We start from the raw sequence: 72,089 nt of genomic DNA, 5'->3' as shown, positions 1-72,089 counted from the left end.
GCTCTAGGTGAGTGATCACACCATTGTGATTATCTGGCTTGTGAAGATCTTTTTTGTACAGTTCTTCTGTGTATTCTTGCCACCTCTTCTTAATATCTTCTGCTTCTGTTAGGTCCATACCATTTCTGTCCTTTATCGAACCCATCTTTGTGTGAAATGTTCCCTTGATATCTTTAATTTTCTTGAAGAGATTTCTAGCCTTTCCCATTCTGTTGTTTTCCTCTATTTCTTTGCATTGATCACTGAGGAAGGCTTTCTTATCTCTCCTGGCTATTCTTTGGAACTCTGCATTCAAGTGGGAATATCTTTCCTTTTCTCCTTTGCTTTTTGCTTCTCTTCTTTTCACAGCTATTTCATCCAGGTTACCCAGATTCAATTCCTGGGTAGGAACTGAAGCAGTGGCTTCAAGCCCCTGCTCACTGCTGTCTCTCCAAGATCAAGACCAGTAGCCTTCACTTCTCTGAGAGCATGTTAGGAACACAAACTCTTGGGCCCTACCACACATCCACTGCAGTTTAACAAGAGCTCAAAGTGATTTGTATATACACTAAAAGATCTCTACGAGATACCAGAAACTCTGTAATTAGTTTTTCCATCTACAATGGGCTCTTTACTTATATATAGACACAGTCTATAGATCTAGACATGATCTCTATTCATGCGTGCTGAGTCTCTTCAGTCATGTCTGACTCTTTGCAATGCTATGGGCTGTAGCCTGCCAGGCTTCTCTGTCCATTGTTTCTCCAGGCAAGAACACTGGAGTAGGTTGCCATGCCCTCCTCTGGGGGATCTTCCTGACCCAGGGATCAAACCTATGTCTCCTGTGACTCCTTCATTGCAGGTGGATTCTTTACCACTGAGCCATGGGGGAAGCCCATCCATCTCTACATCTTCTCAAAAATACCAGCCTGTGTCTTGGGAAGCTAAAGGCAAAGGAGAAAAGGAAAGATATACCATCTGAATACAGAGTTCCAAACAAAAGCAAGGAGAGATGAGAAAGCCTTCCTCAGTGATCAATGTAAAGAAATAGAGGAAAACAACAGGATGGGAAAGACTAGAGATCTCTTCAAGAAAATTAGAGATATCAAGGGAACATTTCATGCAAAGATGAGCACAATTAAGGACAGAAATGGTATGGACCTAACAGAAGCAGAAGATATTAACAAGAGGTGGCAAGAATACACAGAAGAGCTATACAAAAAAAGACCTTCATGACCCAGATAACCACGGTGGTGTGATCACTCACCTCGAGCCAGACATCCTGGAATGTGAAGCCATGACTATGAACAAAGCCAGTGGAGGCAATAGAATTCCAGCTGAGCTATTTCAAACCCTAGAAGATGATGCTGTGAAAGTGCTGCACTCAATATGCCAGCAAACTTGGAAAACTCAGCAGGGGCCACAGGACTGGGAAAGGTCAGTTTTCATTTCAATTCCAAAGAAGGCAATGCCAAAGAATGCTCAAACTACTACACAACTGCACTCATCTCACACACTAGCAAAGTAATGGCCAAAATTCTCAAAGCCAGGCTTCAACAGTAAGTGACCCGTGAACTTCCAGATGTTCAAGCTGGATTTAGAAAAGGCAGAGGAACCAGAGATCAAATTGCCAACATCCGTTGGATCATTGAAAAAGCAAGAGAGTTGCAGAAAAACATCTACTTCTGCTTTATTGACTAGACCAAAGCCTTTGAGTATGTGGATCACAACAAACTATGGAAAATCCTTGAGATGGGAATACCGTACCACCTGCCCTGTCTCCTGAGAAACCTGTATGCAGGTCAAGAAGCAACAGTTAGAACTGGACATGAAACAATGGAATGGTTCCAAATTGGGAAAGGAGTATGTCAAGGTTGTATATTGTCAGCCTGCTTATTCAACTTATATGCAAAGTACATCATGCGAAATGCTGGCCTGGATGAATCACAAGCTGGAAGTAAGATGGCTAGGAGAAATATCAGTAACCTCAGATATGCAGATGACACCACCCCTATGGCAGAAAGCAAAGAGGAACAGAAGAGCCTCTTGATGAAAGTAAAAGAGAAGAGTGAAAAAGTTGGCTTAAAGCTCAACATTCAGAAAACTAAGATCATGGCATCTGGTCCCATCACCTCATGGGAAATAAATGGGGAGACAGTGGAAACAGTGACAGAGTTTATTTTCTTGGGTTCCAAAATCATTGCAGATGATCACTTCAGCCATGAAATTAAAAGACTCTTGCTCCTTGGAAGAAAAGCTATGACCAACCTAGACAGCATATTAAAAAACAGAGATTACTTTGGCGACAAAGGTCCATCTAGTCAAAGCTATGGTTTTTCCAGTAGTCATGTATGGATGTGAGAGTTGGACTATAAAGAAAGCTGAGTGCTGAAGAATTAATGCCTTTGAACTGTGGTGTTGGAGAAGACTCTTGAGAGTCCCTTGGACTGCAAGGAGATCCAACCAGTCCATCCTTAAGGAAATCAGTCCTGAATATTCATTGGAAGGACTGATGTTGAAGCTGAAACTCCAATACTTTGGCCACCTGATGCAAAGAACTGACTCATTGGAAAAAGCCCTGATGCTGGGAAAAATTGAAGACAGGAGGAGAAGGGGACGACATAGGATGAGATGGTTGGATGGTATCACCAACTTGATGGACATGAGTTTGAGCAAGTCCCAGGAGTTGGTGATGGACAGGGAAGCCTGACGTGCTACAGTCCATGGGGTCGCAAAGTGTTGGACATGACTGAGCCACTGAACTGACTAACTGGTCTTGCAAACAAAATCCCAATCCCGGTGGAGGATACTTCCAATTAGCTAATTAGACTTATGCTATGATTTTCTCTTTCTCTCTTGCGCTTTCTATCCATTTATTCATGGTTTGATTCATAGGTTGATCTGCCTCTTGTCTCTTCCGTTGGTTCCTCCCTCGTAAGTGATGCTTCCTAAATTCAAACACAGGCATGCTCCATGGCTGCTTAAAAATCATCAGGTGTCCCTTGTTGTTCACCAAGTTAAGTCCCCACTTCCTTCATTCCACATTCCATGACCTCCACGGTCAGGTCTGTTTTCCCTTTCAAATTTGTTTGTCTCCCACTTCCTACCTCAGACTGGACACGGGTTTCCGTGGTCCCTCGTGGATCCCGGAATCACGCACATTCTTTACGAGACAGCGAAGCAGTCTATTCTCTGCCACACCCTGCCCAGAAGATTATTTTCGCCCCTGTGCTATCACCCTGTTCTAACATCTGAAAAGCTTTCCTCATCTTCTAGAAGAGTCAGTTGCTCCCAGTTACCCAATCCCATATACCATAATAGCAGTTCTCAAATTTTAGTGAGTGTCAGGGTCACCTGGAGGGCTGGTTAAAACACAAACTGCTGGGCCCACCCTAGGATTCAGATTTGGCAAGTCTGTCTGGGGAGCTAGGTAAATGCATCTCTAACAAGCTCCAAGTTGACCCTGCTGCTGCTGGTGTGGGGTCATCACATCGAGAAACCACAGTAACTCCGAGACAGCTACCATACCCCGTGGTCATGAGCTGTCTTCCCGTTCTGCCCATAGCACAGGACTCTGCGTTCTGAGGCCCTGCTGTGCCATCCAGTGACCGGATGAGAGGACAGGCCAGCCGCCTGTTTTGAAAGAGTCGTGGCTGCAAACCTGTCTTCCTCACTTATTATCATAATACAGGATTTCTTCACCTAAGAAAATGTATCTGAAGGGGCTATTGTGAGGCTTAAAAAAGAAGAGGCACACATTTTCTATCACATCGCTATCATATAATATGTGATTAATCAATGTTAATAGAAGGAAGGAAAGAAGAGAAATCAGTTAATGCTTTGGCATCCTGGTCTGCAAGCTCAGTGCACAGGATATATTTTGTGGGGACATTTACTACCAAACAAGCCCGAGTGGAATTTTACAAGCAGAGTCCAGAGCAACTGTGTGATTTGGGAACATTCAAGCACTCTAAAGCTTGCAGTCTCAGAGTCTGCAGGGAGCATCCTCTATTTTGATGAACAGCCAAGAACACACTCAGACCTCCTTAAGTAAAAACACTTGCCTGGGAAGCACTTTCCAGCGGGTATTGGCCATCCCAGGTACAAGGTGGGTTTCAACTAAAAGGCTGGAGGCAGACACCAGTGTCCAGAGACGCCAGTCTGGGCTGGGGAGTCTGTGCTGGCTCTGGCTGGCACGGAGAGCTGAAGCTTGGAACACTCAGGGACTCAGCCAGGGGGAAAGCGGTTAGTTGAGTGGATAGAGAGCCCTGGACCCTGCATCAGGGTGCAAACATGAGATGCTCCACCCATTCCTCTTCTATCTACGCCTGGGATGGACCTGGTCCTCTTCCCCACCTGGTCCAGACTTCAACTCAAAACCCTTTTCAGCAGAGCCCACCAGCAGCAACTGCCAAAAAATAAAATCCAAGGCAGTACTCTATAAAACCACAAAACTGTAAAACCTGGGGTGGGTATTCTATCGGACAGGGCCATCCAGTAAAACCACCTGGGGTGATGGACCTGCTCTGTGAGGTGCATTGTCCAGCATGGTCTGACTGCTGGGCCCTGGAATGCAGCTGGTGTAACTGAGGAACTGAGTTTTGGTTCTGTTTCATTTCAATTGATTAAAAGTGAAATTTAAATGCCACTTTTGTTTTTTGACATATGAACAACAACAACAACCAAAAAGCACCCACGTGGCCCCCAGGATGACTCAAGGCACCTACCACTAGTGCAGCCCACCCTTGAATCATTTACACCACTGACAGGCCATTTCCAAGTCCTAATCATTGCCTGTAGCAAGATACCAAAACATTTTTATGATGATTCACAAGTTCAAAGATTTAAAACAAAACAAAACAAAAAGTGCCCTTTGAAGAAATGACCATGTGATATTTCAAGGCAGAGAGAACACTATAGAATTGTTACTTACAGAAGTGGGTTTGTAACTTCTTGGGTAGTTAATAATGATGGTGATGATAATCATATCAGTTTTCTATTGCTGTTGTAATAAATTACCACAAACGGTGGCTTAAGGGGACTTCCGTGGTGGTCCAGTGGTTAAGAATCTGTGTTTCCACTGCAGGGGGTGCAAGTTTCATCCCTGGTCAGGGAACTAAGACCCTGCATGCTGTGCAGCCAAAAAATAAAAATTAAGAAAACAATTGTTTTTTAGTTAAAAACAAGGCAAAATTATTTTCTTAAAGCTATGAAGGTCACAGGTCCTAAACTCAAGTGGTCAGTAGAGCTGCACTCTTTCTGAAGTCTCTGGGGAAGAATCTGTTCCAATGCTTTTTTCATTCTCTAGAAGCTGCCTGTATTCCCTGGCCCATGATCCCATCCTCCATCTTTAAAACTAGCAGTGTTGCACCTTCCAAGCTCTCTCTGCTTTCATCATCATTTTACCTTAAAAAAAATTTATATTTTATTTTTTATAATTTCAACTTTTTCTTTTGGGGTATAGTTGATTAACAATGTTGTCATAGTTTCAGGAGAACTGTGAAGGGGCTGAGCCATACATACACATGTATCTGTTCTCCCCTAAACTTCTCTTACATCCAGGCTGCCGTGCAACATTGAGCAGAGTTCTTTGTACTATACAGTAAGACCTTGCTGGTTATCCATTTTAAATATAGCAGCGTGTACATATCCATCCCAAACTCCCTAACTATACCTTCCCCGCATCCTTCCTGCACTGGCACCCAGTCTAAGTCTGCATATCATCTTTTCTGATCCTGACATTCCTGCTTCTCTCCCTCATAGGGGCTCCTGTGATTGTTACACAATTACACTCAGATATTCCAGGACAATCTCCTCAGCAAGATCCTTAACATAATCATACCTGTAAAGTCCCTTTTGCAATTTAAGTGAAAATATTCATAGGTTCCAAGTATTAGCATGTGGACATTTGAGGGGGCATCATTCAGCCTACAACAAATAATAATCACAAGCAGTCCTTCCCTTAATCAAGCCCATTCACTGCTGAAAATGCTGGCCTGAGACTCCTTCTCACCCAGCAACCCTACAGAGTAGACCCCAGAGAATCACTGTCACACACCAAGTCACATCACACACCTCGGTCCCTCTCTCCCAGGTTCACTCAGTTTTTTCTTTTGCCAGGTTGCCATCATGGAGAATTTCTCAAGTGTCAAGCTCTAGACTGGTGCTTGTGTATCATTTGTATCACCTCCTCTCATCACCCTGACACATGGTCACTTCTCTCTCAGTTTAGAGGTGAGGAAACCAAGGTTTGCAAGGGGGACCTGATTTACCAAGATCAGAGAATGCCTAAGTGACAGAATGGGATGATTCTTAAGCCACCTGCCTGTTCCCTGGATGCTGAGGGTCCCATGACCACAGCCAATGGTGGCCCCGCCAGTCTCAAGACCAGGACAAATGGCCCGCCAAGGGTTCAGGTACCTCAGGTGTTCCCCTTTTTCTCAGCCAGTCTGCAGTCGCCAAAGCAGAGGGGCTGTTCCCACCTTGCCACCAGCATGTATTTATCACCTGGAATGGCTTTATATTCTACTTGCTAAATTGGATTGCTTTCAGAAAAGGCTGGGGCAGCAGATAAAAGCAGATTTTATAGCCATCTAATCAGAGGAAGCTGAATTTCATTTGAGCAGGTGAGACTGGATGTCTTTCAACTCTCTTTTAAAACCTAGGGGAAGCACTTAGATGTTGCAGCCAATTCATCAGGCTTTAGGAGGCTTTTTTATTAGTCACTTACAGCAAACATTTTCCCCTTTGCAGACGGTTACCTATTGCAACAAAAATCTCCCTCCAGGCTTAATGCCAGGCTTAGACTTGGAAATGGCAGCATCTCATTCCAAGTCAAGAAGGAGAGAATTCACAAAGGTACCAGGAAAAGTCAAAGGAGAAAGAGGAGACTTTCCAACAAATGGTGCTGGAACAATTGGCTGTGGATGTCCACATGCAAAAGATGAACTTAACCCTCAGCTTGCACTGGATACAAAAATCAACACAAAATTGGTCGTAGATTTCAATGTAAAGCCTGAAACTATAAAATATCTAGAAGAAAACTGGAGAAAATGTCTGTAATTTTGATTTAGGCAAAGATTTTTATAGAGAAGACACAAAAATCCAAAGCCATGACAGAAAAAGAAAAGTTGATAAAATGGACTTCATTTAAATGGAAAAAGAAAACTTCTTCTCTACAGGAAACATGGTTAAGAAAAGGAAAAGGCAAGCCACAGACAGGGAGAAAGTATCTGCCAAACACTAACATGATAAGGGACCTATATCCAGAATGGATAAAGACCTGTGGGTCAGACGGTTAAGAAAAACCACTACAATATTGTAAAGTAATTAGCCTCCAACTAATAAAAATAAATGGAAAAAAAAAAGAATCTGCCTGCAATGCAGGAGATCTGGGTTCAGTCCCTGGGTTGGGAAGATCCCCTGGAGAAGGAAATGGCAACCCACTCCAGTATTCTTGCCTATAGAATTCCATGGACAGAGGAGCCTGGCAGGCTACAGTCCATGGGGTCACAGAGTCAGACACAACTAAGCGACTAATACTAACACAGGTCAATGAGCAGAGAAATACCATTCAAAAATAGGCCTAAGATGTGAACAAATATTTATTCAAAGTAAAGATACAGATGGCAAATAACATAAAAAAATGCTTCACCATCATTAGCAATTAGGTAAATGCAAATTTAAATCACAATGAGATACTTCTGCACATCCATTAGAGTGAGAAAAGCAGACAAACAGAAGCCATCTGCATGGCTATGTTCTAATGTTTGTGTCTCCTCCAGATTTCCTACCGAAATCTTAACTTTTAAAAGTGATAAAAGTGCTCGTATTTGGAGGTGGGTCTTTGGGAGGTAATTAGGTCATGAGGGTGGAGCCCTCATGTATGGGATTGTTGTTTAGTCGTTTAGTCGCTAAGTCCTGTCCATATCTAACTCTCTTGCCACCTCATGGACTGTAGCCTGCCAGGCTTCTCTGTCCTTGGCATTTCTCATGGCAAGAATACTAGAATGGGTTGCCCTTCCCTTCTCCAGGGGATCTTCCTGACCTAGGGTTCGAACCCAGATCTCCTGCATTGCAGTCAGATTCTTTACCATCTGAGTCACCAGGGAAGCCTGATGAATGGTATTAATGCCCTTGGAATGAGACAACAGAGAGCTCTCTCATCTCTACCGTTATGTGAGACCCAGTGAGAAATCTACAAACGCAGAAGAGGGCCCTCAGTTGACCATTCTGGCACCCTGCTCACAGACTTCCAACCTCCATAACTGTGAGCAACAAATTTTTGTTGTCTATGAGCTACCTAGTTTGTTGAACAGGTTGAATAGACTAAGACAAATATCAAGTGTTGTAAGGATGCAGAGTTTCTGGAACTCTCTATATAGCATTGGCAGGAATGCAAAATGGTGCATTCAGCCACTTTGGAAGAACAGTTTGGGGACTTTTTCTATAGTTACACATGCACTGTGAGATCCAGCAGTCTTATTTTAGGTATTTACCCAAAAGAAATAAAAATATATGTCCACCAAAGACCAGTATGCAAATGTTTACAACAGCTTTATTTATAATTGTCAGAAACAACTCAAGTATTCTTCAGCTGATATATAAATGATCTATACAATGGAATGCTACTAAGCATAAAAAGGGATCAACTGCTGATATATGCAACAACATGAATGATTCTCAAAAATCAGTATGCTAATTGAAAAGACTCAAAAAAAAGACTCAAAAGGTTGTACATAATATGAATTTATTCATATGATAATCTGGAGAAGAAAACAAAACTATGGGGACAGGAATCAGCTGAGTGGGCTGGAGGCAGGGGAGGGAAGGGCTTTGATAAGAAAACTTTCTATAGTAATAGAAGTATTCTATATCTGGAATGTGACTGTGACTACACAATTCTAAACTTTGTCAAAGTGTGTTGAATTTTACACCAAAGAAGGATATATTTTACTCTTTGTAAGTGATATGTCAATAAACCTAAGTTCGAACAAAAGGAGTGAAAGAATGCAAATCCTACTCTTCTTTCCATCTATAATAATACACAAAAGTGGTCATGGAGATGAAAATAACACCAACACAATTATTCCAACTGTAGAAATGCATACTGTAGCCCACCCAATTAATATCAAGCATCATAGCTCTGTATTTGCCAGAGTACAAAGCCTGTGAAATTGGATAATCTTTTTCTTATCTTCTATCATCCCCCCAAAAAGGACTTTCATTTTCCAAGAAGTCCTTTTTCTGGAAAAAAGATAATATTTGATATCTTTATACTTTGTGTCAATTCACAGTAGAATAGATGCAGCTTACAAGAATGCTTTCAATAGAGACTATAAATAAAAAATCAGGCTGAAGAAAATATACATCACATGAGAAAGTAAAGAATAGGGAGGAAGTGAGGACGAGGATGTACCATTCATGAGCCTCCACATACTTACTCATTTAGCTGTGAATATCCTGACGGCCAAAGGAGATGGGAAAATTAGCAAATAATTTACACATCACATAATCAGAAACCCTCTAACTCCTCAGTGGGGGAAAATGATATAACAGTCAGGACACACCTCTAAAGTTGTCTCAGCAACTGCCCTTATTTCTAAGTGGTTTTGATCTGGGAGTTAGCTCAGCTGGGAAACCCAGGAGCAAACATGGTCTCAGCTTCTCCAGCTCTGGTGCCTGCCTTTGGCACATCATGCTGCTGATCAGATGGTCTCCTTTCCCCCAGCCAGATTGTTCCTAGGAGAAAAGTAACATGGACCTCAAAAAAGCTCTTGAAAAGATAGACTGGGTTCCAGGTTTTAGTTTTGATCTGGACACTGATTGGGCTGCTGCATGACCTTGTACAGCTTACTTAGTTTTCTATGCCTCGGTGTCCTCATCTGTAAAATGGGCATACCCAACTTAGAAAGATTGTTGGAAATTTTGGTTAACAGATGTGAATACTGTGCAAGAAAGGAGAGTAAGCCAAATAATTAAGACTTTCTCCCAGGAGGGGTTCACTTAATGCATTTAATGAAGAAGGCAGAGTCGGGGGAGAAAAATATGAGTCTTTAACTAAATAACTGAGCTGCAGAATTAGCCAACCCAGAGAGAGAGGTCTCACTTCCTGAGTTCTTAGGATGTGCAATAATAAATTTCGTTATTGCTTGAATTGGAGCCAAACGTATCCTAAGTCACCTCCTGTCTGAGACCTGATAATCCTTAGCCAAATCCACTTTTCCTTCCAGCAACAGTAAAGAAAAAAAAAAAAAAGAACACCCATATTATACAAAGACGTTTATGTTAGATTTTGGAACAGGGTCCATTTTTACATAATAATTTGGAGAAAATTGAATTCGACACAATTCCTCTTAGAAAGTGATAGTTGTCTTAGTGGGGGAAATACTTTGAGAAGCGTTTGAGGTCAGAGAGGACGTGAGGCATTTGAATCTGAGCAGAACAGAGGAGAGGGCAATATTTGTTGCTTGGATTGGCAAAAGGTGGTGGAATAAGCGGAGGAAGGAGAAGGAAGGGAACCAGGGTACGGCCGAAAGCTAGGGACAATGTGGTGTCATGCCTTCATCTGGACACTTCCCTCAACTCCCCACATCTCCCCAGTCCAGGGCAGAGTACAAAAATCACAAGATGCTAATGAAAGTGGGCCACTTGTATTAAGATCAACCAGTGACAGAGATGATTTTGGCCTCTAGGAGTTTAGAGGGTGAAATAACAACCCACAAGAAAGCAAATGCAGAAACTTGCCTTGTGGTCCAGTGGTTCAGACTCCACACTTCCACTGCAGGGGACACAGTTTTGATCCCTGGTAGGGGAATGAAGATCCCCACATGCTGCATGGAAGGGCCAAAATATTAAATTTAAAAAAAAAAGCAAGCCAGTGTATAAAGACAAAACAAAATCACAGCACGTAATTCCCTATGAATTTCCCTCTGCAAATCAAGGAGACGTTTGGTTCTCATTAGACTTTAGTATTGGCGTCTGAGCACTAGAAAGCCCCAGGTTATATCTGGGTTACATGCCTATTATGTTACTACTTCTGATACCTGTTTCTGAACCACAAATTACACTGGGCTCTCTGACCCAAACTCTTCCAAACTTTGGGCCCCTAATCCATCAGCGGTCTTCTCTTTGAGCGTTGTCACTTTATGTCAGTCTGCCTCACGCTATAGCCAATGCAACCCATGTTTACCAGCCCCTTTGGGAAAAGCATAGCTTCCAATATTCTTAACCTTCCAGTGGAGCTTTTCTCTTCCCACCTTGCTTGCAGCTGTTTCTCTTATGCCTCCATGACATGGCTGCTCTTAGACTGTTCAGCATTTTGAAGGTTTCAATATAGTCTTTCCTAAGGAAATGCCTTCCTAGCAGAAGTTCCCAACGTGGGTATCAGACCTGCTATTTGCATAAGTAAGCAGTCCCTCGTACAGATGAAATGAGCAGTTACATATGTGCAGATCGGCCCTAATAGGTACCGTATGCTCCAATTACCCATTTTCCCAGCCCCCTGGACTGATTGGTTATTAATGCAACAGATGGAGCAATTTAGCACTAGCAAACTCCCCAAATGCCACCCTTCTCCTCCCCTTCCCAGACGCACCAGCTTCTCCTGGCATCCTCCTCATCTTTGTCATGGCAGAATAAATGCCACTCAGCAGTATCCAACACATGCCCTTAGTTCCACTGACAGTTAAATTGCATCTCCTCAATGAGAGTGCCACTTGGGAAACCCAAATGGGCCTTCACTGTCAAGGAGACTCTCAACTGACAAAAACTGGGTTTCTAAATTGCATCCTCTGTGAAAGCTCTCCTGTTTGGAGTTCTGTCAGCTGGAAATCTTTGATGTGTCTGAAGTTCAGGGATAATTGAGGTTTGCTAAGGTGACCCAGAGTTCTGGTGAGACCCTGGGTCTCTTGTGGACCATCATGGACACAATTGATAATGTTTAGCCTTCCATTGAGAGCATCAGAGACTTGGAAACCTTTAGAGATGAAAGCAGACAGGGAACCAGATAGGGAAGCAGGTTGTAAACTGATTTACTTGGGACCCTGCGGATCCACAGAGGTACCTTTAGGTGGGAGAAATCAGTGCAGTGAAGTGTAGAAGTAGCCTGTACTTCACATCTGGCTTTAACCAGACCTGTTCCATTTTTACTTCATGGGCTTTGTCATTTATTGGGCATATGAATATGAACAAAGTTTAACAGCCAAAGTAAGTTGGAAATCCAAACAGTTTACTGGTCTCAGACTTGGCCTTCCAAGATCTTTTAAGTTCTTGAAGTGATGCAGGTAAAGGAGGAGGTAGAATAGAAGCTATTTTTAAACGTTTCACAAAGCTTAACAGAGCTTCTCCATTTACTGAATGTTCCCTGAAATGTCACAAAGTGATCCCGTCCATCCCCGTGCTTCACCCACCACCTTCACAGCGGTGACTCACAGGCTCCAACACAGACCCCTTTCTCAGAATCCAGACCCGAATCTACTCTTGTCCAAACCACATTCCCTCTTGCAGTCCTCAAGGCATCTCAACCTTAGTGTGCCGGACCCAAAGGTACAATCTACCTGCCGTCTTCCACTGCCCCTCAAACCAGTTCCTCTTCTGCTCTTTCCCATCTCAACACAGCAGTTTCTTCTACTGAGCTGCCTACAACAGAACCCCACAAATCCCCTCAACAATGCTCTCTTCCTTTCCTGGTGGGTCTAGACCCTCTCCAGTTCAGTTCAGTTCAGTTCAGTTGCTCAGTCGTGTCTGACTCTTCGCGACCCCATGAATCACAGCACACCAGGTCTCCCTGTCCATCAACAACTCCCGGAGTTTACTCAAACTCATGTCCATCGAGTCGGTGATGCCATCCAACCATCTCATCCTCTGTTGTCCCCTTCTCCTCCTGCCCCCAATCCCTCCCAGCATCAGGGTCTTTTCCAATGAGTCAACTCTTCTCACGAGGTGGCCAAAGTATTGGAGTTTCAGCTTCAGCATCAGTCCTTCCAATGAACACCCAGGACTGATCTTTAGGATGCACTGGTTGGATCTCCTTGCAGTCCAAGGGACTCTCAAGAGTCTTCTCCAACACCACCGTTCAAGAGCATCAATTTTTCAGCACTCAGCTTTCTTTGCAGTCCAACTCTCACATCCATACATGACCACTGGAAAAACCATAGCCTTGACCAGATGGACCTTTGTTGGCAAAGTAATGTCTCTGCTTTTTTATATGCTACTAAGATCACGGCATCTGGTCCTATCACTTCATGGGAAATAGATGGGGAGACAGTGGAAACAGTGTCAGACTTTATTTTTGGGGGCTCCAAAATCACTGCAGATGGTGATTGCAGCCATGAAATTAAAAGACGCTTACTCCTTGAAAGGAAAGTTATGACCAACCTAGATAGCATATTAAAAAGGCCCTCACCAAGTCCTGTCAATTCTCCCTTATGAATGCCTTTTAATCCACAGGCTCCGTCTCCTCTGATAACCACTTTACTTCTAGAATCATTTGAAGAGGCAATTGTAGAGTTTCCTACCTGCTCTCTGCTTCCCTTCTCCCTTGTCTTCTCCAAACTCCTCCCCACCTTGCAACTAAAGTAATATTTTCGCAGGAAAATTCTGACTACATTACTCCTCCCCTAAAATCACATCAATGTTTTTATATCTTGTGATGAAGAAGCCCATGCTCAGCCGGGCCCAAGGCCTTAAAAAGCCTGACTCCAGCGTCATCACTCACCACCTGGCCCCTTGCTCCTTATGCTCCAGCAATTCTGACTTTCTATTAATTCCCTGTATACAGGGTCCCTTCCACATTTGTCCATTTTGTTCCCTCTGTCTGGAAGACTCTTCCTTCTCTTCTTTGTCTAGTCAACTCCTCCTCATCTTTCAGAGGCCAGCTCAAGCTCCATTACCTCTGGAATTCTGGCTCAGGTCTTGGACTTCCAAGTCTTGATTCCTGCATTCTTTTTCCATAGCATTTGTGACAATCTGGTCTGTAGATTATTTGATGAAAGTCTAACTTTGCTGTACATGGTAAACTCCGTGAGAACAGAGAGCACATCTGCTTTTGTTCATCCCTAGACTCTGAGCATCCAGCACACATGAGGAGCTCAGTAGCATCTGTGAGATGAGGGAGGGAAAGATTTCTGCTATGGCTCAAAACCACCTGTGTTCCCTGTGATGTCACATTGATTATCTTCTGCTAATGCAAAGCTTGAGGGAACATCTTTGTTTAAAAATGAATGATGGTTTTGTCTGATATGAGAATGGCTACTCTGGTTCTCTTTTGATTTCCATTTGCATGAAATATATTTTTCTACCCCCCTCACTTTCAGTTTTTATATAGGTCTAAAATGGGTTTCTTGTAGACAACATATATACAAGTCTTTTTTTCTATCCATTCAGTCAGTCTAAGTCTTTTGGTTGGAGCACTTAATCCATTTACATTTAAAGTAACTATTGATATATATGTCCCTATCGGAATTTTCTTCATTGTTTTGGGTTTGTTTTTGTGGTCTTTTCCTTCTCTTGTCTATCCTGTCTAGAGAAGTCCCTTTAGCATTTGTTGTAAAGCTGGTTTGGTGGTGACGAATTCTCTTTAACTTTCGCTTGTCTATAAAGCTTTTGATTTCTCCATCAGTTTTAAATGAGACCTTTGCTGGGTAGAGTAATCTGGGTTGTAGATTTTTCCCTTTCATTACTTCAAACAAATCCTGCCACTCCCTTCTGGCCTACAGAGTTTCTGCTGAAAGATCAGCTGTTAACCTGATGGAGATTCCCTTGTATGTTACTTGTTGCTTTTCCCTTGCTGCCTTTAAAGCTTTTCCTTTGTGTTTAATTTTTGTTAGTTTGATTAATATGTGTCTTAAAGTGTTTCTGCTTGGGCTTAATCTGCTCTCTGTGCTTTTTGGACTTGACTATTTCCTTTCCATAAGGAAGTTTTTGACTACAATCTCTTCAAATATTTTCTCAGATTCTTTCTCTTTTTATTCTGGGACCCCTATAATTCTAATGTTGGTGTGTTTAATATTGTCCCAGAAGTCTCTGAGACTCAATTCTTTTCATTCTTTTTTCTCTATTCTTCTCTTCAGCAATTATTTCCATCATTCTATCTTCCAGCTCACTTATCCATTCTTCTGCCTCAGTTATTGGGCTATTGATTCCTTCTAGAGTATTTTAAATTAAAAATTAAATTATTTAGATTAATTTTTATTTAATAATTGTGTTGTTCATCAATGTTTGTTTATTCTTTATTTCTTCCAGGTCCTTTATTCCTTTATTTCTTCCAGGTTAAATGTGTTAAATGATTCTTGCATTTTCTCCATTATATTTTTGAGATTTTAAATCATCTTTACTATCATTACTCTGAATTCTCTTTTGGGTGGTTTGCCTATTTCTTCTTCATTTATTTGGTCTTGTGGGTTTTTATCTTGTTCCTTCCTTTGCATGATATTTCTTTGTCTTTTTTATTTTGTCGTTAGTAACCTACTGTGTTTGAGGTCTCCTTTCCCCAGGCTTCAGGGTCATAGTGCTTCTTGCTTAAACAGACATTTCTCCAAAGAAGACATACAGATGACCAAGAAACATATGAAAAGATGCTCAACATCACTCATTATTAGAGAAATGCAAATCAAAACTACCATGAGGTAGCTTTGACCAGCTTACACTGGTCAGAATGGCCATCACCAAAAAATCTGGAGAGAATGTGGAGAAAAGGGAACCCTCTTGCACAATTTGTGGGAATGTAAATTGGTACAGCAACGATGGAGAACCTTAAAAAACTAGGGATAAAACTGCTATATGACCCAGCAATCCCACTACTGGGCATATACCCTCAGAAAACTATAAAGAAAAAGACACATGTACCCCAATATTCATTGCAGCATTGTTGATAATAGCCAGGATGTGGAAGCAACCTAGATGTCCATTAGATGGACATCTAGATGAATGGACAACCTAGATGAATGCGTAAAGAAGTTGTGGTACATATGCACAATAGAATGTTACTCAGCTGTAAAAAAGAATATGAATCAGTTCAACTGAGGTGGATGAATCTAGAGCATGTTATACAGAGTGAAGTAAATCAGAAAGAGAAAAACAAATATATATTGATGCATATATATGGAATTTAGAAAAATGGTACTGATGAACCTATTTGAGGGGCAGTAATAGAGATGCAGACATAGAGAATGAACTTGTGGACACGGGGGGAAGGGGAGGTGAGAGTGAATTGCGAGAGCAGTGTTGAAATATATACATTACCATTTGTAAAACAGATAGCTAGTGGGAAGTCACTGTATAACCCAGGGAGCTCAGCCCAGGGCTCTGCGATGATCTAGAGGGGTGGGATTGTTGGGGGCTATGAGGGGGAGGTTCAAGAGGGCAGGAAATATGTACACCTATGACTGATTCATGTTGATGTAGGGCAGAAACTAACACAACATTGTAAAGCAATTATCCTCTAATTAAAAACGAAAAAAACTAAAAAATAAAATTTTTTAAATGTCAAGAAATGAATAAATGAGGTAATGATTACTTCTGGTAGGTGGTTTTCTTTTGCAGGCAGGATCTTTTAAAATAGACTGGAAAAAAATTATTAATAGAAGGTATCCTTGCAGAAGAGTTCAAAAATGTTTGTGTCACCTAATCCTTTCATTTCTCCAAATTGTTTATATGCAATGTCTCATAGAATCCTCTGAGCAACCTCGGAGGCTGGTTTATGATCTGTTTTTTTTTAATGACCCGAGGGTCAGAGTAATTAAGTAAGTTGCTTCACAGCCGGAGCTAGAGGGTGACAAAGCCAGGATTCTAACCCGTGTCTGTCTCATCCCAAAGCCAAGCTCTTTCTACACTTTGTACTGACAGCCTCCCCACCACCCCGCGGCTGAGGAAACTGAAGGAGCAGGAGTTACTTGCCCAAGGTCAGGCAGCTGGTACATGACAGGAGGAGGGCGGGATAGGCTTCCCAGCTCTCACACCCCTGTTATCTCCATAATCACACATATTTTCCTATAGCTGAATATCACAAAAGTATATAAAGCATCAACAATCCAAAGGAGACATGAACCAGCCTGAGAACGTGAGTTAGAAAGAAAGGTTCCATTTTCAGCGGGGAACTAGGTGCCCTGGAAAACAGACCCTGAGGAACAGCTATGTGCTAACGCTGAGGGGAGGAGACGGGGAGCGTGGGAGGGAGGCTACTATATCAAAGAAGCACAATGAGGGGTAGATGGGAGGGAGATGGGGACGGGGGGTGAGGGATAGTCACAAGAGAGCAAGCCGATTGCTCAGCCACTTGGAACATTCCAGAAAGGCTGTATGGGGCCACTGCATCGCAGAAGGTTCCATCAGTGTTGGGAGAGTGACTCAGTTCAGCTCCCCATCTCCACCCCTCACTGGGCTCTAACTCTCCACGTCTGGTTGGCATCTCCTGGTCTCCAGGGCTTCCATGAGTCTGGACTGCTAGCACCTGGGTGCTCCCCCTACGCTGGGCACCAGGGAAGGTGTGATGGAGGGAGACAATGTCCACAGCCAGCTTAGATGCTGAGTCACCAGCCACTGTGGCCTGGGGCCTTATGAACGGATAAACAGTGCAAGAATTTGCTGGAACCACCCTGCTTATGTAACTTATATGCAGAGTACATCATGAGAAACGCTGGGCTGGAGGAAGCACAAGCTGGAATCAAGATTGCCAGGAGAAATATCAATAACCTCAGATATACAGATGACACCACCCTTATGGCAGAAAGTGAAGGAGAACTAAAGAGCCTCTTGAAGAAAGTGAAAGGGGAGAGTGAAAAAGTCGGCTTAAAGCTCAACAGTCAGAAAACTAAGATCATGGCATCCGGTCCCATCACTTCATGGCAAATAGATGGGGAAACAGTGGAAACAGTGGCTGACTTTATTTTTCTGGGCTCCAAAATCACTACAGATGGTGATTACAGCCATGAAATTAAAAGATGCTTACTCCTTGGAAGGAAAGTTATGACCAACCTAGACAGCATATTAAAAAGCAGAGACATTACTTTGCCAACAAAGGTCCGTGTAGTCAAGGCTATGGTTTTTCCAGTGGTAATGTATGGATGTGAGAAATGGACTATAAAGAAAGCTGAGAGCCAAAGAATTGATGTTTTTGAACTGCGGTGTTGGAGAAGATTCTTGAGAGTCCCTTGGACTGCAAAGAGATCCAACCAGTCCATCCTAAAGGAGATCAGTCCTGGGTGTTCATTGGAAGGACTGATGCTGAAGCTGAAACTCCAATACTTTGGCCACATGATGCAAAGGATTGACTCATCGGAAAAGACCCTGATGCTGGGAAAGATTGAAGGTGGGAAGAGAAGGAGACAACAGAGGATGAGATGGTTGGATGGCATCACTGACTCAATGGACATGAGTTTGGGTAAACTCCGGGAGTTGGTGATGGACAGGGAGGCCTGGCGTGTTGAGGTTCATGGGGTGGCAAAGAGTCGGATACGACTGAGCGACTGAACTGAACTGAACTGAACATCAGCTAAGATACAAACCAGGTGACTCAGCCCAGGCACAGATGGGGCCTCAATCAGGAATGCTTCCTGTGAAGTTAGTTTTATTTGTCAACTTGAGTGGACTAAAGGATGCCCAGATAGCTGGTATTATTTCTGGGTGTGTCTGTAACAGTGATTCTTTAAACCTGAGTAGAGATCACCCTCATCCGTGTAGCTACACATCATTCAACCCACTGTGGACCAGAATAGAACATAAGGATGAAGGAAGGGTGAATGCATCTGCTCTCTGCTGGGGCATCCATCTTCTCATGCCCTTGGGCATCAGTTCTCCTGGTCCTCAGGCCTTCAGGCTCAGACTGGGACTTATACCATTGAGAACCCTGGTTCTCGAGCCTTTGACTTTGGACTAGAACTACAGCACTGACTTTCTTTGGCTTCTAGTTTGCCGACAGCAGGTCTGGAGACTTCTCATCAAATAATAAATTTTTCTTTCTATCTCTATATATTCCATTGGTGTGTTTCTCTGGAGAGCCCTGACTAATACACCACATGTTTAATTATTCTCTAAACTAATACACCCCAAGATTAAGTATTCTCTTTCTCAGCTCTGATGTAATAATGGTAAACAGGGGGAAAGAGCTTCATCATGGAAAAGGTCTGGTTTTGAATGCTGACTCCTACCTCATTAAAGATGAGGCTCTTCCTTCACCTGCAGAATGGGGGCACTTGTGGGGTCTGTAGTATCAGATTGAGATAAGACCATTTTTCAAGCTTTTCTAGGAGCGGTAGGTAGAGAAGGATGCATGTGTAATTCTGAAATGTAGGGGACGGTTTAAAACAGCTACTGCATAGGTGAAGTATCCTTGATACATAAGCTATCATTGAACATGAACATAAAACGTGCATTCTAGTCCATAACAAACCATGTTTGCTTTGATCATTGAAAATTTCCCTCAACACAATTTAAAGAAAACACAAAACTCCAGGAAGAGTTTATTCTACGAATGTATGCATCCTCTAAAACACCATCAGAATCCCATTGGGGTGCCTGAGCACCCCAGTTTGAAAAGTACAGTTAAGGCACAGATACAGCTTCTATTTACTAAGTACGTGTTAGGCCTTTGAGCTGTATTTTCTTATCTGATCATCTCAAGATCACTGTGAGGTTATTTCCCCAGTTTTACAGATGAGAATGTCAAGATTCAGGGAGATTAAGTACTTGTCCAAAGCTCACACATTAGGGGAGAATTTGAATCCAGTTCATCATGTCCAAAGGTCAGATTTTTATCCACTGGACTTTGTGGCTTCCTGATGCAACTGAGTGCCTGGCCCACTGCCTGGCCTTAGCGGAGACCATGAGCCAATCTCCCTGTTACCACCTCTTGGCATGTGCTGGTCAGTATCCAGGAACTGGTACTGGAGGGCCTTTCCCTGGAGACCCAGTGTGGGCCTGGCTGTCAGTCACCAGAGGGATGGGCAGCATAATTTTGCCTCTTGCTCATCCGTTGAGCCTAAATCTTCTCTCTCTCTCTCTCTCTGCATGCATGCATACTCAGTTGTTCAGTCATGTCCAGCTTTTTGCGACCCCATGGACTGTAACCCACCAGGCTCCTCTGTCCATTGATTTTCCAGGGAAGAATACTGGAGCGGGTTGCCATTTCCTCCTCCAGGGATCTTTCTGATTCAGGGATCCAACCATCATCTCGTGCATTGGCAGGCAGATGCTTTATCACTGAACCACCAGGAATCTTCTCTTCCTCCCTCCAGATCAGATAGTTCACAAATCTGCCAAGTGTTCCCCAAAGCTACCAAGCTGCTACTCTTTAGTGGGCAGTTTGAGGAGGATTATGGCTGAAGTCGACTCTCCACTGCCAGGATCAAGAGCTCTGCAGAGGGAGGTGTCTGCAGCCAAATCGGGAGCCCTTTTACAGGTCCCGGCAGCATCTGAGACCTGGGGAATTTAAGTATCCCCTTGAAAGTAAAATGTTAGAGAAGATTTTCCTCCAAGTGAAAAAAATAAAGACTATTGAGCTTCTGAATAGAAAATATTAAACCAAAAGGTCATAGCTATTATTATGTTGTTTTAAAGGGGCTTCCAGGTGGCTCAGTGGGTAAAGAATTCGCCTTAAGTGCAAGAGACACAGGAGACATGGGTTCGATTCCTGGGTCAGGAAGATCCCCTGGAGGAGGGCATGGCAACCCACTCTAGTGTTCTTGCCTGGAGAATCCTATAGACAGAGGAACCTGGAGGAGTACATTCCATAGGGTCGCAGAGTCGGACACAACTGAAGTGACTGAGCACACACACACAGAGCATTTGACCCTGGTGATAACCGCTCTTGTAACCATGCTGTCCTGTAGGCAATCCCTAGTGTATGACCGCCTGGGAATGACAGTGATCACCCATCCATGCAGCGATCCATACACCCATCTGATCCACCTCTGTCAACAGAATGTACTGCCCTGAACCAGGCAAGGCCCCTTCCTTGACCTCTTACCAGTTGGAGGCTGAGGAGAGACAGCCACAGTCTCTAACCCTGGTCTCAGCAAGCTCCACTCTGAGATGTGTCTGTGCTTACAAAACAAAGCCACCTCGACTTAGGAAACGCGGCCTGAAGTCATCACCTTTCCCTCCCTGTCCTCACTTTGATTGCTCATAATGTGTGCAGTGGCCTCACTAGTGATTAGTTTGGTTTGGATACGAGTAAAAACCTTAAGAAGTTCTGCACATACTGCATCTCAGTTGATGAGGGGAAGTTCCTCTTTCTAGAAGGAAAGTACAATTGTTTGATCACCATTTTTGACCCCTAATGAAATAATGAATTTTGACATGAATGATGGAAGGACGTCAACCTCAGGAGAAGAGACAATCCTATCTGAGCTGCTTCAGGCACAGCACCACATACCCAGTGGGGATGCCAAAGCAGCAAATCCAGACAAGGAAGCTTCTAGAGCCAGCCACCAACTTGCAGGGAATACAGAAGACAAGTGGGTGTGTGCCAAGTCACATCAGTCGTGTCCAGCTCTTTGCAACCCCACGGACTGTAGCCCTCCAGGCTCCTCTGTCCGTGGAATTCTCCAGGCAAGAATACTGGAGTGGGTTGTGATGCCCTCCTCCAGGGGGTCTTTCCAACCCAGGAACTGAACCCAAGTCTCCTAACTCTCCTGCATTGGCAGGTGGGTTCTTTACCACTAGCATCACCCAGGAAGCTTACAGAAGACAAGGGAACATTAAATGTTGCCAAGGGAATGTCATTAGTGAACTCCAGACTGTAGAAAACTTAGAGGACCACTGATTCAGTTTCTTCAAGACAACGGAGAAAGAATTTATAGGTTAAAAAAAAGTCTCTGGAGTCACAATCACTGATCACAGGGTAGATTTTATTTGGATCCCAATTCAAACAAATAATCTTTAAAAAAATATGTAAAACAATTGGAAAGTATAAACACTGACTAGCTGTTTAATGATATGAAGAAATTGTTATTGATTGTTTTGAGTTATAATGATAGTATTGAGGTTATTTTTAAAGAAGTTGCTACATTTTATTTATAATGTTATTTCCTTTTAAAAAATTGTGTTGAAGTATAGTTGATTTATAATGTTGTGCTGATTTCTGCTCTATAGAAAAGTAACTCAGCTAAACATATATGTGTTCTTTTTCATATTCTTTTCCATTATGGTTTATCACAAGATATTGAACAGAGTTCCTTGTGCAATACAATAAGACCTTGTTGTTTATATGATTATATTTTAAAGAGTTTTTTTTTTTCTTAGAAGAGAGGGAGTAATGTGTGATGTTGGTCCAAGGGTACAAAGTTTCAGTTATGCAGGATGAACAAATTCCAGGGTTGTAATGTACAGCATGGTGATTTTAGTTCCCCAGTGGCTCAGCTGGTTAAGAATCCACCTGCAATATGGGAGACTTGGGTTCAATCCCTGGCTTGGGAAGAGCCCCGGAGAAGGGCATGGTAACCCACTCCAGTATTCTGTTCTGGAGAATTCCATAGACTTCTCCATAGTCCATGTGGTCGCAAAGACTCCAACACGAGTGAGCAACTTTCACTTTCACTTATCATACTTGAAAGTTGGGAAGAGGTCTTAAATCTCAACATGCACACAGTGAGTACTCAGAGGTGGTGGGTATATTGACTAGCTGGATTGTAATGTTCATTCACAATGGATATGTATATGAAAACATTAAGTTGTACACTTCAAATATATACAAGTATTGTATGATATCTCAATAAAGCTGTTAAAATAATAATAAAATAGTTTTTGCTTTTAGAGATGCATGCCAAAGTATTTTCAGATGAAGTGATAGGCTGTTTGGCATTTACTTCAAAATCATCTTGGAAACAGATGGGGGAGGGTCTAGAGGACCAAACTGTCCACAGTTGCCAGCTGTCAAACGTGGGTGAATGGGCATGTTGGAGTTTGATATGCTATTCTCTCTACTTATTTGCATAAATTTAAAATATACTATCATATTTTAAAACTTTGAAAAACAATATCTTCAACAAAATTCATTTACAATATTTTTCCAACAGCTACTAGGTACTGTGCATTATTCTAAGTGTCTGAAATATATTAGCAACAAAACAGACAAAGATTCTTGCCCTCCTGGAGTGCACTTTCAGGAGAAGGGGAGACAGATTCTAAATAATAAACATATTAAAGAGGCAAATTGTATAGATTGCTAAAAATGCTCTAGGAAAAACTGTGAACAAACTATGAGAGGCTGGGACCTGGGGAGGAAGTAGGTTATAATTTTTAACTGGGAGTGAAGGACTTTTGTGCAAAGACTTGACAGAGATGACGGAGTTGTCCACATGAATGTCTGTGGGAAGAACATTTCTGGGAGATGGAACAGACAATGTAAAGGCATGAGGCAGGAGAGTGTCTGCTAATTTTGACCAACAACAAGGAGACCAATATGGCTGGAATGGAATGAGTTTGGAGAAGTATAGTTCAGATGGGGAATTGAGCAACAAGGGAACCAGGACAAGATCATGTAAGGCGCTGCAGATATTTAAGGACTTTGGCTTTTATCCTGAATGAGGGGGAGCCATACAGAGTTCTGAGCAGAGGAGGGACAGGATCTGAATGCATTTTAAAAGAACCACTCTGGGGCTTCCCTGGTGGCTCAGGTTAAGAATCTACCTGCCTATGCATGAGACACGGGTTCCATCCCTGATCCGGGAAGATCCCACATGCCACAGAGCAATAAAACCTGTGTGCCAAAACTGTTGAACCTATGCTCTGGAGCCCAGGAGCTGCAACTACTGAGGCCACATGCCCTAGAGCCAGCACCACACAGCAAGAGAAGCTACTGCAATGAGAAGCCCGAACACCACACATGCAAAGTCCAAAAGCAGGATGTGAAAGGGGGGGAAGGAGATAAATGGGTCGGCTATACTTTTAGGATATTTCCCAGAAGATGCCAACTGATACTTCTGCTTACATCCCCCTGTCCAGAACTTAGCTACATTCTGTACCTACCTCCAGGCATTCCAGGAAATACAGCCTCTATTCCAGATATCTAACAAAAAACAGGAGGATTTATTGCTAAAGAAAAGGAAGAGAATGGGCAATAGGGTAATTATGTACAGTCCCTTTCATACCAACCATCCAGTTGCCTAAAGTGCAATCTCAGTCCTTCCTAGCTGTCCACCCTCAAGCATGCTTCTCATCAGCCTGGGCTTTGGGGTCAAAGAAACTTAAATTCAAACCCCTGTTCGGTTACTTAATAGCCATCTGACCTTAGGTTTCTGCTCTGTGATCTTCTGCATAAACATCCCCTATTCTTGGAATGGCCCTTATCCTCACTCTTCATGTAACACACTCTTAGTTGTGCCTCAATACCCAATCCAAATGACCCCACATCGGGGAAACAGTCCTGGACTTCGTCAGGAGGCAATGTACCCACCTTCCTTTCTGACCTGTTCTTCAATAAGCACTGTGTCTAATCATTTCTGAGTGATGGCCATACAATCAATATTCAGGAAATGTTCCTCATGTTTCAACTGTTTCCAAACATTTAAATGCTTGTACTCAGTAAGAATTAAATAAATGGTAGCTATGGTTATCATTGTGGCTACTATTATTAATACAATTATTTTGCTGTCATGTGTACAAAATTTATGTGGTTGCTTGGCTCTCAGTTCATATATTTATACCACCAGTCAACAGAGTGAAAATTCACCAAAGAAAACCCAGAGATAAGTCTTTGGAAACTGGCCAGAATAGGAAGCGGTGTTTTTATGGGGGCTGGCCACCCTGTCACAGCTAAATAGGCCTTCATTTGCTCAGTGTGTGGAGCCCAGAGCACAATTCAGGCACGTTTGATAAAACTTCTGTCTTCTTTCCAAAGCCTTAAATCAAAGAGAAATTTGCTTGCAGCATCAACTCTGAGTCTTAAAAAAGCAGCGCATTAGCATCAACAATGGGATTAATTAGGCTTCCCTGGAAACTGTTCAAACAAAGGATTGCACAGTTCTCCAGCAAGGTCGGGCTTCTTCACACTTTTCTGCAGCAGTTCAACAGCTATCACCCCTGTGCAGACCCAGGCTCTGCTGCAGGCACAGAGCAGGGGTCCAATGCTGTCCCAGATCGCAAACTCCCGGGGGAGAGCGCTGCACGGCCAGGCTTCTCACAGGGGTAGCAGGCAGAGGGCCTGCATCCTAGGGCTGGGGGCTAACAGAACAACTGAGGGCTTCAAAGTCCAGTATAAGCTCTGCCACTCACCTCTCTGCCTTCATTGTCCTCCTCTGTAAAAGTGTGTGCTAGTCTCCACAGAAGAGCAAGGTTGGTATAAAGGTTGAAAGAAGTAATGTCATTGGCAAAGTTGATTCACTGTAACTTCACTATCCCAAAGCTCACCAAAGTGCTGTACCTCTTATGCTATTAGTGGCTTAATATTTTCTTTAATCAATGTATTTTAGGAGAAAAGGCTATAGTCTTACTATAAGTAGGAAAAAAAAAACAAAACAAGATTTTTAGATTATGCAACCAATTTTTTTTTTTTTTTTTAGTTCATGTCCCACCAAAAATCACCCCATTAACCAGCAAGGTATTATGTAAGTCAAGTTTTGAGAAAACTATGATGTTATCCTAGGGACAATTCCCTGCATCAGTATAAAGTTGGGAAGGTTTCTCCCTGTCCCCGTTCTAAGTCTAGTTCTGCCCACCCAGATTCTCCCCACTGTTTCTAGGCAGAGTGGTCTCCTCACCATTTTATAAATCCTGTACCTCTTGGCAAGCTGAAGTTTGTATACACTGAAGGGGTGGTCTCCAGGGAGATACATCCCTGGTACCTGAGCCCCAGTGCATCATGGGTGGCCCTGGAAGCCACATCACGCTGTGGTTCAGACACTGGCAGCTGCCTCCTGACTTAGGTGCCCTGAAGGAGGGCACGCTGGTCTGTTTTTCCCAGTGTTATTCCACATGGACCGCAATAACTTTCCCAGATAAATTCTTCAAAAAATTCTTGTTTCTTTGTCTAAAAAATATAGACACTTCCTGCTCTGGTCACTTCTTTAGGTCTCAAACTTTTATGGGATTCCCATACATAGAAATTAAATTTGTTTTTCTCCTGTTAATATTTTATATCAATTTAAGTATTAGACCAGCCAAAGAAACTAAAAGGAAAGAAGGGAAAAACTGTCCACCTCTATAGCATTATCAGTTGGAGATTTTTTTGGCTATAAATGATAGAAAATGTCTTCCTGGATATACCTAAGCAAAAAACCAAAATTTATCAGCTCGCATAGCTAAATAGTCTAGAGGCTTCAGGCAAGGCTTGATCCCGGGCTAAACTCACATGACTTGGATGGGCTTCTCTCTTTATTTATTAGCACTGTTCTCTGCAGTGCGGATTCTTTCTCTGAAGGCTCTCCCTCTATTGAAACAGATCGGGACCCTATGTCCTGCCTCCCCACCCCCAACATATCCTCTGCCTGCCTTTTGTCTGTGGAAAACTTTAGTCAAAGAGTAAGTTTAATCAGAGAAGTGAGAAATGCAGACACAAAGGAAAACAGTCAAAGGAGACTAAATAATAATAACATAGTCATTAAGCATAGTCAAGGACCTTTAGTTCTTTCTCAAGGGCCATAGATAGTATTCTAAGCAATATCCTGTGAGCTGTCTTATAGACACCAAAACACCAGCTGGAGAGTTAACTATATGATGATCAGACTGTACCTAGGACATGGGCTACCACAGTTCCAAGAACTGGCCACAAAGAAATGGGAACAAATGGGCCCTGGAACTGAAGATTAATTGTACCTAAAATAACAAAGGTGGTGCAGGTCAGACCGGTTTGAAGATGACTGTTAGCGATGACTGAGTTGTTTCCACATGTAGCAAGCACCGCCCCGCCCCCCACACCTGCAACTCTGCCTACAAAAGCTCTCACCCCCTGCTTGTCACGGGGATAGACTTGGCCTTTGGACAGATGTCTGCCACCCTCCCCCCACATTGCCGACATCTGAAATAAAGCAAACTTTCCTTTCCACCAACCTGGCCTGTTTATTGGCTTTTGAGCAGTGAGCAGCCAGACCCTGATGCATCTTTTGGTAACACTAGGATCACAAATATGTAATCTGAGCTCCCAAGGCTCATGTGTCCAGGTTCAAAGCCAGCAGAAATATGTGAGCCTCCCTAAGCAGTCTTCCCAGCAATCCTGGGATCGGCTCTGACTGAACACTTTGGGATGCATGCTCGTGCCAGGATCAGGCAATCGATCCCGTCACCAGGGGATGTGGCACTTTGACTCCGCAGTCCCGTGCAGCCAAGTCCACCAGCTACAGCCTGAACGTGGGGTAGGAGGGGACTCCTTGTAGGGTGGTTACAAGCAAGGCAGATGGATGTTGGGGGCAAAACCCACACATGTTCAGGCTACCAGTGAGTGTTGTGTTCAGCTTTATAACAGAAGAGCAAAAAATAGCTTTAAAGATAGATGCATGGTTCTCTCTCAACAAACAAATACAGTGGGTTTGCAAAGCTGCTGTGATGTCATTCAGAACTGATAGGTAGCTTCTTTTGTCAAAGCAACATCTTGATCCTAGGTGGCTACTATAGTTAGAGCCTGTTATCCTGAGATAACAGTAGGAGAAAACAGATATATGGGGGGCAATAAGAGGCAAACAGGTCCCCTTTTCAGCTGAGTTAACAGTCATTCATGTCCCATGACCATACCTAGTTCCAAGATAGGGAAGACTGCATAAATGTCATCATTTTTCTAAACAACTAAGATCAAGATTCTGTAATTTACTGAAATACTTTAAAATATGTTACTTCTGGCTGAAGCTTAGCATCTGAGACACATTTAAGATATGTTTCACTTGACTTTACATTGAAAGCAACAGCCGTGACCTCCTGCATGCCGAGGCCTTTGTCTTATTTGATGTTTGATGCCCACAGAACACGGAGGGTAGGCATCACTGCTCCCACGTGGTACAGATGGGAAAAGCAGAAGAGGTCAAGTATTGGTGACTTGTGCCCCATCACACCATCGCACTGAGCAAGGATGAATACCAGATCCAGGGCTTAAACTCCTATCTCCTCATTTCACTAGTTCTATTTGGTCCTCACTGAAGCCACCCCCTCTGTGAAGTGGGATAGATTAGCATCCCCACCCTGCCCCCACCAATAGCACCCAGCCTTGAGTTGAGCTCCATGAGCATGTTGATGACTGTCCAGGCAACGGCAGATTTGCCGGGTAGAGCGTAGGTGGCGGTGGTGATTTGCATACGAATGAATGCACACACTAATAGATTCTCCTGCAATTAATTCTTCAATCATAAATTGTGTATCAGCATGGATCTGCCTGTTTAATACAGAGCTCAGACTCTCCTGCAGCAAAATCACACTGCAGCCAGCGTCTCGGAAGCTCATAGTGATAATTTCCTATGAGCTAATAGCTCCCCATTTTCAACCACAGTATGTGCTAGAAGTGTCTTTAAACTGAGGTTGTATGGGTGGCCCGGTCACTCAGATTTGTGCCCCCCTTTTATTAATTGGCATGACTCACAGCTTTTAAGTATTTTTACTTTGAAGGTTTATAGATACTCTCTACACCCACAGACTGTTCCTGGGGCCTTCCCAGGTAGACTGTCAGGTCTGCACAGTCTACCTGCCTGGCTTCTGAAGACTCTTCCTTTCAGCGGATTTCAATTTTGATATGGCTTTTAAAGCCTGTCTGTGGATTTTATCTTTTTTCATTTTTCCAAGACAGCAAAGAGCTGAGTCAGTGTGTGGAGCCGTACACAATCTGTCCTTTGGCGTGTGTTTCTCTGGACCCTGCGAAAGAAAGGGTACTTTCACCCTTCCTGCCCTCAGTTCTTCGTCTCCCCACTTCTTGAACACACAGTGAACTCCTTCTGTGTTCAAAATCCAGACCTCCACATTCAGCATTACGTTCCCCACGCAATCCTGCAATCTGATCCACTCTCAGCCTTCTCTAGAGCAATCCCCAGCTAGGCAGTCTCTTGTCTCCTGTCCCCCGGAACTAGCTGCCTCCTCTAGTTCTGAGATTTTTCCTTCAAGCTTTGCCATCCTTGACCTTGGAGCTTCTTTCTCTCCTCCAGCTTCTGCCCTGTGGCCTTTAATCAAATGCCTGCCTCTGCTTGATATCTTGGCCCCAGGGCCGCCTCAAGCCCTGCTTCCCTGGGGTGGAGGAGGGTGGGCCATCTGCTCCCTTGGGTTGATTCTATCTGGTTGGTGGAGAAGGAAGCCTGCCTAAGAATTAGATCTCGTAGAAATCAAAACCGAATGTGCTTTCAAGTAACTTTTAGGTCTCATAATTCACAGACAAAGGCCCAGGGCACAGGACTGTTTTGTATTTTAAGTCAAAGGACGCCCAGAGCCTTGTCTGAAGGGTTACATTTCTCTGCATTACTGAGTCACAGATCAAGGAGTCTGCTCTGAGAAGCCAGGAGGTAGTGAGACAGAAAAGGGGCATGGCATGACCTTTAAAAGAAGGACATAAGCTTTTCAACAACACATATAAATAGTATGTATAATATATATATTTTGGAAAAATTAGGGACTTTTTCCTAAAAAAAATTCGTCACATTTTTTATTCCACCTGTTTGACTTAGTATGAACAGAATGCTAGATTTCTAATTTTTAAAAACAGATATGCAACAAGCAACAAAGATTTATTGTATAGTGCAGGGAACTATAGTCAATATCTTGTTATAACCTAGACTGGAAAATAATCTGAAAAATAATATATGTATATCTCTACCACCTTGCTGTGCGCCAGAAACATTGTAAGTCAACCATACTTCAATAAAATGCAGAAAGAAAAAAATTTTTAAGATAAGAGGAAAAATAAAAGAGAATAAAATAGCCTGAGGACATGATATAAACTAATTAACATCAACTGGGTCCAAGAGGCTAATAAGTCTCCTTCCACTAGACGTTGAGCCTCAGCATACACTCATGGTAACACATCAGCAAGCTATATAACACTCCCACCGGTGCCGTGACAGATCCAATACCGATTACAAAGGTCAAAAAGCAGGCAGTGGCCCAGTTCCTGAAAATCCCAGCTCTCTCCCTCCAGTAGCTGGAATACTTACATGAACAATGCAAAGAAATAGAGGAAAACAGTAGAATGGGAAAGACTAGGGATCTAGATGGGAAAGAACTGGAAAAGATCAGTTTTCATTCCAATCTCAAAGAAGGGCAATGCCAAACAGTGTTCAAACTACCAAACAATTGCACTCAAATTGTGGTGCTGGAGAAGACTTTTGAGAGTCCCTTGGACAGCAAGGAGATCAAACCAATCAATCTTAAAGGAAATCAACCCTGAATATTCATTATAAGATCTGATGCTGAATTTGAGGCTCCAATACTTCAGCCACCTGATGTGAAGATCTGACTCATTGGAAAAGACCTTAATGCTGGGAAAGATCAAAATCAAAAGAAGAGAGTGGGGGTGGGTGGGCAGCAGAAGAGGAGGAGATGGTTAGATAGCATCACCTAATAAATGAATTTGAGCAAACTCTAAGAGATAGCGGAGGACAGAGGAGCCTGACGTGCTACAGTCCATGGGGTCACAAAGAGTCAGACAGGACTTAGCGACTGAACACAATTCCTCCCACTTATTAGATTATGAAATTACCCACCCCTATAAAAACTGGCAACCCAGTACCATACCCAGGTACCTCTCTTGCCTTCTGAGATGGCCCATGCTCTGTCTGTGGTATATACTTCCTCCCTGAATAAACCTTCTTTCACTCTACTATGGCTTACTCTTGATCAGGGCCAAGAACTCACACTCAACAGCTGTCCTAGGGATTCAGCTGTGAGCTGGGATGTGACCATCCTCTGCCGCCCACTCTCTTTCTTGCAACAGGGTAGAAGAGGAGGCCCAGGAGAGAGAAGGTTCCAGCCACATAGGGTGGACTTGTGGCTTGGTTGTGGGTTGTGACTTGTGGGTGGGCTTGGTTTTAGGCAGAGGATGGCTCCAGGAGACCCTGTAAGTGGAGCTGCAGGAGGAAGATTTCAGAGCCGTGACTGGATTATTGGTTCCTGCTCTTACATCTGAAACCTTCCTTTGGGACCACCCCCCTGCCCCAAACCTTCAGGACAAGCAATTGTGAGTACACTAGTTAGTATTAGAGAGTGAGGGGGTTGGGAGTCGGTGGAGGGGGAGCAGTCTCTGGCGGAGAAGCTAATGGGGGTCACTAATCCTGCTGGGAGCGGGAATGGCATGAGGGACATAGGAGAATGAAAGATGTCTCCCCAGAATCCTCAGGAGTCCCCAAAGGGGGGACAGGAGCTCATATCAATTTATTGCCCATTAAGTGTGGCCCCCAAAGAACAGAGCCAGCTGGGTCCTCATTCTTAGTGGGAAATCTGCCAGAAAGAGGGCGGTGCTCAGCCCTGCCTCTCCAGGGCCTGCCCTCCGGGTCCTGCTCGAGTGAACCTGGGAGGTTCTGATGCGCTGTGTCTTGGGAAGGCTCAGCTTCCTCCAGGAGGTGGAGGTAACTAGAAATTGCTGCCAGGGCATCTCCAGAATCCAGAGCTGGTATCTATCCTGGTCCCTGGCACCGCCAGGTCATGTACCTAAGGCCACACTCTTCTCAGCTGTTCAGTTTGACCGGAGATGGTGGAGGAGAGAGCCCATCTCAGCACGCGTGTGCGGTGGTGAACACAGCGCCATCTGCTGGCTGCCTCCTCTGGCTGGAAAGTCTTCAGGGACTGGAGAGGGGACCGGGGGAGTTGTGAGCCAGGCGGGTGTAGAGGTCGCCCTCCTCTCTTCTGGTCAGGCTGCAGCCCCCTGGCAACTGCATCACCTGTCTGGCACAGTTTCTTCATCTGGAAGAGAGAGTGGTGATACCTGCCCTAGAGGAATGCAGGAGAGGGTGCAGGTGAAGAGCTGATACAGGGAGGAGCCCCTTGGGTATCACTGTGGTCCCTGGGGCTCCAGGGTCACCGGCAGGACCCCGGCCAGGGATGGCCACAAAGCTCTGCAGAGCAGAAGCTGCCTGGATGATGCCAGAGGCCAGGCAGCTGATCCCACCTCCAGGCAGGCCCTGGCACCCGGAATCCATGCCATTAGCAAACCAAGCAATCCTTCAGGGAGGCGGGGAAACCATAAAATGAAGGTTCTGAGAACAGAGAACTCACTCTCAGCCAGGTCCCAGGTCTCCAGCTGTCCCTCTTGGCTATTGAGCTGTGAGGCTGAATCTTTACCTTCTAGGGAACAGGTGTGCTATAGACAGTCTGCAGCTGGGAAGGAGTGGATATGTCCAGGACTGACCACTGCTCCTGGGTCCTGCTCACGTGGTCTTCCTTTTTCCACCAGGAGACACCAGCCCTCCCCATCAACTAGGCATCAACAGATGCACGTGGACTTGGAAGAGAGATGCTTCTGAGGCAAAGCTTGTTTCTGCCACCCCCTGGTTCCAGCTGGCTATGGAACCTGAAACCATCACTTCCCCTCTCAGAGTCTCCCTTCAGTCATCCGAAAGCTGAAGGAGATGTTGCCTAATGAGGCATGTGAACTGGTATTCTTCCCATGGCAATGGGTAGCCTCTCTGGGTTCCAAGCCTTTCTAGTCCTTGCCAACTACACCTGCCCTAACAAAGAATGGAATGGTCTCATTTACCCACAAGAGAAGGGTTAGCTTAGGGAGATGTCTGCCCCCGCCCTCTGCCCTCTCCTTGAGAGCAGGGGAGCGAGGAGAGTTGGATCCTTCCTGAGCACCCAAGAGGGGGCCCCAAGCCCTGAGGCAGAGGTGCTCGGTACCCCATTTGTCACTGCACAAAGTTTGGTTCTCTAAACCAGGTTTGAAAGCTGTAGGGTCTTGGCAGGGTGGACAGGACATCGGACGAGGAGGCAGGAGCTGAGGTTAGCATCTAGGGCCAATTTTGTCCTCAGAGCAGAGCAGTTAGGACGATGATGGTGTTAGAGCCAGGTCGCCCGGCTTATCTCTGCCCCTGACTGGCTGTGTGTCCCTGGGCCCCACCCGGACTGGTGGCCTTGTAATAACAATGAATGTCTGCCCTGGATCCAAAACTCCGGGACAGTGACTGGTACCTGGTAAGCCCTGTGGATAGAAAACGCACTCAAACTGACTTAGCAACAACCAAAATGGAAACAAGCTTTAGGTACTACTTGATCCAGGGGCTCAAATACCTGCAGTGTGTGCTCCCGTCTGTCCCTCTCTTGGCTCCACATCCCATTATTTCTCCCATCGTGCCAGCAAGATGTCTACAGCTGCTCCTGCAGTTACTCAGTCCTACCTCCCATTTCTAAGTCTAGGAGAAAAGGTGTATATCCTTCTTCTGGGGACATAAATACAGCCTCTGGGTTTGTGTAACCTGGTTTGATGGCTTTGGCCCATGATGGGTCCCCAGGTTAGAATCAGGAACTGTTACCTCCAGTAGGATCCTTGGATATGGGACAGGCATACAAGGACCCATTATTTCACAGTGATGAGAGTCAGCCGAAAGCATTTCTCTCCCAGAGCCTGATCCCTATGTGGCGTTGATCTCCATGAAGATTCCTCTGTCCCCCTAGAGCCCTGGCCTCACTCTGGGGGTAGAGGCCTTTGTCTCTGTACCTCAAGTCCCCAGACAGTCTTCACCCCAATTAGAAACTATGCACCCCGTCATGCAACTCATGAAACAGGAAGAAATCTGCTGTGTTCAGCGTGGAAATGACCCCATTCTTGGGAGAGATGGAACAGGAGTTTGTCTTCTTAACCACAGAAATCAAATTATCTTCTCTCCAGAAAGTGCACGTACAGAGACCACTTTCTCTAATTAATTGGTTCTCTTGCCTGTGCTGGGCCTTTCAGGCAGTCTAAGATGAGAACTCTGGGTGGCTGATGGGGGACGCGCCTCACAGGCCACCCAAGGTTTTCCATTAGCTGAGCTCAGCGAAGCAGCCATCCCAGGCCAGCTTTGCAGAGACCTCCTCCTGCTCTCCACTCTAAAATATGTGTTGCCAGCACTCAAGGGAGGAGCCCAATCTTCCTCCTTTTCCTTACATTATCCTAAGACCTGGAAAAACGTCTCCACTCTGGCATTGACAGGCTGGTTGTAAAGGTGAAGTTACTGGCTGATTGCCACTGCCTGGCTCATGGGTACACTCGCTCATCTGTCTGTTCTGCTCCTGCCAACCCCTTCCTAACTTCATATAAGTCTTTCTCTGAGTTTTCCGGAAAGAACTTCACAAGTGCTCTTGGAGTCGCCCAGGCTGGATGCTGCAGCTGTCCTTGTGCTGGAACCACCACTGCTGACCAGCTTGGCAGAGGCTGGATTCCAGCCCCCAAAGTTATCCATGTCCTTGGAATCTGTACTTACTGCCAAACATGGAGACAAGGACTTTGCAGATGTGGTTGCGTTAAGGAACTTCAGTTGGGGAGATTACTTAGATGATCCCAGTGACAGTGAAGTGTTAGTCACTGTCATATCCAACTTTTTGCAACTGGTGGACTATAGCCCACCAGGCTTCTCTGTCCATGGGATTCTCCAGGCAAGGAAACTAGAATGGTTGCCATTCCCTTCTCCAGGGGATTTTCCTGACCCAGGGACTGAACCCACGTCTCCTGCATCACAGGCAAGACCTGATAGGTCTAATATAATCACAGGGGCCTTATAAGAGGGAGGCAGGGTCAAAATGCCTAATCATCAGGGAAATGTAAATCAAAACCACAATGATATCATCTCACACCTGCCAGAGTGGTTGTTATCAAAAATCACACAAATAACAAATATTGGTGATGATGTGGAGAAAAAAGACCCCTCATATACTGTTGATAGGCATGTAAATTGGGGCAGCCACTGTGGGAAACAGTATTAAGGTTTCTCAATAAACTAAAAATAGAACTACCATAAAACTCAGCAATTTCACTCCTGGGTGAATATCAAAAAGAAAAAAAAACATGAATTCAAAAAGATACATGCACCCTAATGTTCTTAGCAGTCTTATTTACAGTTGTCAAGATAGAGAAGCAAACTAAATGTCCATTGACATTAGAATGGATAAAAAAGATGTGGTACACACACACACACACACACACACACACACGTGTGTGTAATGGAATACTACTCTGTCATAAAAATAACAAAATTTGCCATTTGCAGCACATGGATGGACTTGGGGGCTTTCCTGGTGACTCAGACGGTAGTTTGCCTGCAGCACAGGAGACAAGGGCTTGATCCCTGGCTCGGGAAGATCCCCTCGAGAAGGAAATGGCAACCCACTCCAGTATTCTTGCCTGGAAAATCCCATGGACAGAGACACACAAATACTGTATGGTATTTCTTGTATGCAGAATCTAAAAAATACCACAGATTAGTGAGTATAACAAACAAGAAGTGGACTCACAGACATAGAGAGCAAACTAGTGGTTACCAACACAGAGTGGGGTGGAGGGGTGGGAGGTACACACTATTTGGTATAAGGCTGGCTCAAGGATGTTTTATACAACATGGGGAATATAGTCAATATTTTGTAATAACTATAAGTGGAAAATGACCTTTAAAAATTGTATTAAAACGTTAAAAATTTTTAAATAAATAAGAGGGAGGCAGGAGATGAGAGTGGGGAGACAGTGATGAAAAAGTAGAAGCCAAGATTAGAGTAATGAGATTATGAGCCGAGAGACAGCTTCTAGAAGCCAGCAGAGCTAAAGAGAACGGGTTGTTGCCTGAGGCTTCCAGAACTGTCCTGACAGCACCTTGATGTAAGCCAGGAAGACTGATTTTGGGCTTCTGACCTCCAGCACTGTAAGATAACACATTCCCGCTGTCTTAAGCCCCTCCACTTGCAGTCGTCTGTTACAGCAGTGATAGGAAGCTAATACCCTACCTGGCTCTGCCTGTTTTAGAAAGGGGTGATGGCTGGGAGGGGACACAAGGAGAAGGCTTGCATCCCTTTGAGCAGCACCTGACGATGGGGGTACCAAAGCGGTGTTGCCTGTGCTGCCGTGTTTTCAAAACTTAGGTGAAGCAGTGTCCTCAGCTTTGTTTTTTTTCCGTGTGGTCATGTCATGGCACGCAGGATCTTAGTTCCCCGACCAGAGATGGAACCTGTGTCCCCTGCAGTGGAGGTGCAGGACCTCAAGCACTGGACCACTGGGAATCCCCCTTTAGCTTTTAACCTATTTGAAGTCAGAGAAGGGTGGCCAGGAATCGGGCTGGGCTGCCCTCAGCCTGGGATATGGCAGTATCGTCCAGGATGGTAATGTCTCCCTATGTCAGTGAGTGCCACCTGGCGCTGCCTGATGTATTGTCTCCAAGGGGTTCTTTGGCCCTGTCGTGGACGAGAACCTCAAAATAACCACAGGAGCAAGTTTTGTTCCAACAAGGAAATATTGTCCTTGGCGCTAAAGAGAGTATATTCCACAGGCATCAGGGAGACTGGGTTCAGCTCCCTACACTTGACAGTGAGGGGCACGTGGCAGCAGAAGATAAGAAATGGGGACAATTAGATGTGATCAAGACTCCCAGAATCTCCTGTACTGAGCCAAGCAGTCTCAATCAGACTTGAATAATGATCCTAACATTTACTGAGCACCTGGTAAACACCAAGTGCCACGTGACTGATGTGCAAGACTTTATTTAATACTCACAATAAACCTGAAAGGAAAGTACTGCTATTCTTCCCACTTTGTAGATGAGGACATAACAGTCCAAGGTCACCTTGCTAGTATGTGGCAGGACCAGGACACAGATTCTAACTCCGAGCCTCCTGTGCTTCCTCAGGGGCTGTCTCACCCCGGCCCAGGGCAGTCTCTCTGTCCTTGCCAACCAGCCACCTTTTGATGCTACTTGCAAGTGCAGGGGACGTGGGCTTCAGGACCACACCCTCACATGCTCACAGTTGAACAAGGGATTGTAATGTCCAGAGAAACCCATGGGTGAAAGCAGTACACCATTTCACCAAGAACCCACACTCTCTAAGGCTGGACATGCTAATCAGGGCTTCCAAACCTCCAGCTGCTGGACAAATTTGGCTCAGAGCTGCACTGTTTCTTCCCCTGCAGTGTCAGTGCGTCCCCTATTAGCTCATTTGTTTTGAAATTGGAATCACTGTTTTTTTTTCTGTTTCCTCATTTTAGCATCCCTGAAATCAAAATGCATCTTAAGGTCACTGTTGGTGAGGCGTAAGCCATGACACGTCCTTGCCCATTCCTGCTTCCTCAAAACTTGTAGGAACAGGTGTTAGCAGCTTGCCGAAGATCCTGGAGGCAACAGTAGAGCAGGTACAGGGGAGGACAGTGAGTGGATGAAAGCAGATTCTGATGATGCTGGTGGAGAAGCAACATGAAGCAGTCAGATTTTAAGTGGGAAGAATGTTTTAGGAGAGCTTGGACCGATTAATTTTGCATGAGATTTCCTTTTCAGATCTGCACAAGTTTGAAGTGTGATAAAGATCTTGTGCCTAAATAATCTAAAATAGCTCTTCCTATATGCATAAAATAGATCTTTAAGTGATAAGAAAGCCCTGTGTCATAGTTTAACTAGCAATTTTTGCTTTCTTAGTGGTACTTAAAATAATGGTGCAACTTATAATAGATGATGTTAAATTTCATGGGGTATGGTATTTGTCTCCCTCACACCCCCCCCCCCAAATTTTGTCTCTTGAGCGTCTATCGAAAAAATCTGAAAGTCTATCTTACTGTACAGCACCAGGAACTCTGCCCCACGTCATGTGGCAGCCTGGATGGGAGGGGAGTCTAGGAGAGGATGGATACATGTATCCATGGATACATGGATACAGCTAAGTCTCTTTGCTGAGCACCTGAAACTATCACAGCATTGTTAACTGGCTAGATTCTAATATAAAATAAAAAGTTTTTAAAAATCAGAAAGTTTAATAATACAAGGCCTTTAGGTTTACATGGCAGTCATTAGGTAGAGAACTGAAAAGCAGTTACCTCTTTGGAATGAGGTATATTACACTCCAGTTTGCCCCAGTCTTCACCACTCCCTACTACCCTACACTAGACCCTCATCAATGGTTCTAGTTATTATCTGGCCTCTGTGGGCAGTTAGGTCTGTCACTCCTGAAAAGATAGCTTTGGTGTTGTCTAGTTAGGAAACTGCGATCCATATATGGTCCCAGCAGCAAGGATTAGCCTCTGCTTATTTCTTTAGATGTACTTCAGGAAAGGGAGGGAGGGAAAATTCAGGCCCAAGAGCAGCTATAGAACAACAACACTCAACTTGAGTGCCCCAAGAAAAGCACCCTTCCTTGGCAGTGTCCCAGCGTCCCATCCTGCTTCATTGCTAGCCAACTGACAGGCTTCCTAGCCAAATGACCTGTTATCTCCAGCTTTAAATGCGTCGTATCTGTCCTGTGAGTGACATGGACACCCAGGCATGGCTGAAACCCAGCAGAGGACGCCAGCCAGACTCAGGCTGAAATCTCTGTTTTCCCAGCAGCTATTCATACCGTTGCAAATTTCTGCTGAGGACTACTTGCGTCAGGCAGCAGACCTCCGGGCAATGGGATGTGGAAATGAAACACATTGTCTATGGAGGAGATGCAGGCACAGAAAATGATATTTCATGGGGAAGATGCCCTAAGACAAGGAGGCAAGTGACAGGAAAAGTAAGGGTGATTATTTCTATTTTGCGACATCAGAGAAAAGCTACCTGGAAGTGATTTTTAAACAGGATTTTAAAAATGCATGCTGTTCTAGGGGACAAGAAGGCAAAGGCATTCTAGACTGAGGGAGGCAGGAGGTAATTTAGTGTGATGGGGGCGGGCAGGTGGTGTTTGTGCTCAGAGGTGATCCTGGAGAGGTTGGTGGATCTGTCCTGTGTAAAACCTTGAAGTAAGCCTGAAGTTTTGAGTCTTGGCCTGCCTGCCAGAGGGTTTTTAAAGGGTTTTAACAGTTGGAGCACAGGAACAAAACGAGAAGCAACTTCAGAAGCAGGGTGCAGAGTGGATTTGGAGAGAGACTGGAGGTAGGAGACAGTCTGTTGTTTTTGTTTCGTCTCTAATTTGTGTCTGATTCTTTCACAACCCCGAAACTATAGCCCATTAGGCCCCTCTGTCCATGGGATTCTCCAGGCAAGAATACTGGAGTGGGTTGCCATTTCCTTCTCCAGGGATCTTCCCAATCCAGGGATCGAACCTACATCTCCTGCATTGGCAGGCAAATTCTTTACCACTGAGCCACCAGGGAAGCCCCAGGTGGTGTTGGGATAAAGGGCCAGGAACACCTCAATCCAGCCCAGCTGTCGCCTCCTCCCCACTGCACGCATCTACAGCAAGAGGGCCATGTGCATGGAGCAAGAGCTAAGCAGGAAGCAAGAAATGCTTAATTAACTGGGCAATCATCTGATACCAACAGTTCCCATGACCCACTTCCCTGAGAACAGAGCTTTCCCATAAAACCTGGGCTGAAACGTGCAGCTTAGGTTGGAGGCAATAATAAGTCTCTTCCCCAACAGACCACCTGCTTCCAAATCTAAACCCTGGGCCAGCATAAGCTGGGGATGCTTCACGTTGAAAATGAGAAGGGTCAGGTCCCTGAGCATGCTCACCCCAGCAGCCTCCTTGAGGGGAGGAGCATCAGGCCTGGGGAGCCAGGCTCACCTGTCTGGGAGCAGAAAATGGGGGGTGCAGCACCCTTTGAGCTGATCTGGGAGGCACTGTGCCCCCCAACTCCAGGGAGGGTCCTGGCTCTCAGGGACAAAGTGCCCTGCCTCTCTTGGTGTGGGAAGGGCTGGCAAAGGGCTGAGGACAGGAGTGGTACCTGGGAGGGAATTCGGGAAGAGTCCCTGCTGTAGCTTTCGCCCTTCATCTTTAGGTGTGTGCCATCACCTAGTGCTAAGGCCAGAGCTCTCAGAGAGCCTATGACGCAGCCAGAGTCAGACAGCGGCTTCACTGTGAGAGGGATTCAAGCCCCACCAAATCAAAGCCCATCCCCGGTGCGCACCATAGCGCAAAAGTGGGGCTGGGCAAGGTGCTTTGGAGTGAAACAGCATGCAGCTCAGCTCGGATCCGGAGACAGAGGCAGAGCCGTTTGAGCCAGATCACAATGAGAACAAAAGCAAAAGCATTCCTGGAGAGGAGCGCTGGAAGTGCAGGGAGTCGGGGCATGTCCTTCAACAGCAAGTCTTAGTGAGCGGGGTCATGCGAGGTCTGGGATCCACCCTGGAGCTTGGAGGGAATCCTTGGAGGCAAGTGGGGCCCCAGATGCTCTATGGGGGACTTCCCACTCTGTTCTGCAGGGGCTGGGAACCCCCTCAGAGTCTAGCAGGGGGCCAAGCAAGGTTCTGCCACCTGAGAGAGGAGCAGCGCTGAGGACACAGCAGCTGCAGAGCGCCGACGGGCCAGGAAGCGGCCAGCGCAGAGGTCAGGGCAGTGGGAGCGGCGCCCCGGCCGGTGTGAGGGGCCCTGGAGAGGACTATCCAGACCAGGGGACTGATCAGACCCCAAGTAGACGGAAAGAGGGGGAGAAAGGAAGACTCTGGGACCGTAGCTCAGGGTAACACATGAAGACAAGAGTCAAAGAGAAGGATGGAGGACTGGGTAGAGGGGGAGATGATGAGTGGGCATGTTTAGAATCAACCAATGCTTGCTGGAAAGATCCTGGATTTCATCAACTCTAGGACATGCGTTCTCTTACCTTTCAGCATCTCTGAAGTTGAAACGCGCCTTACCATAAATGTGCTCAGAAAGCTATGTATTGTAGTTTAGTTGGCAGCATTTTCTCTTTCCTAGCGTTGCATCAAAAATATGTTTTCACGGCCAATGGCAGCTTAGACTGTGTGAAATTGAATGGTGGCCATAGGTAGGCGATGAACCTAGAATACTGCTCTGAGCTCTCCGCTGCTTTGCGGCACATCGGAGACACTGGTTCCCTGTCCTGGGATTCAATGCCCTTATCTCTAAAGAGGGGGCCAGTGACTGGTGCGGGAACTTTGTTCTGAGTACAGGAGCTGTCCAGGGCTCAGTGGTCAAGCTCAGGTGGTTTGCTGTTAAAAAGCTGGTCTAGGATTAATCCATGTTACAGTCATCCATCCCTTAGCCAGATGTATGTGTTCTCTTATCCAGAAAAAAGCCACCTGGCATCCTAAATGCCCATCAGGTGATGACGGGATCAAAACTAAGTGCGTCCATACAATGGAAAATTATCTGGCCGTAAAAAGAAATGGAGTCCTGCCACCTGCGCCACATGGATGAAACGTGAGAACACTGTGCTAAGTGAAAGAAGTCAGGCTCAGAGGACCGCACACGGCATAATGCCACTTACATGAAATGTCCAAAATAGGCAACTAGAGAGAGACAGGGAGCAGATGAGCAGATGAGTGGTTGCCAGGGGTGGGGAGGTTTGGTGAGTGATAGCTAACAGGTGCAGCGTTTCTTTTGAAAATGATGAAAATATTCTGAAATTGATAAATGGTAAAAATAATAAAGTCATTGAATTTTAGGGCTTCCCAGGTGGCACGGGGGTCAAGAGTTCAGCTGCGATGCAGGGGATGCAAGAGATATGGGTTCAATCCCTGGATAAGGACGATACCCTGGAGTAGAAAATGGCAACCAGCTCCAGTATTCTTGCCCAGAAAATTCCATGGACAGAAGTGCCTTGTAGGCTACAGTTCATAGGATCACAAATGGTTGGACACGACTGAGTGACTGAACACACACAAGTTGAATTTTACACTTTCAATGGGTGAACTATATCTCAATAAGTTTTTTTTTTTTTTTAAACCACTCTGTCTCTGTTTTTGAGCATTTTCCTTCTTTTCCAACTGGCAAGTAAAATCCTGTGAAATTCTAGGTGTTCACCTGATCCTCAGACGTGGGGCCTAGAGGAGGGGGCCGTGAGCCAGGTGGACCCGAGGCCCCAGCATGGGGCTGGTGAGGTAACATGGGGCCGCCTCCTCACCATCGCCTCCAGGATGGGGCTCTGTCTCTCCTGCCCACGGCCTCCCACTGTCCCCACTCCATACTCCCGTCCCCTCAGGGAGCTGTGACAGGGTTGGAACAGAGGACAAACTGCAGTCTGCTGCAGGGGGCAAGAAATGCAGAAGGTCTGGCCTGGGGACAGGGTGCTCTGGCTCTACTGAGGTGTGAGTGTGGGTCCAGGTTTGAATCCAAGGCCTTTATGTGACCTCAGACCCCTTACTCAAGGTCCCTGTGTCTTAGCCTCTGTAACAGGAGAACAGGAATTCTGTCTTCCATCCAGGTTTTTACAAACTGGGCCAAGACTGGGAGGAGAGAGGGAGTCTTGAACACAAAATATAAGGAGACACGTGCTCTCTCCTGGTGCACAGAGTGAGCACTCCTTAGATCTGGGCCCCTCACTGGCCTCCCCTCTGATCTTGGTCATGTTTACAAAGGCTGATTAAAGAAGAGCTTTGCCCTGTGTCTGCAAACAGTTAAAGCTGGCTCACATAGCCATTGTCATGAATGGACTTGTAAGATTCTGAGATATGGACTTTCTTTTCATTGTGTTTTCTTCTAAACTGCCCCGTGACTCTAAGATGGAGGTTATCAGAAAAGTGGGCCCCAGCCAAGGTCACCATGACACCTGCCCCACCCTATAATATGTACCCTGCAGGGCCCGTGGAGAAGGCGGGGACTGGTGGCTGCCGCGCTGGCCACAGAGGTGATGCCCACCCACCTGCCTTTCCTCTCATCATCCCTCCCTTTTCCTCTTTCCTGTTTGAAGTCCTCTGGCATTAGACCAACACCCACTCTTCACCTACCAATCCCATTCCATCACTTCCAACTCCTCTCTCCTTTGCGGATGTAATGTGCTCTGATGTATTTACACTTTTGAAACAGAGGGGGAAGACGCTCAATCTGGAACCAAAATGCCTTGGGGAACAGAAGCAAACACTCCAGCAGTGAACAACCTGGGAATCACAGCTTTGCCAGCAGGCCTCACGCCACATGGAATTTTAAAGACCTGAGGGGCGGCTTTTGCTTGCCATTGTGAAGACCACCAATGGGCATCACTCAGGTTCTTTCCTCCATTCTCCGCTTCTCTTCCTCTCATCCTTCCTTGATACCATCTTAGCATCGTTTTCATAGGCCTTATTTATTTGTTCATTCTTTCTTTCTCCATAAGCACATTCCATGCATTATTTCATTCAATTTCTCCAATTGCCTTCCATGGTTGAGATTATCCCCACTTTATAGGCAAGGAAACTGAGGTTTAGAGAGGAAAGAGAGCAATCCACAACTCTAAGGACTCTGAACATTAATAGAGGAGGTGAACACACCAGTAGCCCTGTACAGATGCAAGAAGAACAATGGCATTTTCCCAGAGTGTTCATTTGCACTTTCTCATAGCCAGATATTTAGATATTTATTAGCGTCTCTATTTTATGAGTAAGTAAATAAAACCCCTGGAGATTTCAAGAGATATGTATTTGGTTACCAAGCAGATTAGGATATACTTGGAGTAGAAGCAGAGTCTGGTGAGGTTTCCTGAAGTTGTAAGAGGGGAGGCAGCATAATGACTGCACTTTGGACAAGGTGTTGCCATGACTAACCCAAGCATCTGAGAAGAGTAATGTCGTCCCTCTTTCCTGGTGCTCACTGACCACAGAGCACCCAGCAGGCATCCTCCCATTTTGCTCCTCCTGTACTTTCAGGGCCCCGTTTCTGGGAACAGCACCTCCATCTTCTTTTGGGAAAACTCTTTCCCCCTTTCTCAGTTCCAGGAATCTGGGTGAATGTGACTTCTCTCCTGAATCAAGGAGTGGGTGTATGATCAGGTGTGGCCAAACAGAGCACCCAATCTCCTGGCCCCATGATTGGTTCAGAGATGGGCAGGTAGACTGCCAGAATCCATGAAATGGAATTTCATGATCCTTTCAGGTATAGTTCTTGGTGGCTTCTTACCACCACAAAAGGAAACCCAGCTGGGATTGGAGTTACTATACAGAGAGGTGGCACCAGAAGAAGAAGCTGGACGCTGAAGGCACCGCTCGAACCTGGAAATGCCCCTTACGGAAGCCAAGATGTCCGCTTTACTGCCTATGCCAGTTGTAGTCAGGGGCCTATCCTTTGAAAAGCAAAGACTCCAGACAAGTGCGGAAGGGCGAGGTATGCAGAGTTGCGACAGGTGTCAGATCTGAGCAGCACAGATCAAGGGATGTGGGAGCTCAGAGAAGGGGGGTGTAGAGAGCCCCTCAGGATGGGAAGATCTAAGGGGACCTTGAAGGGCCAAGGATCATGCTATACGCCATCCCCAGAGGAAGCATCAACAGCAAACCCACTACTTCAGTGTGGCTCCTGTAGGACTCTTCATCTCACCCGCTCTGCCTCCCCAGGCTCCATCTCAAGGCCACTGAACAGGCTGCTTCTGTGCTGGAGAGACCTCCTCCCCAGCTCTTTATATAGTCCCAACTCAAACCTGTTTCCAGGGCCAGCATCTCCATTATGCACACAAAGCATGGAAACTTACAAGCATCATGCCCTCATAAAATGTTTTCACTCCACAAAACGTGATCTACATATTAGAATATTATTCAATGAAAAGAAGGAAACCCTGCCATTTGAAACAATGTTGTTGGATCTGGAGGGCATTATGTGAAGTGGAATAAACCAGATGCAGAAAGACAAAACAAAAGTTTCATAAAAACAGAAAATAGAATGGTGGTTGTCAGGGGCTTGAGGAAGGGGGAAATTGCTAGATATGGGTCAAAAGGTACAAACTTTCAGTTATGTAAGAAGCCTAAGTTCTGAGGACCTCATAAACTGGATGGTGTTTATAGCTAATAATACAGTATTTTATACTTGAAAGTTGTGGAGAGTAGTGGGATTGCCGGGAGTTAACTATATAAGGTGAAGTGTATGTGTTAATTGCTCAGTTGTGTCCAACTCTTTGCGACCCTATGGACTGTAGCCTGCCAGGCTCCTCTGTCTTTGGGGTTCTCCAGGCAAGAATGCTGGAGTTGGTTGCCATTTCCTTCTCCAGGGATGTGAGGTGACGGATGTGCTAATTATCTTGATCTTGGTAGTTATTCCACAATGCAGGTAAAATAATCACATTGTACACTTTGTAAAATATATTCAATTATATCTATTAATTATTTCACAATATACTACACTGTTTGTGGAAACATAAATTGATATATCCACTATGGAGAAAAGTGTGGAGGTTCCTTAAAAAACTAAGAATAGAGCTATCAGATGATCCAGCAATCCCACTCCTGGGCGTATATCTGGACAAAACCATACTTTTAAAAGATATCTGCACCCAAATGTTCATTGCAGCACTGCTTACAGTAGCCAAGACATAGAAGCAGCCTAGATGTTCATCAACATGAATGGATAAGGGGGATGCTGTATGTGTATAAATATAGTATCAAAAAGAATGAAATAATGCCATTTGCAGCTACTTGGATGGACCGAGAGATTATCAGACTAAGCAAAATAAGTCAGACAAAGAAAGACAAATATCATACGATATCACTTAATGTGGAATAAAAAATGATACTAATGAACTTATTTATAAAACAAAAACAGACTCACAGACTTAGAAAACATACTAAAGGTTACCAAAAGGGAAAGGTGGGGGCAGGGATAAACTAGGAGGTTGGGATTAACATGTACACCCTACCACATATGAAATAATCAACAAGGACCTACTATATAGCACAAGGAACTGTATTCAATACTCTGTAATGACCTATATGGGAAAAGAAACTGAAAAAGAATAGATATATATAGTTGTTTTTCAGTGAATAAGTCATGTCTGACTCTTTGCAACCCCATGGACTGCAGCATGCCAGGCTTTCCTGTCCTTTACTATCTCCCAGAGTTTGTTCAAACTCATGCCTATTGAGTCAGTGATGGCATCCAACCATCTCATCCTCTGTCATCCTCTTCTCCTGCCCTCGGTCTTTCCCAGCATCAGAGTCTTTTCCAATCAGTCAGCTCTTCTCATCAGGTGGCCAAAGTACTGTAGCTTCAGCTTCAGCATTAGTCCTTCCAACGAATATTCAGGGTTGATTTCCTCTAGGATTGATTGGTTTGTTCTCCTTGCTGTCCAAGGGACTCTCAAGATATATGTATAACTAAATCACTTTGCTATACACCTGAAACCAACACAACGTCGTAAATCAAATATTCCCCAATATAAAATTTTTTTTAATTTTTCTAAAAAGAAAAAATTGTTCTACAATAAAGTTGGGGGAAAAGGTTTTAATTTTAATTGATTTTTAAGATAAGAGCAAAATTGATATGATAATGAGTATATAAATATGAACTCATTCTGAATTATACTGAGTTTTATACCAATATACCAAGGCAGTCATAAAAAACTTATATGTATATAATATATTGGGTTGGCCGAAAAGTTTATTTTGATCATTCCATAAGATGTTGCTTTTTTTGTTGGAGGAGGAGGCCCTGAAGAGTGACAATGTCTAGGGCCTTTGGAAGTCACAATGTGGGCTTGTCCATTTTTCTCAGGGAAACTTTTCTTGATGTTCCTGACTCCAGAAGGCTACTCCACCCTCTTTAGATGTTTATGATTTCTTTTTATAAAATAAATTTTTAATGTTTACACTTCTTTTCGTAATTGCTTCTCATCTTTCCCACCAGTCTACATACTCCAGGATTATGAGCACCTTATGTGCTGCTGTGATTGAATAAATGAATGAACGAATTTTATTCATTTTTGTCCTGAAACATGTTTGCCCTTCTGCATCGTTGCATTACTCAAGAACCAAGACCCCCCTTAGCCTCCAGCTTGCAGGATTGCAGTTTCCAGTGTAATCACCTAGGTGGGACCCGATCTGTTAGGTAAGCCAGCTGCTGGTAGTTCTCTATGGAAAGAGACTCAGTGTCAGTTTCAATTCCATTTCTCTAATTCTATCTTCATATTACTGAGGCATAGGGATTGGGTTCTTACTTTAGGCAGATTTATCTACATTTGGGGATAGCATTTGCGTGGGTTTCACCCTTGCTCACTTTACTGAAAATAGCACTTTCAAGGTTTATCACCTGGAAATTTGCCTAACCATCATAAGGTTATTTTTCTTGACGTGTATTTGTGAAGTCCTTGTAACTTTGGTTTGTTCATCCATTCATTTATTTAATAAATATTTATAAGCACCTATCCTGTGGGTGCAGCAGACTTCATTCAAGATGGCGAGTCCTGATTGGAACAGAGCCAAGGTCTTACAGACATCTTTTCCTTCCCATCCCCTCCATCTTATCACCCATGGAGAACTTCTGCTGTCATCTCTTCTCCATACTATTGCATCCTCATAGAATTTCCCTTTCCTCCTGCACTGCTCTGAAAACTCAAAAATTTTCTCCCTCCATTAAGCAGAATAATTCACTTCTCTCTGGCTCTTGCTTCAACTAACAGCATTCATTTCACTTCTATCTGGTTTTTGCTTCATTTAACAGAAACCATTCCTTTTCTTTTTCCTTCATTTTCCTTTGAAAACAGTTATGAATATAAACAACAACAACAAAAGTTTTGTTTCATGATTATTCGGACCTCTTTGTGTATTTTTGTTTCCCAAGTGAAATGCTGTAACAAAGAGAAATTTCTCAGTGACTTTGCATACACTCCAGGTACCTCAAACCAAAAGACTGGAGTGATTATCAAAGCAAAGCAGAGTCTGTCCTTTCTGGAAGTTTTGGACCACTGGATTTGGGAGAGTGTTGGTGGGCAAGAGAATAGCCAATAAAAGAACGGAGTACCTTGCCTAAGTGATTTGCTTATGTCGGCTTTAGGAGAGGCATGATCCAGCTACTCTAATACTGTAGCCTAGCATCTTACATATCTGCCCCTCATATTTCAATCTCACAGGCTCAGAGTTGCAAGTTGCCTGCAAGCAATATTCTGGGTCATGTGCTTCCATATTCAAACCCAGTAGTAAAAGAAGAGAATATGCATTACTAATTACTGTGAACCAATGACCTAAAGTTAAGCCGTGTTGGATTATGCACCCATCCTTAAGTCTATCACTGTGCCCAGGCTTAAGCCAATAAGGACTCAGCCTCAGAGCCGAGTATGTATGCAGAGTCGACCCCGCATAACTCCAACAAACAGAAAATGCGGGTACACTTGGGAAGGGGGATTGGCTACTGGAGAAGCATGCAATCTACAGATATCTACTGAAGCTCACTTCCATTAGCATGATCTGAGGTCATTTCATGGAAGGGCCACACCAGGACTTACACTTTGAAGTGTATATAGGATTTCAGAAGATAGAAAATGAAGGGTTGAAGGGAGAAAGAGGGTTAAGAAAGCTTATCACATAGAGGGAATGACAAATCCCGAGGTATGGGACTTTCCTGGTGGTCCAGAGGTTAAGATTTCACCTTCCAAAGCAGAGGGTGAGGGTTTGATCCCTAGTCAGGGAGCTGAGATCCCACATGCTTCATTGCCAAAAACACAAAACAGAGACAACAGAAGCAATATTGCAACACATTCATAAGACTTTAAAAATTGTCCACATTGAGAATTCCTAAAAAAAAAAAGAAAAGAAAAAAATCAAATATGGAGGTACAGAGGTGAGAAAGCAGAAATCTTTGGGGTGAAGGAGGCAGAAGTTTCGACGACACTGATCAAAACCGATGGGGACACAAGATCCCAAGAAAGGGGAACGGTGGGGGGGGGGGGGCATAGATATCTCAGCGGGAGCCCAGAACCGCTGGCTAAGGAGCTGGACTTTCTCTTGAGGACAGTGGGGAGCCAGAGGCGTTTCGTGTGCAGGGGAGCAGCATAGTCCGATTTGAGTTTCAGAAGATCAGCTGGGTGGGGCCGTGCAGGGGATGGACGGCAGCAGGGGAGACCAGAGGCACTGAGGAGGTTACTGACCTAAGTGGTGAGGGCCACCCTCGGGGCGGTAAACCCGAAGTTTTCTTATTCCAGCTGTAGGTCAGAGGGGCTGCACTTGGCATAGGACGCTTCCACTGACGTCACATCCTTCCAAGAGTCACCAGCAGAGTTCCTGGCATCAAACCTGGACACTCCCTTTAGGCTCTCTGAGCCTCAGTTTACTCATCTGCAAAGTGGGGGCAAGATTCTCTGCCTTGGAGCTTTCAGGTTCTTCATGTCAGTTCTCAAGAAATGTTAGGCCTGATCAATATTGGAAATGGGATTTCCCATAATTTCCTCTCCCCAAAACCAAGCTACACCTTTTGTATAACACGAGGAAGCAAATCCTTGCTTGGGTGATGTCAAGAAAAATGACTTGTCAGGGCCCAAAATTTTGTACAAAGTGCAATTAATTATCCAATCTACCCTCCCAGGAGTCTGTGGGGAGGGTTCTATTACTGTCATCTCCATCCTTCAGGTGAGAAAACAGGTCCAGAAAGGAAAATTACTAACCTCAGTTTCCCCAGCAAAGAAGGTCACAGAGTCAGGACAGGGTCCTACCCCTGACTGAGGGTCTCCAGGGATCAGCAGCATGGGCCTCAGATCCTGCAGCAGCAATTCACACTAATCTGTAGAGATGAGCACGTCTGGCCGGACTGGACCCACTGCTCACCAAGACCTGCTGCTGAGAGAGGGTCTTAGCGCTCACACAGCACGGTACCCCTTCCTGGGTGTCCAAGAGATTGCAGCAGCCAACCTTCTAATTGTTCCTAACAGCCCCTCAGCTACCTCCAGTCCCTGGACCCCAGCACACTGCTCTCCTGGAGCAATCTTCCTTCCTTGGTAGGCTTGCGGTAGGGTGCGTATTTTTTCCCTTCTAGTTTGTGTGTTGTTTAAGTTTTCTTTCTGTTTTTCCCATTGTGATGCATGGAAGGAATGAGAACCTGGCTTCCAGTGGCAGCCTCACCACTTAGTTCTGAGACTTTGGACAGGCATGTTCCATCTCCCCTCCCCCAACCTATTTTCCCATCTGTAAAATAGAAATTTTGATCTTCCATCACACAGTTAGTAAGTATTGCATGAGATAAAATCTGTAAAATGGCCAGCACATGGCCTAGCTCATCCTGGTGGTATTGGGGAAAGTAATACACTACTGTAAAAAAAAGAAAAAGATGCTGAAGCAGTCACTGTCTTGAAAAACACAGGAATTTTTTTCTCTTTTTGGAACAGTCCTGAAACGACAGAGCAGTTCTGCTTCTGGGACATAACCAGTGACTGGGCACTGGCACTTTGGGTGGTTAACTGCACGATAGGAGCTGGGACTCTCATCCCACCTCCTTTGGGTACCAGTCAGATGGAAGTGCAGGCGAGCATGGAGCAGGCATCCCCAATGTCTTAAGACTCCCCCCAGTACAAATATCCAGGGGGGCTAGATATAGAGACTCTTAGGCAGCCATGTACCCAGTTCCAACTCTAGAGAAGAAGAGAATGAATTTTGATCAACACTAATCTAGACCTTCCATATTTGTTTCCAATAATTGCTATTGTTTTCAAGATGTTCCTCTCCAAGACAAATCAGTAGAGTTCCAAGGGTCAGCAGAAGAATCATAAAGATACTTTTTCTTTAGACAAACGAAAATTTTAGTCTGGAGTTGTTGGCCAAGTTGAACTATTGTCATTTTCTGTTCCCTAACTGATGACCCTGTAAGCTTCTTGTAGGTTCTGTTGGATGGTTATGTCCAATCATCTTTATGAATGAATGAAAATAAGAAGTCCCAACAAAAGATCCTTTGAAAATAAAGATTCGGGCCCAACTTTCTGGTGGAAGTTAGTATACAAGCTAAGTTAATACACAGCCTGAGATAAAAACAAGAGTTAGGTCACTGGTCACTGATGCAATGGGAGAAAGCCCTGGGGTTTGTGTTCAGACCTGACTCAGTTCCCAGAGGAAGCCATCAGCAGGGTCAGGAGAGTCCATTTCCTGTGGATCTCTCTCCTGCAGGATACCCACCCAGAGCTATTGTTAGGAGTCCCAGAAATGCCCCAGCAAGACCCCACACCCCCTCAGTGCTGACAGCCTCCGTCTATCAACGTTGGGACTGTCAGGGGCTAATGTCATCGTGCCTTTAACCTTGACCGTGTTAGGATGCCTTTGGTCCTTGCTGTTCACGCTCACACCCCTCATGCCTCTGCAGCCTCCTTATTCCTCATGACTTTACAGTGTCCTGTAGGAAAGCCCCCAACTTTCCTGTCACTAGACCGCAGCTGCCAACACCATCTCCCAGTGCCGAATCACCTACACCTCTCACGGCCTGTATCATCTGCTCTCCCTTTGCTCAGCCTCTCTTCCGTCATAACCTTTAGTGATTCCAAAGCCCATGTAGGTGATCCTAGAACACTCCAGTCTCCTGTCCTTGATCTCAGAGCTACTCCCCAAACTCATCCTTTACTGAGCGGCTTGCTTGCAAGGCCATACTTCATCCATAGCATCACCGGTAACTGTAACCACCCCTTCAAAATTCAGCTACAAACACTTCATCTTCCTCATCCACCCCTGACCTCTCCACTCACTCCCTCCAGAGCCCCAGATCCAACAATCCTCCAACCCACGGGGTCTACAGTCTTAATCAGCTTTCCATCGTCCCTGACCCCTACGTGGCCCCTCTTCCTTCTGCCTCATTGTCATAATAAATTCTTATAGTTCTTCTCTGACAACATTCTCAACTCCCTTGATTGAAGATCTGTGGCTTATTTCCAGGTGGCTACAGCTTTGAGACTAATGGAAAGCAAAGGAACTGCCTGGATTTCATCATTGGGTTGACTCTGTAACAAAGGCATTTGTTGTTTGAGGGGCTGTATCAGTTTTCTAAGGACGCTGGATGAATGACCATAAACTTAGAGGCTCAAAACAGCATAAATGTGTTCTTTTCCAGGGACAGAAGTCTGAGCGTGGCCACAGTCCACTAAGGCCCATGTGTCAGTGGGACTGGCTGCTTCTGGAGAGTCTGAGGGGAGAAGGGCTGCCTACATTGATTGACTGACGGCTCCTTCCTCCATCTTCAGTGGTCTTCCCACCTCTGCTTCCAACACTACCCAGTCTTCTCTTCTGAATCTGAGACCCCTGCCTCCCTGTCCTAAGGGGCATGGACAGCACATCCTGACCACCGGGATCACCTCTCCAGCTCGAGATCATTAACTGAAGCGTATCTGTGAAACACTCTTGCCACATAAGATAACCCTGGACAGTTTTAGACATTAGAATGTGGACATCTTTAGGGGGCCATTTTTTCAGGCCTACCACAAGGACCAAAAAATTGCTAATATTTCTCTGGATCAGGAAGTTGTCTTTTAGTCCTTCTCATGCGTTAGCTGGGAAGGAAGAGGCTCTGGCCAGCCCCCAGGATGGGAGCTGAATAACTGAGGCTGGACTTCAGGCTCTTAAATGAAGCCTGGCAGCCCAGCATCTAGGGGACATTAGGGAAACTTTGCTTTGGCAAGCAGTCCAGAGAAGCAGGGTTACACTGATATGATTCCTGGTCCCTCAAAGCTCAGACACTTAAGACACCAGAGATCTGTTTTATGCTTTTTGCAAAGTCTAGTTGGATCTGGGCATCTCTCTAGGGAAAATGACCTGCAACTCAGCAGTTCTGGCTTCTGTGAACTTATGGCTCTGCCATCCTAACAAAAAGTCTCCTCCACGTCTGCCACAGTCTGGGAGCAAAGAGAATGGGGAAGCACTCATGGGTTTTCAGTATCCTGGTCCAGAAGTCACAATCACTTCCATTCACATTTCATTGTCTAGGACTGCTCACGGGGCCCTGGCCAAGGGCAAGGGGCTAAGAAATGCAGAGCTCCATGCTCTGCAAGGTAAGGAGAACCAGGAGCTGATCAGCATTGGCTCTGGCCACCGCACATGCCGAGGGAGGCCGAGCAGCTGGCAGTCACTGATGGATGGGGAGACATGGAAACGGATTCAAGACGTCAGAAGAGCATCCCAGAGCAGGTGCATCTGCGGCTCTCCAGTTTCTCCCCCAATGACCCATTGTTTTGACAACTGCAAAGAGTGCCAAACTTGGACCCAGGAGGGGAAAAGAGAGTTTTCTTTCTTCTTCAGATTTCATAGTTCTAATTACGCTGCTTCCTTCCTCTGCCAGGGGCATGAGCACAAATCAGAATTACCTAAAGAACTCCAAGAGGAATTCAGCTTTCAGACTCTAAATGTGTAGTGTTGTTGGATTCCCACTTCAACAAGGCAGAGACGGTTTAAAAAAATGAATTCTTGCTTTATGTCAGAAAGTTCAAAACAAGCAAATTCACAAAGAGAGTTCTTGGCAAAATCTCTGGATGTGGAATTAGACAGACATAGGATTCTAACTCCTGTCCTGAAACTGTAATCTCTGTGAGATGAGCTTTTTCCATCTTTAATATCAGGTGATAACCCTTGCCCTGCAGGGTGATGGTGAAGATTGGATATGACGTGCACAACCACCGCCCAGGGTGTGACCCAACCTTTCCTTCCTCCTTTAAAAGTTATCTGCCTGTGAGAATTGTACTGGGGATCAGTCAAAGACACATGGGGAGGACACAGTGCAGCTTAGCAGAATAACATGTTGCAAGATTAACTGGGATTTTTCTTGTCCTTGCATTTCTTTGTAGCTATGATCCTCTTGCTCATCCAAACAGCTAATGTGGCTTTGCTCTGCTCATAACCCCCAGGAAGGACTACAGAGCAGAGGCTTTCAGTTTTAGACGTAGAGGCCCTCAGGGGATGTGTCAAAATTCTAGGAAATACAACAAATCTTGGAGAATCCATAAGTCTAGAAGAACTAGCTCCCCACCAACAAAGCCAAATCCAGATTCCCCTGGGATAAGAGAAGGTGTTGGGGCAGGAGAGAGGTGAGGTTAGATTTCAGTGGGTCCCTTAGAAAGCTTCCTGTGGGTTCTCTCCAGAGCGGGGAAGAAAAGGGAATTCCCAGGTCTGGTAGCGGTGTATATCACTCCAAATTTTTTGGATAGAACCTGGAAAGTACAAGCCCCCAGAGGGAAGAAGCGAGTGATGGGCCTGTGCAGACAGCCTCTCAGGGTGCCTGGGAACAGCTTAAAGGTGCATGAAGGGCTTTTCATCAGGATTGGTGGGTGATGGTGCCCACCACCTGCTCCCTGGTTCAACGCCCTAGAGACCTACCCTAACTCTATTACAAACGATGCTTGCCAGGTGCACCCCACTCTCCCCAGCTGACTTGTAGGTGTCAGGGCTCAGAGGAAGGTCTCTGGGGGAGAGCGGATCCTGTGGTGAGAAGGACCGGGGACGAGTCTGCTCCTTCTGGGGCAGCTGTGATGGTGGTATCCCCACGTTTCTGTGCTCAGCGGCAGGCAGCGCCAGCTCTGGTGCTTTTCAGCATGTGCGTCTCAAGACGGAGGAGAGTTCTCCCGGCTGTGTCATCCCTGGAGTGAGACACCTAACTGTTCCCAGGCCATTCCAGAGATGCTGCAACTTCAGACCTTCTGATAAATCTGCTCTGCTTAAACTGCTGGACCGGATTCTATCCTCAGCAACCAGAACTGACCAACTCGATGACTCAGCAGGAGTCATGTCATCCACCATGGAGACAAGGACGTCCTAGCAGATGCCAGCACAGGCCAGCAGTGAGGACCGGGTGAGCACTTCGAAACTTGGGTACAATGATCCCTGTGCAGAGTGGTGACTCCAGGGTTTCGTTAAATAGTTACAGGATGCCAGAAAGTCACGTTCACCTAATGCTTGAGTTAGTGACCTGAGATTAGTGTGCAAAAGATATGCTTGTATTTACAAGTAAAAGATATCTATGCCTCCATCTCATATCTATTTGGAGGGCCTCTATAAAACAAGCAAACAAACAAACAAAACAACAGAAAATAACAAGTGTTGGTGAGAATGAGAAGGAAATGGATCCCTTGCACACTGTTGGTGGGAAAGTACAGCCTCCATGGGAAACATCTGCAGGGAGTATCCTGGAGCCAATGCCCCATGAATACCAAGGGAAGATATATACACAAAAAAATTGAAAGAAGGGTCCTGAAGAGGTATTTGTACACCCACACTCATAGCAGCATTATTTACAATAACCAAAGGTGAAAGCTACCCAAGCATCCATCAACAAATGAATGGATAAAGAAAATGGTGTGTCGAAAGAATAGCGTTTAGTCTCAAAAAAGGAAAGAAATTCTAACACTTGCTACATCCTGGATGAACCTGGAGGAGAGGGTGCTAAATGAAATAAATCAGACACATAAGGGAAAAGATTGTATGATTTCACTTACATGAGGCATCTAAAGTAATTGAACTCTTAGAAAATACAATAGTGGTTGCTAGGAGTTGGGGAAGGGGTGAAAAAGAAGTTAGCATTTAATTGGTACAGAGTTCAGTTTTGCAAGATAAAAAGAGTTCTGTGGATGGATGGATGCTGGGTGATGGTAGCAAGAAGTATGAATGCTATTAATACCGTTAAACAGTACACTTAGAAATGGTTAAGACAGTACATTTTATGTGGTGTGCATTTTATCACCATTAAAATTTTTTTAAAAAGCTTTCTAAACTTTCCATCCAGAAAAGCTAGATTCTCAGAATGTTAGCACTGGCTGCGGCCTACTCTGAGAGGAGACGCATCAGCATTCTCATCCCGACACGGGCCGCTTGTACTCACCCTTCCCGCCCCTGGAGTGTCACAGATGTCCAGGTGACAGACACGCTGCCCCCACCCTGAGACGCTCCGTCTGGCCTCACTAAGCTCTGCTCTGGCCCCTGGCTGCTGGGTAATTGATGATGACTCACAGAACAGACCAGAAATGGAAGCAGCAGGCTCCAGACACTAATTAGATCTTCTTACTCCCCAAAGGATGTGCTGGAGCCTCCTTCCTAAGACGTCACCAGTGAAGAAGTGACATTGGACAAATGGAACGACCACCTCTACTGAGCTCTTGCTGTGAGCCAGATCCTTGATGCATGCTGTCACCTTGAATCCCCCAGTCCTATGTAGCAGATGTCAGCCTAGTGGCATCTTAGGAACAGAGAGCAAAGCCTCGCGGTTGTCACTGGCCAGGGCCAGGACCACGTGTGGCTCTGAGCTGGGTTGGGATGGCCTTCTATACCCACTAGGAGTCTTGTCCATGTCTGTTGAACCAAATTCAACATTTTCAGCCATGCGAAGCCTGAGAGAAATATTGTCACATCTTAACCCACCCACCAGGGATTAGAATTCAGGGACAATTGTAGTAAGTGAAACAGCTATAGGTGAATAATTGATTTTTAAATGTTTTGAGACAGAGTGGTTTATCTACACAGGTAAATCAATTTGTGGGCTTCACCCTTCTAGATCATTCCTCCAAGTCAAAGCTCTTTTCAGTGAAGCACCAGCATTAGGAATTGTGGACTTTTTTTATGGACTTGTTTGCAGAAACTGAATATATTTATCTGATTGTCTTTTTCAAAGCAAGTTACAGAATATTACAGTCAGCTTGCCCTTAGAGATCATTGTATCCACTCCTCTGCCCATTGTACAGATGAGAAAACTGAGGTCCAGAAGGCGAGGAGGTCTTCAATGGATGGTGGAAGCGGGAGAGAATCCAGACCTGAGATCATCATGTCTGCTGCATGGCTCTGGCCTTAGGTATATAAGACACAAGAAATATCTCTTGGGTGGTTAAAGTCAATTCCTTTTCAGGCTCCAAACTGAAGTCTTCTGGGTCCTCCAGGGAGCAGGTGGGTACCATCTTTCAGATTTAAAGCCCCAATCTGCCTGACCTGAGCCAGGTACTTGCAGTCATCTGTGGAGAAGGGATCTTTCCCCCATATTGTGGATGAGGACACAGCCTCTGAGAGGTGATACCCCTTGCCCAGGACGCCAACCAGTGAAGGGGTGTATTGTTTTACTACAGTTGCTATGGCAAACTCCCGTGGACTCAGCGGTTTAAAACAACAGAAGTTTCTTTTCTGACAATTCTGGAGGTTCCAAGTCCAAAATCCAGGGGTCAGCATGTTGTTTCCTTCTGAGCTTTGTGAAGGAAAAAGCTATTCCAGACTCTCTCCTTGGCTTTGGCTGTCTTCTCCCTGGCTCTTCACATCATCTTCTTTCTGTGTGCATCTCTGTGTCCAAATCTCCCCCTTTATAAGGACACTAGACATATTGGATTACAAGAGAAAGTGCTAGTTGCTCAGTTGTGTCCAACTCTTTGTGACCCCATGGACTGTAGCCCCCCAGGCTTCTCTGTCCATGGAATTCTCCAGGCAAGAATACTGGAGTGGGTTGCCATTTCCTTTTCCAGGGGATCTTCCTGATCCAGAAGTTGAACCTGCATCTCCCGCTTGGCAGGCAGATTTTGTACCACCTGGGAAGCCTTATAGTAAGAGATGGGAAAATTAAAACAGCTTAGAGAAGCTACTTTTTCCCAGTTATATTGACAAAGATCAAGAAGTTAGATAATAGCCTGTGCTGTTGAGGCTATGGGGAAAACATATTCCTCTCTTGCTGGTGGGAGTGTAAAACTGTATCTACTCTAAGGAATGAAATTGGATTCTACCTGTCAAAATCACAAATGCACACTCCAAATGTATTCAGAAATTATATTTTTAAGTATGTATCTTACAGCTTTACCATCACTCCTGTGGGAGGCACTCTGGGTGCCGAGTTCTGTAGTTAAGAAAAATTTTAACAACCTAAGTATCCATTCATAGGAGATTGCTTAAATAAATTGTTGTAAGAGCTGTATAATGGAATACAATGTTTAAGAAGAATAAGAAAATTATTTATGTGAACCAAAAAGCAGAAAAGAAAAGCATAGTATAGAATAGAGTGGAAAATACACAATTTGTGTGAAAACCTAATCTATATTTATAAGCTTATGAGCCTTTGGAGCATGAATGGATGTGTGCATGCTTGCTAAGTTGCTTCAGTTGTGTCCGAGTCTTTTGGACTCTATGGCCTGTAGCCCACCAGGTTCCTCTGTCCATGGGATCCTCTAGACAAGAATACTGGAGTGGATTTCCAGACTCTCCTCTAGGGTATCTTCCCGCCCCAGGGATCGAACCTGCATTTCCTGCAGCTCCTGCATTGCAGGTGAATCCTTTACCACTGAGCCGCCAGGGAAGCCAGCGTCTATGGAGAGTCACACACGAGAAGCTGACGTTACTGGTTATTTTCTGGGAAGAAAGCAGAGTGACCAGGGATGGGGGAAAGAGAATTTTTTAGATTAAAATACAGTTAATTTGCAATGCTGTGTTGGCTTCAGTATACAGCACAGTGCTTCAGCTGTGCATATATGTACACATATATATGTTCTTTTTCAAGTTATTTTCCATTCTAGGGCATCGAGTATAGTTCCCTGGGCTTTACTGTATGTCTCTACTGTTTATCTATTTTGTATGTAGCAGTGTGTGCATGTTAACCCCCTAGTTTATCCCTTCCCCTTTGGTAATGATGAGTCTGCTTTCTATGTCTGTGAGTCTGTTTCTATTTTGTTAATAAGTTCATTTATATCATATTCTAGATCCACATATAACTGATATCATATATTTGTCTTTGTCTGACTCACTTCAATTAATAATCTCTAGGTCTATCATGTTGCTGCAAGTGGCATGATTTCATTCTTCTTTATGGCTGAGTGTTATTCCATTGTGTGTATATATGTGTATATATACATGTATATATTGTCCCTGGAGGAGGGCATGGAGACCCACTCCAGTATTCTTGCCTGGAGAATCCCATGGACAGAGGAGCCTGGCGGGCTGCAGTCCACGGGGTGGCAAAAAGTTGGACAGACTGAGTGACCAAGGGCAGCACGGCACATGTATATATGTAACATTTTCTTTATCCATTCATCTACTGATGGACATCAAGGTTGATTCCATGTCTTAACTATTGTAAATAGTGCTACTGTGGACATTGGGGTGCATATATCTTTTCGAATAGGATTTTCTTCAGGTGTATGCCCAGGAGTTGAATTGCTGGATCATATAGTAACTCTATATTTAGCTTCTTAAGAAGCCTCCCTACTGTTCTCCATCGTGGCTGCACCAACTTAAACTTCCACAAACAAAGTAGGAGGGTTCCCTCTTCTCCACACCCTTTTCAGCATTCATTATTTGTATAATTTCTAATGATGGCCATTCTGACTGGTGTGGGGTGATACCACACTGTAGTTTTGATTTGCATTTTGGAAGATAGACATTTTAAAGTCTGCTCTACATGCAGAAATTACCTATTTAAGATATACACAGTTTCAAAGAAAAATTCTTACCATCAGGCTGCAGGCCCAATTTGTGGCTTATTCCTCCAGGCAAAACTGGAGCATTTTAATAGTTTCCCAAATACATTCAATTAATTTTTACTCTCAGTTAATGAATCTAAATTAAACCAGTGCCAGCCAAGGGGGAAGCTAAGTACAGAGAAGGGACAAAGATCAAATGTCACTTCTTTCCTTTCTTCTCCCTGCACTGTCCCTGCAAAGGGAGGAATTAACTCTTTCCTCTCCAGTACTCCCACCGCGACCTGAACCTGTTGTAACTCAAGCCATGGGGAGTGACAGGCATTCATCGGAGTCTGAGCAGGAGGCTAGCCCACAGGTGGGTTCTGGCATCAGACCGAGATGGTTTGGAATCTTGGTCTGGCCATGCACAAGCTGCGTGACACCAGAGACTGGGGCAACCTCTCTGATGCTGTTCCCTCATCCGTAGCATGAGGGTAGTGCTACTCGCTCTGTGTGGTTGTTGTCAAGTAGACTCAACAAGCAGGAAAGCCCCAGCCCAGGGCCTGGCACCAACTGGACGCTCCATCAGCACCACTTCTGCTCCACGGCACACTTTTCCTGAGCACCCACAGCGTGCTGGGTGCTGCGGGGGGCTCTGGGGGACAGGGAGAGTCCCAGCTCTCAAGGAGCGTGCATGCTTATCGGCCTGTTATCGGTTTTGGGTGCACACTGTCGGCTCTGACTCATTGGAAAGAGCTGGATAAAGCGTGGGTCCCTGCTCTGGCTTTCTTCCTGGCTCCCTGGGGCAAAGGCTGCTTCAGCATCCACTCTGGGCCTGGCACGGGGTCCCTTCTGGAAAGGCCTGCTGACTGTGGCAGTGAGAACCACATGGGACGCCTGCTTGGCCCCACTCTCTGGGCTGGAAAATGACACAGTGGAGCAGAGCCCAGCGGGCTCCCTTCACACCACCGAGAGGGAGGCCGGAATACAGCAGGGTCTGCAGCCGTGATTCTCCTTGGAGTGTTGACGTGGGCTCTGGGGATGAAGAAATCTGGTTTCCCAGCCCAGTAGCCTCCCTTAGGAGAGGCCCGAGGAGCCCCTCGGTCGCAGCGTCCTGGGAGATCCTCTGCCACACACCATCAGTGCTGTGGTGGAGGTGGCTTTCACAGAAGGGGTCTGAGATGCCAGCTTGAGTGGGGCCACAGGGCACCACATCTCTGAGGCCAGAAAGCAAAGAGCTGGCTGGGTGCATGAGGACACAGAAATTCTCTGCTTACTTGTTTGTGTTTGTGGGTTTGTGGGTTTTTTTTTTTTTTGGCATTTTTAAGATATCTCAAATGTCTGTAATTCCATAATTAAGAGCTCCCTCCCATACCCTAAGAGGCCTTCAAGACTAAACAGACAGAACTGAGATGCTGAAGACATGGGGGGCTTAAGGGGACCCAGGGGTGAGGTCTGAGCACAGGGCAAACCCACGTCACACTGCCACGGGCATCCATGTGGAGTGAGGGGGTCATAGCAGCAGGACCAGCTGGTGGATCTTCAGAGATTTGAGCCAGAACAACGAAAGCTTTCATATTAATGCAGTTCTTCTTTATGTGCAAAAAAAAGAAAGAAAGAAAGGAAAAACACCAAGAAGACCATGTTGAAAATCCAAGAAAGGAACCTGCATTTTCAGAACGTATCATTTGTCAGGTGCTTTAAAACACCTTTAATTAACCCAGGGTAAAGTCATTCCCATTTCAAACTTGGGGATCCCAAAGCTTGGAAAAATAGAGTAAATGACCATGGTCTCAAAGGGAGGAATCGAGGGTTCTGCAGAAGGGCCAGAGGAGCTGCTGAAGCCCAGACTCATCCCACGGCAAGATGTGGGTATTGGGTCCCCACTAGGCTTTGTGTTCTGATGCTGCCAAGGAGGCTGCCTCTTCCTGAGGACACATGCGGTTCTGACGTCCTGGCGCTACTCAGAAATTGCTTGTCTTTGCCTATTATTTTTGGATGGTAAAGCTCATCTGGCAGGCAGGTTGTGTCATCCAACAGGACACTGCCCGGTGCCAGGCCCTTTTCCAGGCATCGAGGAAGCAGAGATGAATAAGTTGCAGCCCCAGCCTTCAAGTGAGTGGTGCAAACACAGGCTCGGAGCCAGGCAAGACCTGGGTCTGAGTTCAGCCCTGGGCACTCACTGACCATGTGACCCTGGACCAACCCCTTTGTTCCTTCAAGCCCATGATTCTTAACAGACACTGGAGATAATAACATCCTTCTAGGGTGATTGTGAAGATTAAATGACATAATATACTTAGAGGTCTAGGCTTACAGTCAGTGCTTAATCGTAACCTTAATTTTAAAGCCAGTGGCAAGTCTTGTTAGAGTTAAAAAGACATGCCTAGGACTTCCCTGGTGGTCCAGTGGTTGAGAATCTGCCTGCCAATGCAGGGGACATGGGTTCCATCCTTGGTCCAGGAAAATTCCACATGCCACAGGGCAACTAAGCCCATGCATCACAACTTCTGAGCTCAAGCCCTAGAGCCCTTGCTCTGCAACAAGAGAAGCCACTGCAATGAGAAACCTGTGCACTGCAACTGGAGAGCTGCCCCGAGCTCTGCAACTAGAAAAAGGCTGCCCAGCAGCAAAGACCCGGTGCAGCCATACTGTTGATGCTTGGTAGAAAACATCACAATACTTGTAAAGCAATTTAAAACAAAGAAAGACATGCTCTCCCAGCCACTAAGTCGGCCTGAAAGTCACACTGTAGTTTAGTTTGTTCAGGTAAACAGAAATGCAGATTCTTGGTTGGGAGCTCCCAGGAGTAGGATGTGCCTCCAGGAGGAGAAGAAGGAAGGACATGGGGGAAAATCAAACTATTCCTGGGGTAAAGCATGGGCCTTATTGTAGACTGAATGGCTGTGATCCCCCAAATTTGTATGTTAAAACCTAACTCCCAATATGATGGTAGTAGGAGGTGGGGCCTTTGAGAGGTGATAGGTGATGATGGTGGAGCCCCTGAGATGGGGCAGGACCGCGTGGGGTCCTCCTAGGAACAAGACTTTCTGTGTTCCCTGTTTCCTGCCTGTAGGAAAAAGGCTTCAGCCTCTTAGACTTTCCCCGAGTTCCAAAGGGCAGATTCAAACAGATGCTAATAAGGGGGAGGAGAGAATGCAGAAACAAAGGAGGAGCAGTCAAGAAACAACAGTGCGGGGGTGGGCGGGGCCCTGGTTATCCTCAGGGGATGGGCACAGCAATCTGAGACACACCCCTAAGTTCTTTTATAGGAACTGTGGCCCCCACCCCAGTAGAGGATGGTAACTTCAGGTTGAACACAAGCACGTGGATCCCAGACTGGTTGGAACCACAAGGCTGAAGACTGAGATTGCTGGAATATCACTGCATCACCTCACTGCCCACCAATCAGAAGGAAGTCACACACTCTACAGCCCCCGCCCCCAACTCCTTCCTGAAGCCCAGCAGGTCTTTTGAACACTTTCCACCCATTCTTTCTTGGCCCTGAACTCAACCTTTCTCTGATCCAGTCTCCAACTTTTGGGGTTTTCTTGGCTCTGCAGCGTGTTGGGCACATAAACTTGGATTCAGCAACACCCCCACAAGCGGGGATTAGCGCCCTTATGAAAGAAACCCCAGAGAGCTCTATTGTCCTCCTTTCCACGCGAGGACACGGCCCATCAGCAGGCTGCAACACGCAAGAGGGCCCTAACCAGAACCCACTCACTCTGGCACCGTGATTTTGTGCTTCCAGCTTCTAGAACTATAAGAAATAAAAGTCTGTTTTCTACAAGCTACCCATTCTCTCAGATTGTGTCAGAGCAGCCAGAACAAACTAAGACAGTTCTCAGCATATCTTTAATGCTGGGTTTTCCCAAGTTGTCTGGAATCTTCAGATCAGGGTGTTACTTACTTAATGCTCATGACAACCATTGCTTCCATTCTGCACCATTGCAAAATAATGCCTTGGTGAACACCTCGTGTGTTCTTGTGTGTGTGCCTTAGGGTTTTTGGAGTATGGAATTTCTGGATCAAATTTTGATAGTTTCTGCCCTTTTGCCTTACAAAAAGTGGCATTATTATATCCCCATGTTGTAAATGATTTGACAGAGGTTTAGAGGAGAAAGAGACTTGGCCAAGACCGCCAGCTGCTAGAATGGAAGACAGGACTAGAATTCAGGTCTGCCTTTCCCAGATCTGATAAATAGGTGGCCCAGAAGCCTGGATTGGAAGAAGTCTCTGTTGTCCTGGCAATCAGTTTGGAGGAGCCAGGCATCCTGTGGGCAAAACAGACGCTCAGCCCTGCTTCCTGAGCCCATCGCCAGCTTCCTGAGGCAGCTGGGCTCCAGAGGCAGGAACGGTCAGATCAACCCATCGTTCTGGAGCCAGGGTTATCGAACAAAACAGACATGCCGCCGGGGCCTCCCTGACAAGCAGGAAGCTGGCTGTCTCTCTCCTTCAAGGCTCATTACAGACCAATCCAGGTTGCAACTGAATCAGAGGCAAAGCGGCTGCCTCAGCATCCACACTTCCTACGACCCAGACCCAAACACAACCCCTCTGAGTGATGTCTCATGAATTTCCAGCTTAGATGTGCTTAGAAGGCCCCAGTTAGCAAGGAAAGAACCAAGACAGAGCTTAGGGCTCTGTTCAATGTTTCCCTCTGAAGTTGAGAAAAGGACTGTTCCTTTCTCAGAATATATTACTTAAGGGCAGTACATCAAGTGAGAGGCTGCAGATCCAGCAGAGGTCAGCTCTAATTGGCAAGCAGTCTGAGTCATTCATTAATCTCCCTTCCGCTCAGCAGGCCAGGTGTGCGGCTCATTCCTTGAATCTCTGGCTAATTCATTGTAGCCCGTGTGACTTCCATCCCACCTACATATTTATGACAACAGTGGCAAGTGTCTACTTGCCTTTCTTTCCTAGAATGTGAGCTCCTGGACGTTCCTAGAGGGGAGGCCCCCAGCTGCATCCCTCTCTGTGCCACGCACAAGATCAAACACAGAGCAGAAATGTCTGATGAAGGGAGGCTGGAGCCATTCGTTGACATGATAAATATTCCACAGTTACAGTAGGCCACGCTCTGCTCTAGACCCTAGGTTTGTCTGATTTGGTGGCCGATATAAAGACATTTGATGGTGGGAGGACAGAGTCCTGCATAAAAGTAGAAGAGACGGCTTCCAGCTTGGCCAGCTCCCTTTCTGGGTATCCGCTTCCTCAACAATCAAACAAGCTCTTTTGTGAAATGGAAGACTCTGGATGGCCTCCACATCCTGGCAACCAGCTTTGAGGAAGGGTTGAGATCTCTTATCAGATCATGCGGAGCCCTTCAAGAAGGCAGATGTGTCACCCTCTGAGTACCAGATGTTTGACAAAAGCGATGAGTCTTGGGGAAACGAACAGTTTGTCTGTGTTGCTCACAGATGGAAGAACAGATGTGCATAAGTATTGATGAGTAAGCCCAGAAGCATTGGCAGGCCAGTGGCAGAGGCTGAGGTCAAGGCAGGGTGGGCCAGGAGAGGGCAATGGCTGGGACTAAGGCAGGCCTGGGCTTGAAGACTTTTTTAGGCCTCCTAGCCATGGCCTCTCTTGATGCTATTCTCCTCTCCCAACACATCTTACCTCCCATTGCTTTTATGAGATTTGAAGGCACCAGGCTTGAGACTGTGTCATGGCTGTGTGGTTAGCCCCAGAGTTCTGGAGACTAGTGGTCTGGGTTCAAATCTCTGTCCTAATATTTCTAGGTGGGGATCTTGAACAAATTATTCATTGTCACTTCACATTTTTTCATATAGAAAATAAGTAACTGCTATGGAGGGCTTTAAAAAATTACAATAAACTCTGAATAAGTGGTAGTTTTGAATACATACTTGCCTGGCACACTATGTTAAACATACCCCTTGGAGTGGTCATTTGCATAATTGGCCTTGATGCTTCCAGGGCCTCAAGGGACTAAGCTGGAGCATGATGGGGTTGCTTAGCTGCCTCTAGGTATCAGAGTGCAGTGTTCTGGGGTGAAGGAGGATGGATCAGACTCTCAGGGGACTGGAAGGACCCTGGGCTTGGAACAAGGCAGAACCACCCTACCGCATAGTGCAGTCAGGGACAAGGACCTTCTGGGACCATAAGACTAAGGCAATGCCTTCTGCTTTAAGGTGGAGTTAAACGGCTGCAGGATCTGACCTGGACCTTGCTGGTTGGCAGAGATATGGCCTAAGAACAGACATCCTGACCCAAGAGTGATGTCTCAAGCTTTGGTGATATGGTTTCTGAGGCTTGAAGATGTATATTTGCTTTCATGGTTTTGAAGGAAGTCCACTGGTGCCAACTGTAGGAAGAAGGGTTTGAGTGATGAATGAAGGAATATCGGGAAAAGCTAGAGACATGGGGTAGGGTTTGGTTCTTGATACCTCAGCTCATCCGGTATAACTTCTGCAATTTGTGTCAATTTGAAGAATGGGGGGAAGAAGGGGAAGATGAAGGCAGAGGTGATGTGTTCTAAGGTCTAAACAGATCAAGGGAGGAAGGAGGAGGTGCTTCCAATTCAGTCCTCTGGGGAAAGGGGAAAGATCAAGAAGGGCTTTGCAGAGGAGGTGACACTTTATTGGGATCTGTAAAGTTGAGTGTTCCTCAGTTCCCTTGGGAAGAAGTATTCTCAGTGTAGCCTGCAGCACACATGAGGGTCCAGCAGTGCGATTATTGAGGACAGCAGCAAGGTCTTCGGGAAAGCAATTCACAGCAGCCACAACCTCGGCCCTTGAGATGAGACTTTACGTAGACCAAGCAGCCTTGGGAGGAGCCCTCCTCCATGAACATCCTCTCCTCAAGGATGAGGGGAGGCAACAAAGGATATAGGTCCAGCTCAGAAAGCCACGTCCAAGAATGGGAAACCATTGTCTGCTAGATGTCAGACGTTGGACTAAGCACTGGCATTCATCATCCCATTTAAGCCTCAGACAATCTCATAGGGTAAGGATTATCACCATTTTAAAGACAAGAAAACTGAGGCTGGCAAAGGGGAAAAGTCATTTGTGCAAAGCCAGGTTACACTTGGGTAACCATGTCATGGCAGTCTTCGTGCTGCTCAAATCCTGGGGAATACTGACTCAAACTGAAGTTTAGGGTCTTCCCTGGATTTCTGCAAATTCCCTGAGGGCCTCTCTTGTTTGGTCTCTTCTCCTTCCTGGCTCCATTTCACCCAGGGCATGTCCACATACCATCATATACCCCCCAGGCCTACACTGCTCCTTCACCCCGGTTCGGGAACCGCTGGGTACCTGCCACCGCCAATCTCCCCTTCTGCCCAGGAATGGAACACTGACTATGGGATCTGGCAAAGCCCCAGCTAAAAACTACGGTTCCCAGCAGCATCTGATGACAATGACATTGGCCCTGCCATCCTAGAATTGACAAGCCAACACTAGCAGTCTTCTTTACGTGTGGACAATGGCCCTCAAAATTCCTCACAGGTTCACGAGTCCCAACCACAATGTCAGTACACATTTGTTGCACTTTTGTGGATTTTACTGACCACTTGAAGGTCACAGGAAGGAGTCAGATCACATCCCAGGCCACCTTTTGCCATTTCTCTTTCTCTTTTCTCCTTTGCCAAAGTTTTGTTGACTCCTCCCTATCCAAACTCTCAGAATTCCTAGGTTTTCTCCCTCTGTTTTCACCCTCAGTTCTATTCACTAAACTCCAAGTCCACATCCATCCAAAACAAAAGCCCTTCATTCACTTCACAGAATTTGCTCTGTGTGTGTGTGTGTGTGTGTGTGTGTGTGTGTGTGTGTATGTGTGTAAGGATAACCAGTTGACAGCATGCCAGCTTAGAACCAGCCGTGCCTGACATCTGCTTGATTTCCCTACAGAGATTATTGCCCCAGATGGGGAAGGTTGTCTCCTGTCCCCATCTTATTAATCCAGTGTAGAGACCTGTTTGTTCCGGCTGTGACTTTCCACACCTTCCCTTCTGGAAATCACGTGGGATGTCTCCCTCTGGGCACCACGGGAAGCTGTCTTCTCACACAGCCCTGAAAGGCCATCCCCCTGCAGGAGCCCCTCTGTGGCAGGGCCCTGCTGAGCAGAGGTCTCTCCTGACTCCTTTAAAGTTCCAGGCCTCACTCTTGGGGCTGCTACAAATTCAGCCAGAAAGTAAGAGGGGGTGGGAAGAGCTGGGCCCCTGGAGGAGGACTTCTTCTCCACCAGTGATGCTGGAATGTGTCTCAGCCCTGATGGCAACAGAGCAAGGCCTCCAGGTGGTCTCCCCCTTGCCTTCCCACATGCGGCTTTAAAGCCCTGAAGTGGTTCTGCCTGGAAACACAAACAACCCCAGCCTGGCCTCCCAACCTCACCAACAACGTTGCAAGCAACCTAACCTCTGCCCCTAAAGCAAGTATCCATTGGTGGGAATGGGTGTAGGTCTCCAGCCCCTCCCTCCCCACTAGGGCTTCTCTCAAAAGCAGTAGTCTCCCTCACAAATCCCTGCCATGGAAACAAGAGAGGCTCTGGTACTTTAAATAAGAGGACAGAAATAGCAGACATGAAGGAAGAGATGGCTGTGGTCCAGGCAGCTTTGTTCAGCTAGGAGGGTCTTGCAGACCTCACCTTGATCCTTCCGTCTTCTCTGGGGCTTGGCGTCTAGGCTTGGAGGCCAGCTAAGATGTGTCCCTATCGACTCTCTGGGAATGGTTAAGGGATGTCCGGGGCTGCTGCCCATGGCCCTGAGTCTCCTGCAGTTTATCTGATTCCGTGTGGTTTTAGTGTGGGGGGTTTTATGTGTGGTTTCTGCAAAGTAGAAGCTACTAGCCAGCCCAGTCCAGTGATAACGGTTCCTCCCATCACTGGCACGCAGGCGAGGTGGAGACTCTGGCTACGTCTGGAACTGCCCGCTGTTACTGCTCCAGCAGTGGACTGGAAATGCAAAGCACTAGCGCTAACAGAAAAAGAGGTGGTTTAAAAGAGTCATGTCTCTGATCTTGACCTTTTGGTGAATTGTAAGGCCATTTTTCTCATTACAAAAAGCCCACTTCTAGAACCAGGAGCATGGGAGGTGGATTCATTTCCTATGGCTGCTGTAAGAAATTACTCTAAACTTGGTGGCTTAAGATGACATGATTGTATTCTCTCACAGTTCTGGGGGCCAGAAATCCGAAGTCAGGGTTATGGGGCTAAAGCCAGGAAGGAGCAGGCCCGGCCGGCTCCTCCTGGAGGCCCCGGGGGAGAATCTGTTCTGTCTCTCGCAGCTTTCGGAGGCCACCCTCACGCCTTGGGGTGTGGCCGCATCACTCCAGTCTGGTCTTGTCATCACCTCACCTTCCTGATCTGACTCGCTGTCCTTCCTCCTTGGAATCACACTGGGCCCACAAGGAAAACCCCAGTGTACCAGGGGAGATGGAAGTGAACATAGCCCATTGTACATGGTGGGGTTCGGGACATGTCACTCTGAAATACGGCACCATCGCATTTTGAATACATTGAGCTGAAGGAGTTTGAGAAAACAGCAGATACAGAAAGTTCTCTCTGAAACCTTCTTCTCTGAAGGTTTCTCTGAAATAGGTCTTCTCTGAAATAGGCCATGAAACTCTTGTGTGAAAGGTACCATCCGTATCAGGAGGAGGGAAGACATTTTTACCCCCAGATACATGGAATTTGGAGTGGAGCTGGCTGTATAAACAACCGTGTTAAATTCATCCTTGTCATCCTAGCTACTTCTTCACCACTTATGCCAAGCATTGCTTAGCATAATAACACGTGGCAACACCTCTATCCTCGCAACACTTCAATTGCTTCTTTGTCAAAAAGATAGAGATGCTTCCTGCTGTCTGGCCACTTCTTCAGGTCTTCATTCCCTGCTGGATGTTCCCGGACGTTTACCCCTGTTGATCTGTCTTTGTCCAGGTAACAGCCAGACCCAAGCAGGGAGCTTAAGAACGTAGAGGAGAGTGTTTTCCTCCACTACATATAACACAGGAGGATGAGCGCAGAAGTAAGATTAACCAGGCTGCTGGGAGGGTCCCCCCTGATGGAGCCAGGGCGCTGGGGGGCAGCAGGTCCTGGGAATGGAGTAGGTAGACAGGGAATCATGGGCACATTGGAGTAGAGGCTGGTGGAGTCCGAAGGTCCAGTGTGCCTGGGAGCTTCAAGGAGCTGATCCGCTTCTGTGTTGGTTCCCCCAGGCTGCATGAAGTTAAGATGAGGTGACAGGTGTAAGAGAGCTTCATGAACCGCGAGGCTCCTGTGAAGAGTGAGAGATGAGGGGGTGGGGCTCTTGCCCTTTCTCTTGTCTCCTCCCTGCTCTAGTTTCCAGATGAAGCAAAGTGACAGGACTTTGGGGAAAAAAAAAATTAATAAAGTGTCCCTGTATAAATCCGATCATTTCTCCTTAGGTTAAAACCCTCCAATAGATGCCACACCTCTACGACAGAAGGCAAGTCCCTTCCTGCCTCCGAGTAGGGGTGGGTGCCAAGTGACCCAGCTCGCCTGGATGGGACTCCGCTGGAACCACCTGATTCTCCCACCCCTGCCAGCTCTCTATTCCTTAAACACGGCAAACAGCACTGCCCCTGGACTCTGACCCTTGCTAGACCCTCAGGGTGTAATGCCCTGCTCTGAATCCTCCACACCTCGCTCCTTCTTCTTGGCTCAAATGTCCTCCTTCCAGGCCTCCCCTGACCATCTAGCTGAAGTGGTCCCCACATCCCCACTCCACCCTACACCCCAGGCCAATCTGCCTCAGGCTCTCTTTTCTTTTCCTCAGGTAGCAAGTGCTGAATAGCATCATCTGGAGTTACTTTATTCCAGTATTTACTTGTTTATATCTCTTATGGGTTATAAGCATCATCATGGGGACAGGCACAATGACAATTTGGCTGACCTCTGCATCCCCAATGCCTATTTTGACACTAACCTAGCTTGCACAGACCATCAACATTTGAGTGAATACATTCCTAAAGGAACATGTGAATGAGTGAAATTAAAATTATCTTGCCAATGCTTGCAGCCTTAGTATATAAACCAAAATGGAGATTTAGTAACATTTGAGCATTTTCATATCAGGCTATGTTTTGATTTTATATCAGGCTATGTTTGGGCTTCCCTGGTGACTCAGATGGTAAAGAATCTGCCTGCAATGCGGGAGACCCAGGTTCAATCCCTGGGATGGAAAGATCACCTGGAGCAGGGCATGGTAACCCACTTCAGTGTTCTTGCCTGGAGAATCCCATGGACAGAGGAGCCTGGAGGACTACAGTCCATGGGTTCGCAAAAAGTCAGACACGACTGAGGGACTAATCCTTTCACTTGCACGTATTTTGTTTCTCTCTTTTGTAAAGTCACATGGTTGGTGATAGCACACAGACATTTTAGATAAGAAAAAAAATGAGACTATCTCTTTAATATTTATAAAAAGTTTCAATACACATTACCTTGTTTTTCTTTCCATGACAACCTTTCACATTAACTAGTATTTCACCATTTTAACACATGAAAAAACTGAGACACAGAGAGGCTGGGTAACTTGCCTGAAGTCACACAGCTTAGTCATGGTAGAGCCAGGCTTCTAGGGATACCCATGTTCAGAGACACTCTATGTAGTGCCTTTCTCTCTGTGAACACCAGTTTCTGCTCTGCATTATCACTTCACCTGGTTGGGGCAGTGCCCCAAGATATTCAGAGTCTGGCAGGGGAAACGGATTTTGATGGGTACCAAGTTGTGGCTGTTGCTGCGGTTGCTTCCTGTCTAGCATCCAACCTTCCTCTCTTGGGTCTCAGCCCTTGGTCTTCCTTTGAAGAAGCTTCCCTTTCCCCTTGCTCAGAGCCATGGGCTCAGTAGCACTGCCTGCATCCTCCCAGCACAGGCATGTGATTGTCACCTGGTCATTTGAAGTTACAGTAGTTGGATCAGTTCAGGCACCTGACCAAGTTGAGCCAGCAAGCACCAGTCTTGAGATTTTTTTCTGTAACTTTTGGGAAAAATAATTTTCTTTTCCTAAAGATATTGCTTGTCTGGTGCAATAGAAGTTTAAAGTTATGGGTGGCTATGCAAGAATGAGCCCAACAAAACTTGAAGCCACTTCTCATTGATCTTACATTTGCGCCTGGATTAAGCCATGTCTGAAGGTGGTGCTCCTTGCATTAAGGCCAGTCAGTATTGGGCTTCTGATCCTTGCAACTAAAAGACTTGCATTGAATACAAGGTGTGTGAGTCATTACAATCCCCTGCAGTAGGAGCTCACAGCAAAGGGCCTCACCATTTGGAGGCCAGGAATGCCTCCCAGAGGAAAGGAACATTTGAGGTTGAACTTAACGGATGAATGGGGATTCTTGGGCAGATCTCTCAGTGATGGAACAACAACGTTGCCATGGTATCAGGTAGGCCCACTGTTGCTTGACCACAGAATGAGAGGGTGGGTTGGAAAGACGTACAGGGGCCCCAGAGCCCCCTCACAAAGGACTTCAAAAGGGCCAGAGAGTATGAGTTTTATTCTTCAGGCATTAAGTTCACATTCAGGAACTTTGAATAGAGGAGGCTGGGTTTCTGAATTAACAAACTCCTCTTTAGAAACCCTCCTGGAACAGGTGATCCCAGCCTCCTTCCTTCTGGAAGCCTGTCGTGTCCTCCGTGGGCGGATTGGCCGCCCCTAGCCCCACCGCCGGCTGCGGCTGAATGGCACCGGCGTAATTAAGCCATGCTGGGCAAACTTCCAGAAGAGACCAGCCAAGGCTGGGGAAAACTGTGATTCTCTGAGTCTCTCATTTCTTTCAGACTCGGAAATTCTCCTTTTGCTCATTTCTACCAGAAACAAAGCGTGACGGCCTGTTGCGGCAGGCTCTGGTGCTGTGGGTGTGGAGCTGGTGGGGTGGGGCTGCAGTGATCCTTCCGGCAGTGTCCGTGGGGCTGCCTTGCCAGAGGTGACCCCAAGGCTCAGAAGAGGGGGTGCCCATCCTGCTGCCTTTCTCGTGACAAAGGAAAACCTTGAACAGAAGAAGCCCACTGAGCCAGGAGGAGAGGAAACGTCAGTGGTGCCTCAAGGTGAATTATGTCTTCAGAAACATCTTAATTGTGCAAAAAGGCCTGGTCTCCCCCTGGCTTGGAGCAGGAGGATACTGGTGGTGAGACTCACCTGGGAGCCTGCCA

This window comes from Cervus elaphus, chromosome 25 (assembly GCF_910594005.1).
Source record: "Cervus elaphus chromosome 25, mCerEla1.1, whole genome shotgun sequence".
In the NCBI taxonomy this organism is placed as follows: Eukaryota; Metazoa; Chordata; class Mammalia; order Artiodactyla; family Cervidae; genus Cervus; species Cervus elaphus.
This window is presented reverse-complemented; position numbering follows the sequence as displayed.